Raw genomic sequence first — 72,089 nt, forward strand, 5'->3', positions numbered from 1 at the left:
TACTCAACTACAAGGGTTTCAATAACACTACTGAGGGGTGGTTGTAAAGGTGCCACTAAATGCAATAAAACATAGGTAAGAAAAGCATGGTCAAAGTGAACTTGCCTGGTGATGTTGACGAAGAAGAATTATCGTTCTCAAGAAATAACTTGATAGACTACTCGTCACTCTCTGATGAAATCTATGTAACAAACATATCATTCACATAAGCAAACATCCTAGCAAACAATTTTAGCACTCGAAATAAAAATCAAAACAGCAAGGAAAATCGATAATAAAACTCAAACAAAAATCAAAAGAAACTTCAAATAAAACTACAAAGAAAAACTACTAACGAAGATCTATGACTTTGCTACAAACATCTAATATAGTTTTGCCGTAAGTAAAAATTTAACAACAATTAAAATACTAAACTAATAAATTAACAGAAAATAAAATGTAAAATAACTAATTTAACAGAAAGTATTTTTTTCCATAAAATTTTATTTGCAAAAAGAAACAAATAAAAAGCTTTTATAAAACACTAACTATGACCTAAACAAGTTTTCATACAAAACTAAGAATTTTTTTTTTAAATAAAAATAAAATTTTCTTTTGTTTACTAACAGAAACAAAACTAAAATTTTCAAGAGTGAAAAAAAGAAATAATTTGAAACTAATAAAAACAATAAAGAAAAGACTAAACCAAAACTATAACTAAAACAATACTGTTTTGCTAAAAACCTAATTTAAATTAACCTGAAAATAAAATACTAAATACTACTGGATAAACAAAGGTCCTAGAGACCAGGAGCAAAAAGAATCGGTCGAAAATAATATTCCTAACTCAAAATATCTCAAATCTAGTGATTTGAGAAAATTCATACAAACACAAATTTAAACTGCTCAAATATGAAATACAATTGAACTAACAGAAACTTCATAAAATTTGTGATCCAAGGCAGTTGGAATCACTCAAAAATACCTCGTAGATAATTAACTATGGATTTTACAAGATTGAAACTATTCTGAAAAAAAAAACAGAACGAAAAAAAAAGTAGGTCGGGATTTACTGTAGCAGTTCCGATGATGGGGTTCTGGTGGAGCTCCGGTGACGTCCTCCGGTGGCCCTCTGGCGTCGGGGAAGGGACGGTAGGGTCGGTGGGTGGCTAGGATGGCCGGAGGTGGTGGGGCGGGGCGGCAATGGCGGCGGTGGTCCGGCGAACTCCGGCGAGGCGGCGCAGCGACGTGGGGTGAGGAGAGGAGAGGAGAGGTGTTGATTTGATGTGCTAGAGGGGGGGTGCTTGGGTATTTATATTGGGGAGGGGAGGGTTTTGCTTGGGGTAGGGGACAAGAAATAGATTAGGATTAGGAAACAAAAGGGAAAAGATCTAGAAACAAATCGGAATAAACGAAACGGGATCAAATCCTACTAGTATTAGGAAAAAGGAAAAGGAGCGGCTCCCTGGCTCCCTTGGTGCGGCGCGTGTGATGGCCTTGTGGCTGGCCGGTGGTTTTGGCGGCTTGGGCCTTTGGCCCAAGGCGCTGCGGTATTTTTTTTTTAAACAAAAATTTCAGAGAACTAAAAAAAAATGACTAAAACTTTTATATAGGCATATAATATACCAAAATTTACAGAAAAAGATTTTCTACAACATGGACATTATTTTAGCTTCAAATAAAATTCACAAAAATTCTAATAATTCACACAGTGTTACTGGTCCAATAAAATCCAATAAAAATCATTTTTAAAATACCAAAATGACTTCAAATTAATTTCTCTTCAATTTTCTGATGTAGGGAATCATGTTACCCTATTTTCCATATATTTTGTTTTTGAAGAAAAATAATTTGAATAAAACTCAAATAACTCCAAATTGAAAATAAATTCAAAAGAACTTTGAATTTAATTCTTTGAAACTCCCAACTCATATTTCATATAATTTGAAGAAGTCATTTTATCTTCGCTCGTGAAAATCACTGAGTTGCATGAAGTTTATGAATTAGAAAATATTTCCAAATGAAATTCAAATATTTTCAACACCCCTTTTTCATTTAAATGGAAGAAGTCATGTTATCCTCTCTCCAGGGTTTTGTGATGAGAAATATTTGAATTCACGGAGATCAGAAAGCAAAAATGAAAGTTTGGAAAAGTCCTTTTTATTCCCTCTCATTTAACTTTCAAAAAGTTTCAAATTTCACTCAATCAATCACACAACAATTCAAACAAACAAACAAATCTATCTATTTATTATAACATTCCAAAATTTAGAATTTTGGGATGTTACAACATCATTTCATTCCATTGCATTATTTTCATTTGAGCTCATCTTAACGCCCGAAATGCTGTTAGAAGAGGGCTACTTGAGTTAATTGTCAGATCTCCTACTCCGTTTAGGTTTTTGTCACTTTTGCCATGATTAATGTGTGCATGCTATGCCCTGATGCTCTACATGTGTTTTGTTAAGGGTTTTGTCATCTTTCCAGAGGTGCAACCCATGTATTTTTGTGATGTGTGTGGTGACTTGTGCAAGCTTGCAAAGTGGTGCACTTGCTAATTCTGTTTTCAGGGACTTAGTAATTTCACTAAAGTCCTGCAGCTACTTATCTCATGATGCCATATGTTCTTGTTGTTTCCTAGTGATCCGTGCCTCTTTTGAGGATGATAAGTAAGAATGTTTTGTTAATATTGTAGTGCTCTATCCATCCATGTATTTTTTTGCAATTATGGAGCAACCTAGCTTGAGTCAATCGAGCTCTACTTTTGCTACTTTGTGAATCTGGGCAGATTGTCAACTTGTTTGCAATTTTGCCGATGATGTTGTAGTTGATCCGTGCATGCTATGCTATTGTTCTTGCCATGTCTAGCTTGCATTTTGTGCCTTCTTGATGGATGTATGCTTGTCTTACCATGACTTGCACCGTAGTGAGTGCATCGAGCTCGTAAACATGCCTACTTGAGTTATATCTCAGCTTGCTCCAGTTTTCACTAAGTCTGAAAACTGATTATGTTTTTGCTATGTTCACGTGCTTGCAATTGTATTTTCTGATCCCTTTTGGCTCAAGGTCACTAAGGGACTTTTGTTAAGCTCTTTGAGTAGCTCCATGTCATGCGTTACTTTTTCATGATCAGATCCTGTAGCATGTAGTTTTGTTGCTCCGAAGAGGGCTACCTGATCCGAAATTTCAGACAAGTGTTGATTTCACTAAGTCTGAGATCTGTTTGTCATATGCATTTTCCCATGCTTGTTTAAACCTGTTAATGGATGAATTGGCCGTAGCTCAGTGCTAGACTTTTGTTAAGCATCTTGTGTGCATCCCTGCCATGTATTTTGTTGTCATGTTTGGGTGTTGTAGCATGTTCATCTCATTGCTTTTAGATGCCTACTTGCTGTAAATCGCAGACCGGTGTCATATTTGAATCGCTTGCCATTTCCAAACCGTAACTCCGATTCCGGCATTCTTTATATCGTTTTCAAGCGATTTCATCTCATCTTTCTAGTGGCAGATTTGGTTTTCCTAGTTGAGGCCAGGTTCATGCATTTCCTGTCATATCTTGCATTTTGCATCCCGCATCGCATTCCGCATAGCATATCATCTTTGTATCATATTGCTTGGTCTTGCACGTGGTTGATTGTTTCCTTGTTGCTTGTTTGTATTGTTTGGGTAGAGCCGGGAGACGAGTTCGCTAACGAGGAGCCCGTTGAGTTTGCTTTCGAGGATCCAGTCAACTCTGACAACCGTGCAGGCAAGATGATCATACCCTCGAAATCACTACTATCTTTGCTATGCTAGTCTGCTCGCTCTTTTGCTATGCCAATGCTACGATGCCTACCATTTTCTTTCAAGCCTCCCAAATTGCCATGTAAAACCTCTAACCCACCATGTCCTAGCAAACCGTTGATTGGCTATGTTACAGCTTTGCTCAGCCCCTCTTATAGCGTTGCTAGTTGCAGGTGAAGTTTGAAGGCCGTTCCTCGTTGGAACATTTATTTACTTGTTGGGATATCATTATATTGCTATGTTATCTTAATGCATCTATATACTTGGTAAAGGGTGGAAGGCTCGGCCTCTCGCCTAGTGTTTTGTTCCACTCTTGCCGCCCTAGTTTCCATCATATCGGTGTTATGTTCCCGGATTTTGCGTTCCTTACGCGGTTGGGTTATAAGGGGAACCCCTTGATAGTTCGCCTTGATTAAAGCTTTTCCAGCAATGCCCAACATTGGTTTTACCATTTGCCACCTAGCCTTTTCTTTCCCTTGGGTTCTGCAGACTCAAGGGTCATCTTTATTTTAACCCCCCCCCCCAACACCGGGCCAGTGCTCCTCTGAGTGTTGGTCCACCTGTCAGCTACCGGTGGCCACCAGGGGCAACTCTGGGCTGGCCTACCCGTACCTAGGACAATCTGAGTGTGCCCTGAGAAAGAGATATGTGCAGCTCCTATCGGGATTTGTCGGCACATTCGGGCGGTGTTGCTGGTCTTGTTTTAACCTGTCGAAGTGTCTTGAGTAACCGAGATACCGAGTCTGATCGGAACGTCTTGGGAAGAGGTCTATTCCTTCGTTGACCGTGAGAGCTTGTCATGGGCTAAGTTGGGACTCCCCTGCAGGGATTTGAACTTTCGAAAGCCGTGCCCGTGGTTATGGGCAGATGGGAATTTGTTAATGTCCGGTTGTAGATAACTTGAACCTTAATTAATTTAAATGAATCAACTGAGTGTGTTACCGTGATGGCCTCTTCTCGGCGGAGTCCGGGAAGTGGACACGGTGTTGGAGTAATGTTTGCGCAGGTTGTTCTCTCGTTTCTCGCTCGTGCTTTGCCTCCTCTTCTCGCTCTCTTTTGCGAATAAGTTAGCCACCATATTTGCTAGTCGCTTGCTGCGGCTCCACATATATATTTACCTTGCCATACCTATAAGCTTAAATAGTCTTGATCGCGAGGGTGCGAGATTGCTGAGTCCCTGTGGCTCACAGATTACTATTAAACCAGATGCAGGGCCTGATGATTCCGCTCCAGGAGACGCACTTGAGCTCAAGTGGGAGTTCGACGAAGACTCTCAATGTTACTATGTTTCCTTTCCCGATGATCAGTAGTGGTGCCCAGTTGGGGGTGATTGGGACCGTGTCGCATGTTGGGTTCTTTTTTATTTTGGCGCCGTAGTTGGGCCATGAGTGTTTGGATGATGTAATGCTATTTATGTACTTGATTGACGTGGCGAGTGTAAGCCAACTATGTTATCTCCCCTTTATTTATTTATATTACATGGGATGCTGTGAAGATTGCCTAAGTTGCGACATATGCCTTCAATGCGATTATGCCTCTAAGTCGTGCCTTGACACGTGGGAGATATAGTCGCATCGAGGGTGTTACAGGTGCTTCCAGGACGTAATTCTTCTGTGCAGCAATGAGGATAATCCTCAAGTTACGGACCCAGTCTGTGTAATTGCTACCATCATCTTACAACTTTGCTTTCTCAAGGAACGCATTAAAATTTAACGGAACAACAACACGGGCCATCTATCTACAACAACATAGACAAGCAAAATACTATCAGGTACTAAGTTCATGATAAATTAAAGTTCAATTAATCATATTCAAGAACTCTCACTTAGATAGACATCCCTCTAATCATCTATGTGATCACGTGATCCATATCAACTAAACCATGTCCGATCATCACGTGAGATGGAGTAGTTTTCAATGGTGAACATCACTATGTTGATCATATCTACTATATGATTCACGCTCGACCTTTCGATCTCAGTGTTCTGAGGCCATATCTGCATATGCTAGGCTCGTCAAGTTTAACCCAAGTTTTTCTATGTGTGCAAAAACTGGCTTGCACCCGTTGTATATGAACGTAGAGCTTATCACACCCGATCATCACGTGGTGTCTCGGCACGACGAACTTTGGCAACGGTGCATACTGAGGGAGAACACTTGTACCTTGAAATTTAGTGAGAGGTCATCTTATAATGCTACCGTCAATCAAGCAGAATAAGATGCATAAAGGATAAACATCACATGCAATCAATATAAGTGATATGATATGGCCATCATCATCTTGTGCCTGTGATCTCCATCTCCAAAGCACCGTCATGATCACCATCGTCACCGGCTTGACACCTTGATATCCATCAAAGCATCATTGTCGTCACGCCAACTATTGCCTCCACGACTATCGCTACCGCTTAGTGATAAAGTAAAGCAATTACATGGCGATTGAATTTCATACAATAAAGCAACAACCATATGGCTCCTGCCAGTTGCCGATAACTGTGTTATAAAACATGATCATCTCATACAAAAAATTTAGCATCATGTCTTGACCATATCACATCACAACATGCCCTGCAAAAACAAGTTAGACTTCCTCTACTTTGTTGTTGCAAGTTTTACGTGGCTGCTCCGGGCTGAGCAAGAACCGTTCTTACCTACGCATCAAAACCATAATGATATTTCGTCAAGTTAGTGTTGTTTTAACCTTCAACAACGATCGGTCATAGTCACACTCAGTTCAACTAAAGTTGGAGAAACTGACACCCGCCAGCCACCTGTGTGCGAACCACGTCGGTAGAACCAGTCCCGCGTAAGCGTACGTGTTGGTCCGGGCCGCTTCATCCAACAATACTGCCGAACCAAAGTATGACATGCTGGTAAGCAGTATGACTTGTATCGCTCCCAACTCACTTGTGTTCTACTCGTGCATATAACATCTACGCATAAACCTGGCTCTGATACCACTATTGGGGAACGTAGTAATTTAAAAAAAATCCTACGCACATGCAAGATCATGGTGATGCATAGCAACGAGAGGGAAGAGTATCGTCCACGTACCCTCGTAGACCGTAAGCGGAAGCTTTATGAGAACGCGGTTGATGTAGTCGAACATCTTCACGATCCGACCGATCCAAGTACCAAACGCATGGCACCTCCGAGTTCAGCACACGTTCAGCTCGATGACGTCCCACGAACTCTGATCCAGCAGAGCTTCACGGGAGAGTTCCGTCAGCACGACGGCATGATGATGGTGATGATGTTGCTACCGACACAGGGCTTCTCCTAAGTACCGCTACGATACGATTGAGGTGGATTATAGTGGAGGGGGCACCGCACACGGCTTGAAACAATCAACTTGTGTGTCCTAGGGTGCCCCTGCCCCCGTATATAAAGGATCAACGGGGGAGGCCGGCCGGCCCCTGTAGGGCGCGCCAGGAGGAGGAGTCCTCCTCCTAGTAGGAATAGGACTCCCCTTTCCTACTCCTACTAGGAGGAGGAAAGGAAGGAGGAGAGGGAGAACGAAGGAGAGGGAGGAAAGGGGGGCCGACCCCCTAGTCCAATTCGGTTTGGGCTAGGGGGTCGCGCGCCCTACCTTCTCTCTTCCACCACTTGGCCCATGAGACCCAATACTTCTTCCCCGTATTTCCGTAACTCCCTCCGAAAAATACCCGAATCACTCGGAACCTTTCCGATGTCCGAATATAGTCGTCCAATATATTGATCTTTACGTCTCGACCATTTCAAGACTCCTTGTCATATCCCCGATCTCATCCGGGACTCCGAGCTACCTTCGGTACATCAAATCACATAAACTCATAATACCGATCGTCATCGAACGTTAAGTGTGCGAACCCTACGGGTTTGAGAACTATGTAGACATGACCGAGAAACGTCTCCGGTCAATAACCAATAGCGGAACCTGGATGTTCATATTAGCTCCTACATATTCTACGAAGATCTTTATCGGTCAAACCGCATAACAACATACATTGTTCCCTTTGTCATCGGTATGTTACTTGCCCGAGATTCGATCGTTGGTATCTCAATACCTAGTTCAATCTCGTTACCGGCAAGTCTCTTTACTCGTTTCCGTAATGCATTATCCCGCAACTAACTCATTAGTTGCATTGCTTGCAAGGCTTATAGTGGTGTGCATTACCGAGAGGGCCCAGAGATACCTCTCTGACAATCGGAGTGACAAATCCTAATCTCGATCTATGCCAACTCAACAAGTACCATCGGAGACACCTGTAGAGCACCTTTATAATCACCCAGTTACGTTGTGACGTTTGGTAGCACACAAAGTGTTCCTTCGGTAATCGGGAGTTGCATAATCTCATAGTCATAGTGATGAGGACATCTCTGCCACAGTTGCACCCACCGCGACATCAGTTATTCCATCTGGACCTATGACTAGAGCACGAGCGAGACAGATAAATGACCAGGTACTATCGCTCCTTTGTACATATGATTTAACTAATGAGAATATTATATTACACTCATGTTTGGATTTACTTGTACTCAGGAACGAAGGTGTTGGAGAGATAAGGAGGAAAAGCCGCATGCAGATGGAAGATGAAAAATGTTGCATGTTGATTCCACAAGCAGCAGCACTATTGACATGCAAGAAGGTACCTGGCCACGTACGTGCTGAAGTGCAAAAGGAGGAGAAGGAGTATTAGGCTTCCTGGACCGGAGAAGGCCACGTCCGCGTGCAGCCCACATCGTCAACAGCTAAACAAGGAAATAAACTACATGTGGGCCGGCTCATGATTCTGATTTCTTTCAAGTCGTAGCCGACCAGGATTCGTCTACGCGCAGGCGGCCGTACTCTAATAAATAGTTAGCTACTGTTAGGTTTAGATCTCGGGTTTTATTGTATTGTCTAGCCATCGCTACAATTCGCATCTACGAGACGTGTACGACTACCGCCTTGTCAGATCCACAGTGGAACCCCAACTTTTTCATCTAGTTCGTGTGCTCAGTTTATTATCCGCAATTTCAGTTGCAATTCACCTTTGTTCTTGCCGGTTCTTCGGTTGCTTGCAGGAACTCGAACCTCGTTGTTCAGGTTGACCGTGCCTACGGCAAGGTCAATAACCATCGGAGATTGGTTTAGCGATTGTCGAGGCGTATCATCGGGTACGGTGTAGCCGGGTCGTCAAGGTCAAAATCCACCAAATCGATAATTATCCCCACTCTCATCGAAAGATCGGGCCACCGTCACATCAAGTGGTATCAGTTTTCAGGTTCATCGGTGAGAGATTTACAGTTTTCGTAGTTTGGTTTATTTTTCTGTCCTATAAACCCACGAAAAAGCCCAAAAAAAATTTAGATTAGTTCATTCATTACACCTACCTTTTTAGCCTTTAGCAATTTTTGCATCTAGTATTTGCGTAGTTGAATTTTTGGTTGCATACATCCTAGAATTCGTGCTGGTTTAGATTAGTTTGAGAGAAAATTTGTCTACTAGATCTAACCTTGTTTTTGTCCACCATATTTTCCGCCACAAATTTCGTTAAAAAAAATCAAAGCAAGTTTGCATCGGATTGTTTATAGTTTTGCCTATCCTTGCGTGCAATCCGAAGTCGCGTCTGTTTACAAAAAATCATTTGTTGTCCGCTGTTTTCTGCGCGTACACACACAGCGGTCTAATCTCGCGCAGTCGCCCAGACATCAGCCAGCGGGCGTCTGTCCATCCACGCGCAATACACCATACATCCAGTGTACCAATATTTGTCACCTTGCGTCGTTGTTAGCTTTTGCATGCAGCTCAATTAGCACAAGTTACAACACTGGCATTTAATTTCTCTTAGCCTCATCTTGGTGTACGTAATTTCTGCTAGTAACCGGCTTGAAAAAGAAAAATAAAAAAAAGTGAAGCAAAAGAAAAAAAAGAAAAGACAAAAAAGACAAAAAAAAGAAAAAAAGTTGCAACTTTCAGGCCGGCTAGCACTTTTGGTGCAATCTCTTTTGACGTTCAGAATTGTTCCTCTGCTATACACGTGATACTTGTTGGACATTTTCTTTTGTCGCTCTTGGTCGCCATACGCTACGTTTACACCTCACTTATATCTAGCTAATTAGAGTTGTCTCAAATTTTTCATCGGTTCCCACTCACGTGACTCAGTATCTAGGCTTAGATTGTTTTCTCTCTTACTAGTCGACCGCCAGCACTAGTTAGGAGTTTGAGCAATTATTCAGCTTGCATTACTTTTTGCTTAATTGTGCCACATATTGTGAGTTGAGGAAACCTTCACCAAGCTCCACTTCCTATATCGTATCTTGTTCGGTCCCTTGGTAATCGCTATATCAATCTTTTGATCACTTTTGACATCACCAACGGCCGACAACCACTGCAGCACGGTAAGAACTGGTAAGAGCTTGGTAATTGCTCGAGAGTTGAGAGACATTTTTCACCGCCTCACTATAGTTATTGTAGGAGCAATATACTTGTGATTTTGTTCTTGTTCCGTCCTAACCATGGCAGGTGACGAAGACAACATGAAAGCCACGGTGGCACGCCTTGAGGAGGATGTGCATGCATACACCGAGCGGTTCACATCGTTCGAGGGCGCACTTGATAAGCGTCTCAAGTCGATCGAGGATAGCAATGAGACGTTCACCCAAACACTTGCATCTATTATGAAACGTCTTGATGCCCAGGATGCTCGTCTAGGTGCCGCCTCCACTTCCGCTCCGCATCTTCCAGCCACCAACACAGGTCTGCAACGAGCTCGTCGGGTCCTCCCAGGAGACCCGGGGCACCCTCTTTCATACACCGATGTCGTCGACCAGCCCCGTCCTCGCAACGCCAACTCGATAGCCGACAACATCCAAGATGACAACTATGATGGTGATTCTGAGGATCCTGATGCAGTTAATGATAACAATGATCGTGATCATCGTCGACTACGCAATAATCAACAAGGTATGGGACGACACCAGCGTCCTCAGGTACGTGGCCATGACGATTCTTTGGGTAGAATTAAATTTGTCATGCCTCCTTTTGATGGGAAATATGATCCAGATGTTTATCTTGACTGGGAATTACTAGTTGATAAAAAATTTGCTTGCCATGATTTTCCTGATGATAAAAGAGTTAGGGCTGCAACTAGTGAGTTTAGTGATTTTGCTTCTGTTTGGTGGAGAGCACATTGTCGTAAACATCCTAATAATATTCCTGCCACTTGGGAAGCTTTGAAATTAGTAATGCGTCACCGTTTTGTTCCTGGATATTATGAACGTGACTTGCTAAATAAACTACAACGCTTGAACCAAGGATCTAAATCTGTGGAAGACTATTATCAAGAATTGCAAATGGGCATGTTACGTTGTGGTTTAGTTGAGACTGAGGAAGCCGCTATGGCTAAGTTCTTGGGTGGATTGAATAGAGAAATTTATGACATACTTGCTTATAAAGATTATCATTCAATGACCCGTTTATTCCATCTTGCTATACATGCTGAACATGAAGTGCAGGGTCGTTCCAGACTGCGTCCTAATTTTTCTGCAGGTCGTACTTCCACATGGGCGTCGCGCACTCCTGCTGCCCCGTCCACTCGCACCTCTACAACAGCACCTGCAACCTCTCGACTGGGGCCTTCTTCATCAACTTCAGCATCACACACTTCGGCACCACTGAAAAGTACTACACAAATTCCAACAAAAAGTTCATCGTCATCGTCCTCTTCCTCCAAAAGAACAAAGGATATCCAATGCCACACTTGCAAGGGATTTGGCCATGTCATGAAGGAGTGTCCTAATAAGCGTGTATTGATCATTCGTGAAGACGGGGAGTACGACTCTGCTAGTGATTTTGATGAAGACACATATGCCTTGCTTGCTACACATGAAGACGATGACACAAGACCGGAGCAAGAGGAAGAACATGTGACCGCTGACGACGCCGATAAGTACATGAGTCTTATATCACATCGTGTACTTAGTGCTCAGATTGTCAAAGCAAAGAAGGTTCAACGTCACAACCTCTTCCACATCAAAGGAGTCGTTAAGGAGCGTTCCGTTCGCATCATCATTGATGGAGGGAGTTGTAACAATTTAGCAAGCATTGACATGGTGGAGAAGCTCTCCCTACCTTCGCGACAACATCCACAACCATACTACATTCAATGGTTTAATGATGGTGGAAAGGTAAAGGTAACACGCATGGTGAGAGTTCCTTTTTCTTTAGGTTCATACCATGACACTATTGATTGCGATATTGTGCCTATGCAAGCTTGTTCTATGTTACTAGGAAGGCCATGGCAATATGATAAACAATGTTTACATAATGGTAGAACTAATCAGTACACTCTCACACATAAAGGAAAGAAAATCATTCTACACCCTATGTCTCCTGAGCAAATTTTAAAAGATGATCTTGCTAGGGCTAGTAGAAACACAAATATTGAGCATACTCAATCTGAAAATCAGAAAGTTGTTGATGAGTTAGAACAATTTAATAAGCTGCACAAATCTGATCCTAGCACATCTAAAGAAATTAAATTGAAAGGTGTATCTTTCTTAGCTACACGTGCTGAAATTTTTGAGTTAGATGCTCATACTGATGAATGTTATGCTCTTATTTGCAAAGAAGTTTTGTTTTCATTTGAGGATATGCCTTCTTCTTTGCCTCCTGTTGTCGCTAACCTTTTGCAGGAGTATCATGATGTTTTTCCAAAGGAAGTACCACCGGGGCTGCCACCTATGAGAGGAATTGAACATCAAATTGACTTGATCCCTGGCGCCTCATTACCCAACCGTGTGCCGTACCGGACTAATCCAGAGGAGACTAAGGAGATTCAGCGACAAGTTCATGAACTACTTGAAAAAGGTTACATTCGTGAATCCCTTAGTCCATGTGCTGTACCAATTTTACTTGTTCCTAAAAAAGACGGTACTTCGCGTATGTGTGTTGATTGTAGAGCCATCAATAATATTACAATTCGATATCATCATCCTATTCCTAGATTAGATGACATGCTTGATGAACTCAGTGGCTCAATTGTGTTTTCTAAAGTGGACTTGCGTAGTGGCTACCATCAAATTCGTATGAAACTAGGTGATGAATGGAAAACTGCTTTCAAAACTAAATTTGGTTTATATGAGTGGTTAGTTATGCCTTTTGGATTGACTAATGCACCTAGTACTTTCATGAGACTAATGAATTAAGTTTTGCGAGCTTTTATTGGACGATTTGTGGTAGTATATTTCGATGATATTTTGATTTATAGCAAGTCACTAGAGGAACACTTAGACCATTTGCGTGCTGTTTTTTCTGCTCTGCGTGCTGCACGTTTATTTGGTAATATCGAGAAGTGCACTTTTTGCACGGATCGAGTCGCTTTTCTTGGCTATGTTGTGACAGCGCAGGGAATTGAAGTTGATAAAGCCAAGGTTGAAGCGATCCAGAGTTGGCCGACCCCTAACTCGGTCACACAGGTACGAAGTTTTCTCGGACTTGCTGGGTTCTACCGGCGGTTCGTGAAGGATTTTAGCACCATCGCAGCACCGCTCAATGAACTCACAAAGAAAAATGTGCCATTTGTTTGGAGCGACGCACAAGAGGAAGCCTTCACTATTCTTAAAGATAAGCTTACACACACCCCTTTGCTGCAATTACCTGATTTCAATAAGATGTTTGAATTAGAATGTGATGCTAGCGGCATTGGTTTAGGTGGTGTTCTATTGCAAGAAGGCAAACCAGTAGCATACTTTAGTGAAAAACTCAGTGGGCCTAGTCTGAATTATTCAACATATGATAAAGAACTTTATGCACTAGTTCGGACTTTGGAGACATGACAACATTATTTATGGCCTAAGGAGTTTGTTATACATTCTGATCATGAATCACTCAAGCATATTAGAAGTCAAAGCAAACTGAACCGTAGACATGCAAAATGGGTTGAATTTATTGAATCTTTTCCTTATGTTATTAAGCACAAGAAAGGGAAGGAGAATGTTATTGCCGATGCATTGTCTAGACGCTATACCATGTTATCACAACTTGACTTCAAAATTTTTGGACTTGAAACTATAAAAGAGCAATACGCTAATGATGTCGATTTTAAAGATATATTGCTCAATTGCAGAGAGGGTAGAACTTGGAACAAGTTCGTCATTAATGACGGATTTGTTTTTCGCGCTAACAAGCTATGCATCCCAGATAGCTCTATTCGTCTTTTGTTGTTACAGGAGGCGCATGGAGGAGGACTTATGGGACATTTTGGCGTCAAGAAGACAGAAGACATCCTTGCTAGTCATTTCTTCTGGCCAAAAATGAGAAGGGATGTGGAGAGATATGTTGCACGCTGCACGACATGCCAAAAAGCTAAGTCACGATTGAACCCACATGGTTTATATATGCCTCTTCCTGTTCCTAGCACTCCTTGGGAAGATATATCTATGGACTTTATATTAGGACTGCCTAGAACACGACGGGGGAGAGATAGTATATTTTTTTGTTGTCGATAGATTCTCTAAGATGGCACATTTTATACCTTGTCATAAAAGTGACGATGCTACTCACATTGCTGATTTGTTCTTTCGCGAAGTAGTTCGTTTACATGGTGTGCCACATACAATTGTTTCCGATCGTGACACAAAATTCCTTAGCCACTTTTGGAGGGTGTTGTGGACAAAATTGGGGACTAAGCTTTTATTTAGTACTACATGTCATCCTCAAACTGATGGTCAAACTAAAGTGGTTAATCGTACATTGTCTACTATGCTTAGGGCTGTTTTGAAGAAGAACTTAAAAATGTGGGAAGAATGTCTACCACATGTAGAGTTTGCTTATAATCGTTCCGTTCATTCCACCACAAAATTATGCCCTTTTGAGATTGTTTATGGATTTATACCTCGTGCACCAATTAATTTATTACCTATTCCATCTTCGGAGAAGGTAAACCTTGATGCTAAAGAACGTGCTGAATTAGTATTAAAAATGCATGAGATGACTAAGAAAAATATTGAACGCATGAATGCCAAATATAAACTTGCTGGTAGTCAGGGAAGGAAAAGTCTTGTGTTTGAACCAGGTGATTTAGTATGGTTACATTTGCGAAAAGACCGTTTCCCTGATTTACGAAAGTCAAAATTAATGCCTCGTGCAGCTGGACCTTTTAAGGTGATAGAAAAAATTAATGAGAATGCGTATAAGCTTGATCTGCCTGCAGAATTTCGGGTTAGTCCCACATTTAATGTTGCAGACTTAAAACCTTATTTGGGAGAGCATGAAGAGGTACCGTCGAGGGCGACTTCCATTCAAGAAGGGGATGATGATGAGGACATCTCTGTCACAGTTGCACCCACCGCGACATCAGTTATTTCATCTGGACCTATGGCTAGAGCACGAGCGAGACAGATAAATGACCAGGTACTATCGCTCCTTTGTACATATGATTTAACTAATGAGAATATTATATTACACTCATGTTTGGATTTACTTGTACTCAGGAACGAAGGTGTTGGAGAGATAAAGAGGAAAAGCCGCATGCAGATGGAAGATGAAAAATGTTGCACGTTGATTCCACAAGCAGCAACACTACTGACATGCAAGAAGGTACCTAGCCACGTACGTGCTGAAGTGCAAAAGGAGGAGAAGGAGTATTAGGCTTCCTGGACCGGAGAAGGCCACGTCCGCGTGCAGCCCACACCGTCAACAACTAAACAAGGAAATAAACTACATGTGGGCCGGCTCATGATTCTGATTTCTTTCAAGTCGTAGCCGACCAGGATTCGTCTACGCGCAGGCGGTCATACTCTAATAAATAGTTAGCTACTGTTAGGTTTAGATCTCGGGTTTTATTGTATTGTCTAGCCATCGCTACGATTCGCATCTACGAGACGTGTAGGACTACCGCCTTGTCAGATCCACAGTGGAACCCCAACCTTTTCATCTAGTTCGTGTGCTCAGTTTATTATCCGCAATTTCAGTTGCAATTCACCTTTGTTCTTGCCGGTTCTTCGGTTGCTTGCAGGAACTCGAACCTCGTTGTTCAGGTTGATCGTGCCTACGGCAAGGTCAATAACCATCGGAGATTGATTTAGCGATTATCGAGGCGTATCGTCGGGTATGGTGTAGCCGGGTCGTCAAGGTCAAAATCCACCAAATCGATAATTATCCCCACTCTCATCGAAAGATTGGGCCGCCGTCACATCACATAGGAACATGTATAAGTCATGAAGAAAGCAATAGCAGTAAACTAAAACGATCAAGTGCTAAGCTAACGGAATGGGTCAAGTCAATCACATCATTCTCCTGATGATGTGATCTCGTTTATCAAATGACAACTCATGTCCATGGTTAGGAAACATAACCATCTTTGATCAACGAGCTAGTCTAGTAGAGGCATACTAGTGACATTTTGTTTGTCTATGTATTCACACATGTATTATGTTTCCGGTTAATACAATTCTAGCATGAATAATAAACATTTATCATGAAATAAGAAAATAAATAATAACTTTATTATTGCCTCTAGGGCATATTTCCTTCAGCAGATGGCATGACACATTTTGTCGGACTGGACGCACAAACGTGTGCCAAGAGGAAACATTCCTGTGGGCCGATGAGGACATCGGTTTCTTTGGGCGGGGGTGTATGTGATACCTCTGCTCTCTGGCTTAACTGTGGCATCCCTAAAGAGCGGATCCTTAATTAGGTGGGTCAACCAATTAATTTCGAACCAAACCAATGACTGGAACATGCCTCTGATTGACTCCCTGTTCCTTAATTTTGACGATGAAGAGATTCTCAAGATCAATCTCACCTCAAGTCCAGCTAAAGATCAGATTGCAAGAAACACCAAAATAATGGCATTCTGGCTTAATAGGGATGATAGACTACTCATATCAATAAGGAATTTCTTCTTTTCCGAGAGCCCATTCGGAAAGAGCTGCCAAGTTAAGCGTGCTCATCTTGGAGCAATTTTAGGATAGGTGACTGACTAGGAAGTTGGTCCCAGGTGCACACGAGTAGGGACAAAGTGCGCAGAAAAGACTAGTTTTGATCTGTGGGGCCAGTCTAGAATCTGTCAGGAGTAACAACCAGTAACCGACAGGTGTGTTCGAAGCGTTACATTGTCGCATAGCTTTAGCCTTGACCCGATCCCACCACCATCAGAGGATGAGACCACCCGGACGGCTCATCGCCGGCGAGACACCTTAAACAACAGGTTGAAGCACCAACATAGATGCCTCCCTTTTGTCTCGACGACTTGGTGGAAAGAAAGGGGCCAAAATTGATCACCAGAGCTCCGGATGGCCGACCTTCGACTAGGAGATGTGGCAACACGTTGTTGAGGACCACAAAGAGCCTGGTCGTAACTTCCTCATATGTGCTATCGAGATTGATCTCCAAGGACGAACATGGATGCTTCGTCGGCAGCTTGACCCCCTCCCTCCCACTTTTCCGTCCACCACCACGGCAGCCTTAGAGGGAAGTAAGGAAGAATAAGATCGAGCTACATATTCGAGGATCCTGCAAGCTTATTTAGAGGGTGACAGAGAAGGCGTCTCCCACCACATTTAGCTCCCACGAAGGAGCACCGTGGCCAGGAGGAGCATCACCGTGGATATCCAGTTGCAACTCGTCTTCGTCGACCTCCAATACCCCATTGGCATAGTGCCAGTTGCCGTGACGACAAGTCCAGGCATCCGCCTCCAGCACTATTATTCTCTCCCCTTCCTCTTCGAAGGCAGACAAAAGAGCAACACACAATCCGCCAACTCGAGAAAAGGAGAGGGAAAGGAAGGGGGTGAATGAGGGGTGCGCTGATGGTGTTGTGATGTTTCAAATGGGTCACATGTAACTCTGCCACTATCTAATCCAGCGCGCCGAACGGTAAACGAACGGCCAAGATTGCGCTTGGCTGAGAGCTCCACCTGCGCAGCACCATCACCATCTCTCGCCAACGGCGAGGATTGCTGCCCCCCCTTCTTCCCCGTCCGCTTGCCCGGATCACCGACCCAGCTCCGCTCCGCTGTTCATCCCCACCTCCTCCTCGCCGTCGTCCCCTTCCCCTCGCTTCGTCTCCACTTCTCACGCTCACGCACACGGCCATGAACCCTACTATGCCTCCGCCCCCGCCCCGAAACCCTAACCCCTCCTCCTCCTCCATGCCGCCTCCGCCGCCCCCCAAACCCTCACCGCCCGTCCCGTCGGCGCAGCCGGAGGCTGAGGACGAGCCGAGGCCTGATGCCTCGATGGACGAGGCGGACGGGAGTGCTAAACTGAGCTTCTCCTCCTCTATGCCGCCTCCACCGCCACCAAGACCCTCGCCGCAGCCCGAGGCGGAGGCAGCGTCGGAGTCTGAATCGTCGGCCGACGGGAGCGCTAACCCCAGCCATAGCGACTCGTCGGCAGGGGAGGAAAGGAACCCCGGTGGCGACACCGAGATGGCCGAGGCGGCGCCGCCAGAGCAGCGGCAGCAGCCGCGGCCGCGCGTACCATACGCCATCCCCGACTGGAGCGCCGCCCCGGAACACCCCTTCTTCCTCGAGGTGCTCAAGGAAGGCCTCATCCACGAGAACCTTGACGTGTGAGTTGCTGTCTCTGCACCAGCAGTCTTGCGTTTCTCGTCTTGCTGTGGGGCTGCTTACTCTGATGCCTCTGGGGTTTCTAGCTCATGTACGATAGGAGTGGAGAAGGGCAATGCGTGGTTCCTAGTGCAAACGGTTGATAACGACTTAGTTTTATTTCTAAAATCACTCATGGTTTGTAGTTGCGTGAAATGAGTACTTGCATAGCTACATATTTCATGTTTCAATCCAATGCATTGTATTATATGTGGATTTTGAGACCTTCACATTCGAAGTTCATGACGTTGTCTGCTAGTACATAATTAGCTGGACTACTTATTTTCCTAGATATGGTTGGTGAAATGACTGGCATTACATATCGCAGGTCCAAGAAAGGAGCTTACATGTTTGGCCGAATTGATCTGTGCGATTTCGTGCTGGAGCATCCCACCATTTCCCGTTTTCATGCAGGTACATTCATTTTCGCCATGCTCTTGTCAAGTATTGTTCGAAACGGATGCTCTTGTCAACTATGCCATAGATAGAACATTAGAACCAAAACTCGAACTCCAGCTAGCTATTTAATCTAGTTACTAAGTGCAGAGCTAGTATTTTGTAGACCTTTTCAGTTCGAAACGGAAGCAATTACTAATACTTTTCACATCAAGGAAGGTCGTCTGTAACCCCCCACCCCATCTCAGTCAGCTTCATTACATTAACTAGATGTCAGGATGGTTGCAGTTTTCAAACAGAAGTTGGAATTTTGTTTGAAGCAATATACTTAGTCACCTTTTTACTGATTCTTCGGATAGCTGGCTGGAAACTGGTCGCTGATATTCTGAACATTTGGGATGTCAGTGAGCATAAATTTTATTTATGGTGCTAAGATATTCATGAACATATGGGGGATGATATGCGGTGAACTGTGGAACTTTGCTGTAAATAATCCTTTTCTTCAGAGGGTAGTATTTGACTTAGAAAAGCTGTTTTTTAATTAGTAAAATTATATGGATAACCTGCTGGTGAAATAGGGTTGAATCAAGGCATTGACCATGACTGGAATCGAAGGAATTGTTCCACTAATTTGTCTAGGACTTCTATGTGTAGTGCATTGTCCATGTTGTTTTGGCAGAGGTCACAAAGTATATGCACGTGGTTAACTGTATTGAAGTTCTGCAGTTGTTTTTTCTTGCATAAGTATGCCATCTACTATATGTATCATTACATAAAGTGTTCTCTTATGAGCAATTGTTCACTTTCGTTTTATTATCTTCCATTATATTTTTAATAATCTCTGAGTGCAAGTTTTGTGGACATGGGATAATTATTTATTGTTCGTGAACCAGAGATGGTAATTATAGAATCCAAGCATTCACATAATAATAATATATAATATTTTCTTGGTAAGTCTTATGCGTCACACTCATGACTTCTTTTGTGTTATTTTAGTTCTGCAGTTTAGAAATGACGGGCAGGTTTTCCTTTACGATCTTGGAAGCACACATGGTTCTTCCATCAACAAAACTCAGGTATAGTCTCTTTCCTTTTGTCTTACTTCAGAGCAGAACTGAATATTTCCAATTCATCCAGGACTTCTAATATGTTTGTTTGAAAATGTTGATACCATGCAACTATGTGTCCTCTTCTCATGTATGCACCTCATTGTTTCTCGAACACACATTTTCGTATTAAGGAGAAGAGCGTCAATATGACGCAGAATGCATCATTGTTCATGCTATTTTGTTTTAAAGCACTGCAATTTGTGCTGATGGCATTCTTATTCTGTTGTAATTTTGTACATCCATCTACCTTTGGCTTGCTGAGTCACACTATAAACTGGGGAAAAGATATCTGCCATTTTCTGATATTAGAAATAGCAAAAGAGTTGTTTGTGTATCCATTGTTCTTTTCATGCTTAATACACTGCTGCCTTTCTGAGCTAATTTGCTTTTGGGCTATTCCTGTAACATCCTTTTTCCCCAGAAAAGGAACCTTGTATTAGCTTGCCAATGTTGCCGTGCTTGTTGGTTCATGATAGCATAACTACCGTTCTGATCAAGGCAAGAATATTGTTCTGATGTCATATATTTAATTAACAGGTCAAGAAGAAGATGTACACACCGATTCATGTTGGAGATGTAATTCGATTTGGGCAGTAAGTTTGTCAGCCAGACGTGTTATGCATCATTTCTAGCAGAGATTGCAACAAATTGCTTTCTGGTGCTCATTTGTTTTCAAATTGTGTTCTTTTCATCTGACAGAATTTTTAGGTTTCTAACCTTAAATCTGTTCATTTCATAACCTGCTTATTATGTATACTAGCCTTTTCCTTTATAAATTAATAATCATGTGTGGCATTGGCAACTGTTGTGAAACAGTAACATTGGCGAACTGTTGTAAAACAGTAGCAATGAGTTCATGGCTTCAAAGAAAGCTTAACTTTTATTTTTTCGTAGTAAATTATATTGTTACTTATAATTGACTTAATTAACAACATCTGATGGAAAGTTGAATGAAAAGATATGTCAGCCTCATGCATATTCTAAAAAATAATCTAGTAGGAATGTTACTGCATTTTTGTTAGTTTAACAAATGCCCTGAAACTGAAAACGAAATATCAAACAAGCAATTGAAGAAATGAATAAAATGGCACTACTGTTGTATTCATTTGCGCTCTTATCACTCAGTAAATTTGGACTGAACTTTTCTCACTCTTTCTATTATACCAGATCATCACGTTTGTACATTTTTCAAGGACCATCTGAGCTAATGCCTCCAGTAAGATTCTGAAACTCCTTCAGTTGGCTCATCTGCCACTATGCCATATTTGATTTCTGAAGTATTTACTAGCTTGCCGCTGCATTCACATCTTAATCAAAGTTATAGTGATGATGCGACATACAGTTTATTGTTCCCAACTAGCAAAGTGCCTGTGTGTTGGAACGAATTCAAAATAGACTAATACATGTTCACAAACTTGAAAAAAAAATCACCCTGTTTTTGGTATATATCACTAAAAATATGTTGGGTTTCACCCAATTTTATTCCTCTTATCTCTAGCCTACCCCGACTTGCTTGGGACAAAAAGGCTGGGGAGAGACTAAGGAGTTTTCTGCAAATGTGGAGCAGAGTGGCGGGGTCTTTGACTCTTTTCGCAAAAATACTACAGCCTACTTCATATCTGTTAGATGCAGATCAAATGACAGAAATGATGGATGGCAGACACACACCATCATCACCAACTGGGTCTTTTCTAGGAGTAGAATAGAGATTTGTGCTTTTGTTGAAGTGGAAAACACAAATGGGATATACATCATTGAACAGAGTCAACCTCCCCATATTCAGTTGTGTGAGTCTTGTATTTACTTGTTTGTCTCATGTAACAGGAAAAGGATATGCAGAAACTCCGTGATGCTAAGATTCGGCAAAATATGCTTGATCGTGAAGCTTCCCTTTTACGAGCGAAAACTCAAGCAGTTTTAGCAGATGGGATCTCATGGGGTATGTCTGAGGATGCACCTGAAGAAGACGGGGAGGTTAGTTTTTTTTTTTGTTTTTACAAGCATTTGGTTGTGAATATTGAGAATCTTACATTGGTTATTAATCGTATGGAGCCTTTCCATTCTTTGGGTGAGAAACCAACTGTTCCCAAGTTTCAGTTGCATAATTATATATGTTTAGAGATTTTTTCTTTTTTAATTGGTTATGATGGCCCTTGTTTTTTTACTGAACATCTTTTCATATCTTAGGATGAGGCAGATGAGATCACGTGGCAAACCTACAAAGGTCAGCTTACGGACAGACAGGAAAAGACACGCAGCAAATTAATAAAGCGAATGGAAAAGGTAAACGTTTTTTACTGAAGAAACGACAACGACATTATCATACTCAGCATTGCATTTTCTATGTGCAACTACAGTATGAAACATCGAGTGTGGTTGCATTTGAAAAATCACCATTTCTTATAGTGATTTGTATGCACCTATGTCTGGCTCAAATATTACATAATTGCTGTTTGCAGCGCCTTGCCCATCCAATTGTAATTTGGCTGATTTGCGATAATGGCAAAATTTTAGGTTTATAATTCTGTTGCATTATACTTGTAGCCGGTAGTTCTGGTATTGATTTCCATTCATGGGGCATTTGGAGCAGCTGTTTATTTTTGAACTGCACAATCTCATTTCCTCAGTAAAACGATGCTTACATTCTGCATTGCTAGCTCATCAGGGGAGATGTTATTTTGTCCTTTGAGTGACCTACTTACCTGTAACCTGATGCTTTGGTCTGGGTCAGTGGGTTGCATAGTATGTTAGAAAGAAGGAAATATATAGTTAAGTATACACTGCAAAAATTACCAGGGGAGATCCTTTTATGGTTGAGTCAATTTATGGCAAACGCTAAAGAATGTAAATTTCGCTCTAACGAAATGGGATGGGCTTGCCTTCTTTTCCAGCAATGGTGATGGCATAGTCGCTGCCATAGGAATTCACCCACCTGGTGTGTTTCCAAGTTTCAGTAGTTCATCAAGGAGTGGTGGACTAGCATGTCGGGCGTGCATATTGCAAATCGTACTATCGTAGTGCCATGTCATCCCTCACTATGCTTGTTTCTTGGACCATTTGGAATGAGAGAAACACATGGGTTTTCCGACACAAGTCTGCTCCTGCAACCGTCCTTTTGGAGGTCATAAAGGATGAGGCAAAGCTTTGGCGCTCGCGGGCGCTAAGCGCCTTGGGCAAATCTTACCAGGAGAGTAGTAACCGTTGTAATTTTTTAGTCTTCTGTGCAACAAAACTCTCTAAACGATGAGGCAGAGCTTATGCCTCCGTCTTGAAAAAAAGTTTCAGTAGTTCTTCAGCCTGCAAGTGGGACTGACCGTGAGCTGCCGCAAAAAACCTGTTTGATCCCACATCTGTTATGTGGGCTGCCGCGATAACCCGCCTATCAGCGACAGCGAGTACGCGGTGGTCACAGACCCGCATCATCCCACTTCCTGTGTTGGGGGCATTGTGTGCCGCGCCGCCGCCGGCACTCAATGTCGGGGGGCTTAATCTGTGCTGCCATGGTCATGGAGAGGATGGCGTTGCTGCCAACTGCGCAGGCTCATAAGAGGCATGCTGGTGTTGGACGGCCTGCTCCTACTTTCAGCCTGAGGAAGGGTACTGGCCAATGACATCACCGATCTTGGGTGAGGCTGTGGCAATCGTGGTCCATGAATTAGATTCTAGAATCTGGAGGTTGTATGATGGCGAGGTGTTTGGCCTCTAGCGGCGACGAAGGGAAGAACTTTACTGGTGGGGAGAAGGGTGGCCTGGAACGTTGAGGCTTTGCGGGTAGCGTGTGGCGGAATATCTAGCGGATCGTGCAGATGTAAGTGGTGATGCTGTTGAATGCAGATGGGAGAGGGAGCAGCGGTTTGTATGTGGGGATCGATGAGACTGCGGTGGTGCTGCATGAGTATGGTGGCATTTTAACTCCCTTCAGGCCATGCTAGTCTTTATCCGCTGCATCATTTAATCCAGCAGATTGAAATATCTGTCGGACCAACAGGGAAACATATACTGTCTCGTAGTCCTGTCCCCAATTTTTAGGTTGGCGTCATGGACCGGCCTTGTCAGTATTATCCGCTGTATCATATGATCCAGCAGATTAAGCTACCTGTTGGATCGACGGGGTAGTCATATCCCCAGTTTTTAGGTTAGGGTCGTTGACCTGAAACTCTTTGGGTTGCTTTTGCCTTTTCAAATCATCATTTTGAAGAAGATTATGTTAGTATTATCTATCGACTAAATGGTGCACCGTGTTCCAGATGTATGTCTTCTAGGTCTCTGTGAGCACATGTCATAGTAGCCTCAACATACAATCTTGTTTAGTTTAATCGTTAAATCTTCATTGAAAATTTCTATATCAAGAATTATAAATGGGCCTGGGTAGAATCACATATTCACATTTCAAGCACAGAGTTCTCGAGGGGTTTGAGCCTGCAAGCGTGAGTTCTTGTAGAATCCCTCTTTCTGAGCTACCAAGTTCCTTGCATTGGATCTATGTTCTGGGTGGACCAGCTATGTTCAGATGTTCTCTTTAAGGACAGTCCTTTTGAGCAGTGTTATGCTTGAACCTCTGAATTTTGGTTCTTAAGAAAAGTCTGCTCTATGTTCTCTGATATGATTTGCATCTCTGCTTGTCTCAGGTTGCCAACATGAAGAAAGAGATCGATGCAATACGAGTCAAGGACATTTCTCAAGGTGGGTTAACCCAAGGTCAGCAAACACAGATTGCACGAAATGAGCAAAGGATATCTCAGGTTAGTGCATAACAGGTTTTACTTACATTTCTGAATATGCCATCATGGTTTCATTTCTTATTAGAAGATCAATACCAAACCTTTTTTTTCAGATCATGGAGGAGCTAGAAAATCTAGAAGAAACATTAAATGACAGTATACAAGAAAGTCTTGGTGCACGTGCTGGAAAACCAAAACGTGGTAGCCATAAAGCAAGTCTTGAGGAAGAAGATGACGTTATTAGGTTTGCACTTCTGATAGATTTGAATTATGACAGCCACATTCATATTGTGTATCATATCTTAACCTATACTCTAGTTAAGAACAGAGGATGATATTAGAGATATCTAAATAATCTTTTCTCCCTAGTCTGCTTCTCCAACTGACACCAGTGCATGTAAAATTGAAAATTTAATCTAGAAGACTAAGCCCATTTGAAATTTATGGACTTTTAGGGAATGATTGGCACCACTGCACTAGGACATATGTAATTGGAATTTGGAAACTTGTACCATGCTGCCACTTCTGCTTACCTTGAAAAGTCACAATGTACATGTGAGTTTCTCCATGGAGCGTATATAATTCACTTTCTCATTGATTCCGTACAACATTTTGTCAAATAGTCTGATAGAAAGATTCAAAGCTTCTTGTGTTTGACTGGTCAAGTATAGACTACTTCAGTTTCTACTAGTGGCCGTCTGCAAGTACATGCCTATTATCGTATGTTATTCCTTACCTTGGCTGGAGTTATAGCTTTGCATTTTTGTTCTCATGTGCTGATTCATTGATTTTGATTTTTTTTTTCTAGTGACGACGATGAATTTTTTGACCGGACAAAGAAGAAATCATCTAATCCTCAATCTAGCGGGCAACAATCAGTTGAGACTGCTGATAGTCTCCTTGATAAAAAGGATTTCATCAACAATGATATTGAAGGTAAAAAGAAGTTGCTTGAAGAAGAGAAGATTAAGCTGGCTCAGAGAGATAATGCAGATCTTGGGGATGACCTTGATGCTTACATGAGTGGATTGTCATCTCAATTAGGTATGATAGTGCACTCTGAACCATGTAGTTTACACCGATGAATCTTAGACTATTCTAGGATTTTCCTTTCAAGTCCGAGGTGTGAATGGTACCACTAATGACCCTGACTGTTGCCCTTCACATATTTTTTCTGTAGAACCAGAAAAATATTGCATAACGGTTTCATATGTCATCCGTAGTAATTGCCTGATGGTTGTTATCAGTGCATGTGGGATTTGGCTGAAAATCAAGGAAAAGTAAGAGAACTACATGCATTGTGTACTAGCTAAAATGCTTTTTTGAGTGTTTTAGTGGCCTGACCTTTGCTTGAAACTTGACAAGTTGACTTGCTAACTATGACAGCGATGCCCTCAGCTACTTCAAAATATCAATAAGTGAAATGACTCTTTTCTTTGAAAGAGTTGTTAAGGGATCTGGTTAAGACTTGGAAACAAAGTATTTCGGAGTATATTTGCATTTTCTCGGTTAGCAACAACTGAAATTGTCTATATCAGCTTTAAGATCATTTTAGAGTTTAGATTAATAGAATGGAGATGTTAACTCAGACTGGAATAAAAATTAATTGAGTTGTATCAGTGTCTAATTTTTTTCTGCAACTTTGATTTCTGTGACTTGGTCCAAAACATGATTATTTGAGTATCCAGCAAAGCTTATAGCCCGTTTTTCTGTCTGTTTTGAGTATCAGGCTCATCCTTTGTAGATGGATGTACAGAGCCTGAAATTATGTATTCATACACACCTATTACCTGCTTTTCTTTCTGTTTTGAGTATTTCACTGTCTTCTGTTTTCTAATTGATTTGAACTGCTCGACAGTACACGATAATATTGCCACAATTCAAAAGGAGCTTTCTGATCTTCAAGCTGAACTGGACAAAGTAGTTTACCTACTGAAGGTAGCTGATCCTATGGGAGAAGCAGCTCGCAAGAGGGATTTAAAGCCAAGAGAAGGAAACCCTCAAGCATCTAATGATAATCCTAGACCAGAATCCAAAAAACAGGACAAAATTGCCCAAGACAAAACCTCAACGGAGGAGAACTTGAAGGATTCTTTTTCTACCAAAACAGAAGCGGATAAACCTGCTGAGGTAGAAACAGATGTCCCCCCAAACCAAGAAAATGCCAGCAAACCTGCATTCACCATACCAAAACCTCAGTGGCTTGGCGACAAGAGAATCATAGAACCTGAAGAAAATTGTATAAAAGAAGGAAACACGAATGCTGAGGAGCCTGATGATTTTGTGGACTACAAAGATCGGAAAACTATTCTTTCTAATTCAGCCAATGAAAAGGATATTGAAGGGGCTGCTCCTGGGCTTATCTTACGGAAGAGAAAGTCTGCTGATCAGTCAGCTGGCGTTGAAGCAGAATCTTCTTCGGTTGAATCCGAAGCATCAGCAGCTGATGCGGTGGCCCTTCTGCTGAAGCACACACGTGGTTTACAACCTGCAGAAGACATTGAGAACAAGAATGAACCACAGACTAGCAAGAGAAAAGGGAAAAAGTCGAAACAAAAACGTGTACTGGGTCCTGCAAGACCAGATTTTCTTGAAGCTGGTCCAGATCATGAAACATGGGTGCCACCTCAAGGTAAGATTAATTTATCAGTAAAGCATACAATCACCAAATGTGTAAATTTATCCCTTGACAATACTATTGTTTGATTATCTGTAGGTCAAACTGGTGATGGGCGCACTTCATTGAATGATCGTTTGGGTTATTGACGTTTTCTCATCCTAGACTTCACCTGTCACATCACAAAGAGAAACATAGTAGTGATCACCTGTGCTACTGTAATTGGATTGTGAAAACGTGTTCAGAATCATCAGATGGTATCAAGCCTCTTGGGTAGGTGCTTGCGGTATACTGGGACGACACTGGAGTAGAGGCTGACTGACTTAGATTGTCAAATTGTGGTTACTGATCAGAGCATCAAAGGCACATAGACGACAATCATTTTGTTGAGCTTTCAGGACTTTTGTTTGTCGTCACTAGGATTGGTCACTAGGATTGTAGAAGAGAATGTATATCACCCTGTCAAGGTTTCAGAAATGGATGAGGGTGTTGTAAGGTTTTGCTGCTTCTCCGGTAGCAGCCTTTGTCTTGCAGTGTGGATTAATCCTGAACTTCTGTACTTTCTCGGTTAAGCAAAAAAGGTCACGCGTTAAAAGGAATTTTTTTGGAACTTTGAAATTTACCAACAAGAATTATCACGTTTGGTGACGTGAAAATAAAGGCTAACCCAAAATAATGTCATAACACTACAAATAATTTGTGCAATTCTGCATATGAAAATGAGACATTCAAATTTTATTTATGTGACTACTGGTAGAAGTTATCCGCAAACTCCACATGATTGTTCAGGAAAGATGATCAGATGATAAACTACTACGTAGATGGTAAATCTGAGGATAATGGATATCATCAACTAAGCATCGGCATACAATTTTTTGGACATGTTCAGTAAAAGCATTCCACTTCAATTCAACCTAACAAAAATTCCAGGTCAATTTGCATCACTAAATCAATTATTTCCAGCCAAATGTCACAACATGTGATGATATGTTTTAGGCCTTCCCCTTTTTCTACAACCTTCGGCCAGATAAATTCATAGTAGACTAATGAAATATAGGAAGGAAAATCATTGTACTGCATGTAGAGTTGTGTTTCCTGTGGGTTTTCCTTTGATTTTCCTACGTTCCAGAGAGAGCCTTAGTTTTGCTTTCTTTCTTGATGCCTCCTAGTCCTACTTCTGCCAGTATGTGCTACCAAAAGGTAGATGGTGACCATTTGGTCTCACTACCACAAGCGATCGAAGGAGCCTTCCTTTTTATCTGAAGAAGATGGCTAGCAGTGGAATTTTGGAATGGTTTGTTCACAAGTGCCATGGGAATACCAGACTACTCGGCTTATGTATTTGCCCACCTTCCCTTCTCATGTAAATTGACACCTTTGCAATCCTGAACCGCTTCTCAGCTCCTTGCTGCCCTTAAATGATAGCACGCGCAGCACCATGCATGGCTGCGAAGTTTGGATGTCGTCAGCTAAATGGCCCGCAATGCATTAATTTGTGATAAGCACTTATGCTTCACTGCCATTCTGACCAACTCTATATCATGAAATTTGACTGCATTTAATTGTCGGTAAAGTTTCTTTACCTACTGTTCGATGATGTTTTTTATCTAATACATTTTTTTATAGATGCATCCTATTTTTTCCGAAACAGAGGCAAACCTTTTTTCTAAATGTATTGATTATGAAATGTTTTAGACGGTTTAATTACATCACCCACCAAGGGAAATGGCCAAAAGGACAATTCATCTCCCAATTTAAGTAGTGGCCGAAGTATTTCGCACCCACTGTTGCTCGGGTGGCTGCCTCTTTCTTTATCTTTGTAACGATGATTGATGAAATTGTCGTTGTCCTAGAGACCCCCAGCACATTCCAAATCTCCCAAAAGACAAGCATGGTGATGAGACCCATCGCCTTTATGTAATGCTCTCCATATTTGCCCACTAACTTCTCATAGAGATTTCATATGCCCATTGATTAATATCTAGGTTGTTAATCCCATTGGCCACTACTAGGAAAAGGCATACTAATGGCGCACCAGTTTTGCCTACTAATGGCGCATCACTGGTGCGCCATTAGTATCACGCCACTAGTATTTATTACTAATGGCGCACCACTAGTGCGCCATTAGTATCTGGTATACTGGTGCGCCATTAGTATATAACACCATGCGCCATTAGTATGCCTCCCAGTGGCCATATTTAACCATGTGCTTTGGCACACTAATGACGCACTGCGGATGGATGCGCTATTAGTATACTTGGCATACTAATGGCGCACTGTTTGGTGATGCGCCATTAGTATACTTTGGCATACTAATGGCGCACTCTGTAGTGATGCGTCATTAGTATGAATATTAGGTTTTTTTTACTTTTCTGATTTTTGCACAGGTTAAAAAATATATTATTTGACAGAATATAGACAGTAGCACACAGCAACAACAGATTCATCGAATACAATAGAAGATTAGTCTCCGAATACAATTCATCATATTAGTCTCCGAATTCAAAAGACCGAACGAAGATAAAACATTACAAGTCTCGAGACCGCGAGTATCGAGTTTGTCTTCACATTACAAGTCGATATCGATCATCTAAACTACCATCACATAGAAGAGAGCTGCGGTCATCACGATGAGCATCATCGCGATGAAACTGGTCTTCATCCGGTTCCTCCAACGCTCCCTCCTCTCTCCCGCTAGATAGCGGGCGTATCTAGATTCCGCCTCCGCCCTAGTGGTGTATCCTTTGTAACTGTTACCGCTGAAACGGTGAACCTGTCTCCGACACTCCTCCCAGTCGTCGTAGACTCCGGGAACCTTACCCTTGTACACGACATACGATGGCATCACTATGCACAAGCCAAACAATAGACAATACATACATAAGCAATATATAAGTATGCAACAAAAGGATCGGAAGAGAAAAGCAAGACATGACATTAATAACACGATTCATGGTCCTACTAATAAATAACATCGATTATATCTAAGTTGAACGACTGTCCAAACCAAAGAGACATACAAGTTCATTAAAGTTTAATTACAACATGAGCCAATCAATGTTTCAGAACTACACATAGCATCACTACTGTCGACTCGACTCATGGGACCGGAGCATGGATGAAGCCGCCGTCTGTCGTGATGGTCATGAAATCGCGGGCATTGTCAGCCTGCATTTGTAGCGTTCCGTCTATCTCCCTGTTGGACGGTTGATATCTGAGGTAGAACTGCCCCGAGGTATGAAGGACATCTTGATGGATGATGTCCGCAAACTCCGACTGGATGCGAAAGAATTCTTGTCTGATGTCCGCGTCCTGGATTGCCGACAAGCTCGCGGCCCAATCTTTGAGATCATTTGGTAGCAAAAGGTGATGATGGCCCCTTACGATCGCCCGCATGTGATGGAGGGCGTAGTAGGCATCCTTCTGACCGCCAGGCGGCTGCTTGACGCAGCAGAACATCGTATTATGGGCGAACACGTGCTTGCCGTATTTACAAACTGCCCTGGTGAAGGTGCCTCCAGATTTGGCGTAGCCGGGGAGAACATCATCAAGAACTTTCTTAATATTTGTGTAGTCTATCTTGGAGTTACGGTTCGGGTCGAAATACGTGGCCATGGAATATTTCGGGCTTAAGAGGATGAGTGTGCAATGTGTGTCACTGCACAGAACACGGAATGTTAGAAAAAAAAGAACGATCGAAATCTAAGAAATCATATGTTACAGGGCGGTTAAGGGATGACTTACTCGGGAAAGTAAGCCACAAGGAAGTTATCCTTATCTGGGTTTGCCAGAATGACGTCTTCGAGGTGTGAACTCGCGACTTGGCGGTCCCCAGTGCTGCTCAAGAGCTTGGCACACATGTAGAAGGGGTCGACGATCACGATGCCCGGGGTCTTGTCTCTAATGATCCGCATCTCCATACTCAGCGAAAACAGCCGAACAAAGGTGTAGTGCAGCGGATGAAGGTTAAACATAACAAAGATGTCATCAAACCGCAGGACGATCGTACCCCCGATGTCGCCATCCACAAAGCCCTTGCCCTCTGGCACCTTGGCCACGAAAACCGGGTATGCCACATCATTCTCTCTTAGACGCCGCTTCTCCAAAGAAAGAACACTGTCGTGCAGACTCCGCATAGCACCGGTTGCAGCATTGAGCATATTTGTCGGTAGCATCTCCCTACCTGCCACATGCACCCTCCTCGAGATATCCTTAGGTGAAGGTGGCCCGTCTTGAGCACGGATCATACTCGGTGCCGACTGGCTCGCATCGGCGCCCTTTTTAGTCTGCCGTTTCCGGCTCTTCTTCTTGTTCTGTTGTAATGGGACCGAGTTCTGCTCAAAGACCGCCTTCTTGAGCGTGTTGGGGCTGATAATATTTCGCACCTCAGCTATCTGAGGCTCGGTGAAGGCGGCAGCTAGAGGCATCTCCTGAGAACTGAACGCCAGACGACGCCTGTTGCAACTGGGTTTCTCCGACGTACCAGCTAGATCGCGGTCGTATTGGTTGGGTTCTTGAGAAGGAGGCCCGCAGAACTCGTCATCGTACCCATGTCCGGCAAAGTACTTATCGACGTTGGTAAATGTACTGTTGTCGTTGTCGTCCGGATCTTGTGCCATATGCATGTCCGGATCCTGTGCCATAGGGATGTCCGGCATGTCCGGTAGCGTTGCGGCATTCTTGCCATGGCTTGGCGCCAGCACGACTGGCGGTCTTGTCTGTGGGGTGGTGTCCCCCGCCCCCAAACGAATCTGGCTCTTCGGCCAAAGCAGGGGCCAACTTATATAGGCACTGAGGGTCATCTCATCTTCTTCATCGGCCCCAGCGGGTCGAATCGGAGGTAACAGCTCGTCACAGCCTGGCAGCACCCGAACCACTTCAACCCTATACATTGTGGGTGGCATCGGATTACCGTGGAACACGGGGTTGCCCGGTTGAACGATTCTGCCCTTGGCGACATCGACCAACTCGCCGTCCATGAAGTGTAGGAGAGTGCAAGGAACGTCGGCGGCGCTCTGCGAAAACATGTAGGGCGTCAGGGATGGCCAGTCAAAGGCAAGGAGATGAAGTCCTCGGCCGAGAGGCTTAGTTACTGTGATGCCGTCGAGCTCGGCTAATGTCGAGGCACCACCAACGGCGGGCGTGCAACTGACGGAGGGGCTGCTTGCTGGCGAGGTGCCGGCCGGCGTACACCCGGGTGCATTAAGCTCCAATGCCAGCATCGGATACACCAATACCGCCGCCGCCGGAGACACCAATGGCGCCGCCGCCGTAGACACCAATACCACCGCCGCCGGAGACACCAATGGCGCCGCCTGCGCGTTGTGCGAGTTGCTGGCCGTGAAGCTGGGAATTGGGGGCGGCCCCTGTTGGCCACCCGCAATCCACGTCGTTATCCCATGAATCAAGGTAGGCATAATGCCGGTGAGCGTCGATCCTAGTTGTTGTTGCACTTGCTCTTGGACCATCTCCGGAATCCGCGCCACTTGTGCCTTGAGTGCTTCAACCTCGCGCGACTGGCTTTTCGAGCTGGTCTTTTTCTCCTTTCGCCCACCAGCGGTATAGTATGACGACCATTTTGTGGACAAGCCTTTGCCGGCCACACGACCAGCTGACGTTGGCTTACTGAGCTTATCCTTGTTTTTCATTACGTTCAACGCCCTATTCAAAGGGGTGTCGAAAGGGGAGCTCTGAGACGGCCCCGCGCTACTGCTTTCTTTGTCCCGCGGAAGGAACGTGAACCATTTAGAAATATTGGGGATTAATTAGAATGCAACCATATGGAGCTAATTACGCGGGGGTGTATTCCTTACCAGAACAAGCTCAAGCGCCTTGGTCTTCGGATCCGGTAAGCTCCTTTGTTACCGGGTCCTCCTTGTACCGGGCCCTGAGAAAGTTCCTGGTCTGCTTGTCACGGTATTTCTCGAAGTGGGGCGGTAGGCCTTGCTCGACATGCTCCGCGTCCTCCTTGTCCCATATAGGCTCCGCCACTCTGTAACCGCCGGGACCGAGTTGGTGGACCCCTATGTTCAACTTCCGCATTTCTTTCCCCCACTGACTTGATTCGGAGGTTGCGGGGCTCTTGCACTTGATCTTGAACTCCTTGTAGTCATCTTCGCTAATCAAAGGATATTTCGCCTTGATCTTCTCATAACTATCACCTTTGTCAATCATTGCCTTCACTGTGCTTTTCCAAGTAGACAGGGCCGTGCTCATCCTCATGAGGGTGGCACCGTTCACTTTATTCCCCGAGAGACGTGTGTTTGCGAACTCAGCGGGGAACTTGTATCGTTCGTGCAGCTTCGTGAAGAGGAGGTTGCACAAATTCCCTCGGTCCTTATGCCTTAGGTTCTCGGTGCTGATCGAGGCGGTGCTCCGGATGCACCCGAGCTGAACCAAGTACCCCCTGACTACGTGTTTGGGCACCGTCGGATGCCCGTCGGAGTTCACTTCAGTAAATTCCTCCCTGACGGTGCCGAGCACGTTCGGGCGCCGGTCCTTCCGTTGCCTCTTCGGTTGGCTGCCATCTGTGCGTGTGCTGCCATCATCAGTGGTGGCATCCGCGGCGCCATCATCAGTGGTGTTATCCTCGACGCCACTAGGGGTTGTGTAGTCAGGATCGGTGTCTTCCGCGGTGTCCTCATAGCGGTGAGGTTCTTCCTCCAACTCCTGGGATAGCTCCCAGAATTGCTTGCCGCCCGAACCGCCGGCCTCATCGTTGTGGGCCATGTTTCGCTCTAAATAGGAAAAAAGTTTGGTCAAAAAGTCGGTTATTGTCAAGGAACAAGACCATGGTCTCATCATTTAGGGTTTGTCGACACCGAGGCATCCTAAAAGCTAAGCTTTTATCATCTAGGGTTTGTCGACGCCGAGGCACCCTAAAAGCCTAAGCGTACATCATTTAGGTTCTCATCGACACCGAGGCACCCTATAGAAGCCAAGTTAAGTTTTCATCATTTAGGGTTTATCGATGCCGAGGCACCCTAGGTTGGGCCTAATCACTTGGCACTAATCACTTGGCTCTATTGCCACCTATGTTGGGTTTATCATCTAGGGTTTATCGATGCTAAGGAGAATTCTAAGTTGGGCCTAATCACTTGGCTCTATTGCCACATATGATTTAATGCAGCAAGAATGGCGGGGCAGTTGATCCTACTTAGCTAAGTACTAAGATACCCCGGCCCATGCATTAGTCGCAAGTACCCCATATGTCCTATTTTTAGCAAAGTCATGCTAAAATTCACGGAAAATTTCAGCATGACCTTTGCTGAAAATAGGACATATGGAGTACCCAAATTTGCCGGAGCGGAAGTTAATCAACATTCCGGAAAACTCAAGGGCCTCTCGGGGTACCTGCAAATTCATCACGACACAATGGTCGGAGACAAAACCCAGCCACAGACCATATGGTCCTCTGCTTTCATATTGAAAAAAATCAGCTCAACTTATGTGAGCTTCCATTCCAGATATAATAGGCCACCCAACAAAAAATCATCAATAGTATGATCAATTTTGAATCAATAGACATACTTATCAAAAGAGGCATGATCAAATTCTGGTGCCCTTGACTTACTAGTATTTATCTCTTATGACTGATGAATGTGCACTGAGTCCAGAAGCAAAGACTCTACAGTGAAATGAAAAAAAACCTTGGAAATATATTTATGATAACTCTAAATGGATCAGAAGGTGCAGATTCACTTGTAAAAAAAGGTATGCATTTGCAGCAGCTTTGTTCTAATTATGACACCATTCTGTTAAGAAGGCAAAATAACATTATCATCCCAAGTCATGGTTGAAGTTGAAGACCCTAAGCTTTAAAATGCCAAGTCTCACTTATGCATGTTAACTTATTTACCAGTTCAGAACTATCACCAGAAAATAGTAAATCCACATTGACCATATAATATTATTTTGCAACCACTTAGTTTGTCCTTGACTGGGACACTTGAAGCACAAAACAACTAATGCAGAGATAGGTCTACTTTGGTTCTGACAGATCACATCCTGGTGCATATGTGGGTTTTTACTTAGAAAATACAAAACTTCTATTATTGTTTTTATTTTTAACCAGAGCCTAACCACCTCTACAGTTTACAAACTAATCCAGATAATCACTAATCAGGCATGGAAAATTATTTTAGCCATGATCCCTGAGGATTAGAGCCTCCACAAGTCAGAGAAAATTAGTGTCTCCACTATGTTGTCAATGCTTGTTGTATGTTTGGCTTAAGGGTTTTCCTTTTCAAATTCTGACTCTGTTTCTAAACAAAGTAGGCTTCTATCCTGTCTAGAATGTAATGAAGATGTCTTGGATAAGCTGAGTGTTGTAATGAAGATGTCTTGGTGAGACTTGATATATGTCCAAAATTAGAAAAACCACAAGGTACTTTCTCTACCTAATAAACTCCATATGACCACATAAAACCCTGTTTAACACACCTGTAAAGAGGAACAACCCCCCTAAGGAGCTAGAAAGCTATATGAAACAAAATTATCAAGCATATGCATACAAATTCAGTACTGTATGAAACAAAATAGGTACAACATGTAGCTGCTAGAGTCATATGCTGAGAGTAGGTGTCAGCTTAAGACATTCTGAAATAGTAAATAACTAAAGGGCACTTGATTATGCACTTAGTAACAAGGTATATTGCATGATTCATAATTTTGTAGGAGACCAATAGTAGAAATTTGATTGGGAGTGCTCCATTTCACTAGCGGCCCAATTGCTTTTATCAGTAGCATGTGCATCACTGCATCAGGACATTAACAGGTGCAACAACGAATGCATCGGATCCTTGCATTGCATAGTGGAATACTAACTTTACAATCTTTGTAAGCCTAAGCTCCCCTTTGTGTCATCAGATTCAGTGGAGTGAGCAAGTTACTCACACTGAGCCGAGTATGTGCCAACTGCCAACTACCGAGAGAGAGACTTTACAACCACTCGTACCACAAAATCTACCTATCTGTAACTAAAAGAACCGAAAGGCAGCAACCAACTAATAATGATAACATGGTAACGTAACAACTTTGGGGAAACAAAGCCAACCCTGAATATAAAAATTACAGGAGTACTACAAAATATTACCAACAGTATAGTACCAGCTCGCTCGGAAAAAGAATACAGCCATTCATGCTTTCCCTGTGCCCTCAGGTTCAGGATAGGAAAATCGCAAGTACCTAAACCTCAGAAAATGTGGAACTAACTAATCTGATAAAATTGATGCGCACAAATCTGTTGCCTCCTAACTTGATGTTCGTCTGTTCAGCCAAATTAAATCTCATCTTCCACATCGCAGCCCGAACATAGAACAAACTAGATAGCACTTGACACACCAATCAATCCCAATGGAACGAACGGACGCACACCCACGCATGCACTGGACGGGCGGTGCTAGGGTGCGGTGAGCACGCCTGGGTGGGGCCAGGGCGCGGCCAGGGGCCGAGGGGAGCACGGCCACGGGGGGCGGCAACCAGGAGCTGGGGCGCGGTGGTGCGACAGTCTACGGTGACGAAATCGAAGGGAGGGAAGGGGAACCGGTGCAGCTCACCGAGAGGAAGATGATGGCGAGCTCGTGCGGGGCCGGGGTTGACGAGGTGACGCGGATCGACGGTGAGGCCGCGGTGGCCGGAGGTGGAAGAAGACCTTGATCCGCACGATGCAGAGTCGTCGAGCTTGAACGGCTGGCCGTAGATGACGTAGAAGAACACTGCATAGCTCCTGGACTCCTTGGTGGGGTGCGGGGACGACGGTGGTCGCGGGGACGATGCGGTGTCGACGGGGACGACCTAGTCGGGTGAAGCAGCGCGAGGGAAGGGGAAGTGGGGAGGTGCTAGGGTGTGGAGCGGGCGCGGGGGTCGTCGGAGCGGGCGCGGGGGTCGTTGGAGCGGGCCGGGGGTCGTCGGAGCGGGCGCGGCAGGGGAGGGAAGGGGGATCTGGCGAGGGAGAGGGAAGGGGGGATCGGGCGAAGGGGTATCCAGCTAGACACTATAGCAATGGCGCACCACCCTCTGATGCGCCACTAGTAGTTCTTTTTCTGATAGCAATGGCGCACCCTCCTCTGGTGCGCCATTAGTAACTTTTTTTTTCTGACAGCAATGGCGCACCCTCCTCTGGTGCGCCATTAGTAACATTTTTTTCATTATTTCTTGTTGCATCTAATAATTTATTTTTTATCAAATTTGTTATTTTCATGAGGACTAGAACAGAAGATATCATCAAATATCATCAATTTTTTTTGAAAATATCATCAAATTTGTTTTTTATTTTTAATTGAAAATATCATCAAATTTGTTATTTGAAGATATCATCAAATTTCTTATTTGAAAATATCATCAAATTTGTTATTTAAAAATATCTTCAAAAAGTGGGGGAGGGTGCGGGTGTCGGCGGTGGCGGTGGAGCGGGCCGGGGGAAGGTGCGGGGTGTCGGCGGCGGCGGTGGAGCGGGGGAGGGTGCGGTGGGTCGTCGGCGGCGGTGGAGCGGGGGAGGGTGCGGTGGGTCGTCGGCGGCGGTGGAGCGGGGGAGGGTGCGGGGGTCGTCGCGGCGGCGGAGCGGGGGGAGGGTGCGGGGGGTGCTCGGCGGCGAGGGGGATCTGGCGAGGGGGATAGCTATCGAGAGGGAGGGGGATCGAGATCGAGTGTCCTCATGAATATTCAATATTTTTTCATATTGAATATGAAAAAATATCATCAAATTTGAAAAAATATTCATGAATTCAAAAAGTGCCCATGAAATTTAAAAATATTCATGATATCAAAAAGTGCCCGAGAAATGAAGGCTACAATTTAAATACAATCGATCTTAGCTAGCTATCTGTTCACAATCTTCTTGCCCTTCTTTTTCGCAAATGGAGTTCTTCTGTGGAACGGACGTCCTTTAGGTAGGGTGGTCCTGCTTCTTCTTGTGGTGTATGCTGCTACTTCATCGTCGTCGTCATGTTCGATCTTCGGGTCACCGTACTTGTCGAAGTCTTGCTCATTGGCTACTCCATCCATTCGATGATCTTCCTTTTGCCTCTCCTCACGACAACACGACTGGGCTTTGACGGGTCGGTAATGAAGAAGCATTGGTCCACTTGTGAAGCCAGTACCCATGGCTCATTTTTCGCGGTGACGTTTGCGCCCGCGGTCTTGGATTTGGCTTCGGGTATAACCATGGTGGTGAAATACCGGTCTTCTTTTAGGACGCTCTTGGCCCATCTGACACGGAACATCGGGACCTTCTCTCCAGCGTAGCTCAGCTCCCAGATCTCCTCGATCCTTCCGTAGTATCTGTCCTTGTCATTACCGGTGTAGGATTCCATCGTTACCCCGGAGTTCTGATAACCATCGCTCTTCATGTCCTTGTCCTCGGTGTAGAATGTGTAGCCGTTGATATCGTACGCCTCATAGGTCATCAGGTTGTGCTCGGCGCCCTGTGACAAGGCGAATATGAGTTGTTCTTCCGCGGAAGAATCCTCATGTAAAGGGTACGACAGAAGCTTCTGCTTGAACCAACGCGTGAAACATGAGTTGTGCTCTTTGATTATATCTCCGTCCGTCCTCTGTTGGCCTCGGTCATTGTACGTCTTCTCAATAAAGGTTTTGTGCTCTACCACCCAAGGATCGACCACGTCTATGTGTTGTAGCGCGACTAGGTTTGCTCTTTCAAAGTCGGCGAGTCGACCCTCGAAGTCGACATGCATTTCGCGGCGACCCTCACGGTGACCCCATCCAGCGAGCCTGCCGAGGTGCCTGTTGACGGGCAGACCAACGGGGTTCTCGATGCCTAGATAATTCGTGCAGTAGGAGATGCACTCTTCGGTCAGAAAGCCCCTGGCTATACTTCCCTCTGGACGTGACATGTTGCGAACGTATCCTTTGATGACACCATTCATCCTTTCGAACGGCATCATGCTGTGCAGGAACGTCGGCCCGAGTTGGATGATATCCTCCACGATATGGACCAGCAGATGCACCATAACGTCGAAGAATGCGGGCGGGAAGTACATCTCAAGCTCGCATAGTATCACCACGATCTCTTCCTGTAGCCTTCTGAGTTGCCTCACGCCAACTGACTTCCGAGAGATGACGTCGAAAAAGTTGCATAGGCCAAATAGCGTTTCACAGACGTGCGCGTCCATGATCCCACGGATTGCAACTGGAAGTATCTGCGTCATCAGCACGTGACAGTCGTGAGACTTCATCCCGCTGAACTTCTGCTTCGCTGGGTCTAGGTATCTGCTTATCATCCCCGCGTAACCGTAAGGAAGTTTTACTCCTACGAGGCAGGTGAAAAACTGCTCGATCTCCTCCTGACTTAGAGTGAAGCATGCGGGAGGGTAGTCATTTCCGGTCTTCTTGGCCTTTTTTCCTTTGCGACGACTTTCTGTGTCCTGCTTCGCCTCATCATCATCATCATCATCATCATCATCATCATCATCATCATCATTAGCGTGAAGCTCCTGCCTGATGCCCATTGATTTCAAGTCTGCCCTTGCTTTCGGCCCATCTTTGGTCCTCTCTGGCATGTTGAGCAGGGTACCAAGCAGACTCTCGCACACGTTCTTCGTGATATGCATGGCATCAAGGCTGTGAGGCACACGGTGGATCTTCCAGTACGGCAAGTCCCAGAAAACAGACCTCGTTTTCCATACCTTCAGTAGCGGCTCTGGCGCCTTTCGCTTCTTTCCCGGCTCTGGCGCCTTTTGCTTCTTTCCCGGCAGTGGGCAATCTTTCCAATTTTTCAACAGCCCGTCTATTTCCTCGTCGCTCCTCATACACGGGTGTCTTCGGAGTTCGGTTTCACCATCGAACAGATCCTTGCGTTTCCTCCACGGGTCATCGTCGCGAAGCCACCTTCGATGTCCCATGAACACGGTTTTCAAAGACCCGGGATCTCTATCTAGCTGGCGATACGTTGTGTCATCCATGCACCTGACGCATCCAGAAAATCCATGGACCACCTGCCCCGCGAGATATCCGTAACCGAGATAGTCGTGCACCGTCGTGAGCAGTGCGGCTCTCATAGGGAAATATTCTTTCTCTGCGGCGTCCCACGTATTGGCTGGCGTTTTCCACAGCGTGTCTAGCTCCTCTTTCAGCAGCCCCAGATACAGATTGATGTCGTTCCCTGGTTGTTTCGGCCCTTCAATTAGCATACTCATGTGAATGTACTTCCTCTTCATGCACAACCAGGGGGAAGGTTGTACATCCACACAAACACAGGCCAGGTGCTATGTGTGCTTCTCTGGCTGCCAAACGGATTGACTCCATCGGTGCTCGCGCCCAGCACGATGTTCCTTGGATCCTTCCCAAATTCTGGGTGTTCGAAGTTCAACGCTTGCCACTGGCTCCCATCCTTAGGGTGACTCAGCATCTTGTCTTTTTTATTTATCTCCGGATCATTTGCGTCATCTTCTCGCTTCTTCTCCTCCCTATCCGCGTGCCAACGTAGGAGCTTTGCTACCTTAGGGTCCGCGAAATACCGCTGCAAACGAGGAGTGATCGGAAAGTACCACACCACTTTTCGAGGAGCTTTCTTCCTCTTCTTGTATCGAGTGACGCCGCACACCGGACATATGGTAGACTCCGCGTGCTCGCCCCGATAAATGATGCAATTGTTCATGCACACATGGTATTTCACGTGCGGTAAATCCAGAGGACACACGACTTTCTTCGCCTCCTCGAAACTGGTCGGGCACTTGTTCCCCTTGGGAAGACGTTCGTGCCAGAATGACATGTTCTCGTCGAAGCATGCGTCGGTCATTTTGTGTTTTACCTTCATCTCCAAAGCCATGAGCGTTACTTTCAGGCGGGTATCCTCGGGTCTGCATCCTTCATACAATGGAGTAACCGCGTCTATCTCCAGTTGATCCAGCTTGGCTTTCTCTCGGGCGGCAGCTCTTGCGTTATCCGTCTGCTTGAGAAGCAGCTCTTGAATATGAGGGTCCTGCACCCAGCCCATCGATGGTCCATCGTCGTCTGCTCCTCCGGCATCTTGATCTTCATGATCATGCCCTTCGTCTGCTCCGGCATCTTCCTCATCATCATGTCCGGCATCTTCTACATGATGACTGTGTACAGCATCACCGTCGTGATCATGTCCTGGAGATTCTTCGTCTTCTCGCCCGCCCGAGCCACGGTGGTTGTCTTGCTGCCCTTCCTCATTTCTTGCCCGGCCCCCATGGACGACTTCATAGTCATCTTCATCACCTTGCCACCGATAGCCATCCATGAAACCACGCAAGAGCAGGTGGTCCCGCACCTGCCCGGAATCCGGGTCCGCAATAAGGCTCTTCAGCTTGCATCTTCGACACGGACATCTTATCTCCGTCTCGTTCTTTTGAAGCATCTCGGCCTTCGCGGAGCTCAAAAACCTATTCACGATGCCTTCGGTCATCGTGCGGACCATGGTCGCCTGCGGGGTAGAGCAAAACGATATTTTAGAACCAAGAAAAAATTTGGCATGACTTTCCCTAAAAATAGGACCAAAAAGAATGCATAGTGCCAAAATTCTCGCCGAAACGGAAATGAATCAACATTCCGGCAAAATATTGGCAACTATCGCATTTCAAATACCGGTACCTGCAAACACAAACATATATGCAACACCACAAACATATGCAACACCACAAACATACATAGATCTAGCTAGGCCACAAAAAGTGCATGTGCACGTTGTTGGAGCGAGCTAGGGAGAAAAAAAGTAGATCTACAACATGAAGATAGCTTTCCCCTTACTTACCTATCAAAAAAAGGTAATTTCAACACTTAATTTTGATGAATCTATGGTGCAAATGAGGTGAGGAGGAGGAGGCAGCCGACAAGCTTAGAGAAGGAGGTGGGAGGAATGAAGTGGGGAAAGTGAGTGTGTAGGTGTGGCTGTCCAAAAATATCTAGCTGGTCCCAGGTTACTAATGACGCACCACAGCCATGCGCCATTAGTAACCCAACATACTAATGGCGCACCACACAGACATGCGCCATTAGTAGTTTTGCAAAAAGGTAAAAAAAATATTTTTTATACTAATGGTGCACCGTGGCACAGTGTGCCATTACTAGTTTAAACTAGTAATGGCGCACTATGCAGCGGTGCGCCATTAGTAGTTTTGCAAAAAAGTAAAAAAAAATACAGTAGTGGCGCACTCTATGGCTGATGCGCCATTAGTAGTTCTAACTACTAATGGCGCACTCTGCCCGGATGCGTCATTAGTATGTTTGAAAAAATAAAAAAAACATTTTGTTACTAGTGGCGCACCATGTGTCTGGTGCGCTATTAGTGTCTTCCACACTAATGGCGCATCTTCACATGGTGCGCCATTAGTATATAGTAATGGCGCACCACTTCTCTGGTGCGCCATTAGTGTCAATTTCATCTTTAGCCCTTTTCCTAGTAGTGGGCAGACCGAGTAATGGACAAAGGAGGGGGCTGGCTTACGATATGTCTATTTTTTCCAGATAAAAAAATTGCACATTGCAATGGTACATAATAAGCATGATTTTCTAACTTATTCTTTTTTTTGAAGGGATCTAACTTATTGTTGATTACGAGATTTTAGTACATGCAGCTTGTACGGAAGGACAATTCTATCCAATAAACGACAAATTATTTGAAGCCTTAACCAATACATTTACAGAGTCCTTCATAAATCGCACTTCCAGTAATGTCAATATTAAAATATCACAACCTTCAATTTCATGAGTAATACGGAATGCTACAGGGGTCAAACAGGAGCTAAATAACTGCCCTGAAAACTGATCAACTTACCATGGTGCGTTTGGTTTGAGCTCAAGCTAACCCCACTAAAATTTTCCTAGCTGCTATTTTGGTAAGGTTCCAGTTTCCTATATTTTGTTCAATTTCAATGTCCGTAAGCAAGATGAACTAGAGTTTCTTAGAGTGCATTGGCATCCCAAAATATTGGCAAGTACAAAAATTATTGCTACGACCAAAATTTTCTTAGAAACGTCAAGATCATGCTAAGTTAGACACCTTCATCAACAACCTTACACACCAAGTGCTCCCAACTTCAGGAGGCCTCAAGGGCAGTAAACCAGAGCTAGGGTGGTTTTCACTGAAAAAAATAACACGTTATAGCGCCACTAATAGCACGCTATAGCGTGTAAAGAATTGTCTTCTAAACGAATCAATTTACAATGCCTCACTAATAGCATGATGCTATAGCGCGCTATAGCACACTAAGAGCGCATTTTTAGGGACGACGCCATTTTTTGTATTGTGCTATTTTTTTTCCTTGGTGGTTTCTCGGTTGTTGTGGACGTGCTGCGTCGCGAGTTAGGTCATAACTGACCTTGTAACGTTTTGTAGCGTTTTGTTTCCTTTTATTTTTCTTGTACTTTGCTTTTTGACGGTTGTAAGGGTTTTATTTTAAGGCCGGGCAATATCCTGTCATCCAATAGAAAAAGTTTGGACCCCCAATCAAAACATACCACTAGCTTGCTCTCACATTGATAGGGCCTCCAGCCTCCTCAAACACAACTTAATAGAACTTCGACAGGTACAGCCATGAGCTGCTGATCCCATTCAAGCCGAGCATGTTGGTGGCTTAGGATATTGGCAGGTGTTGGTTCTAGCGAAACTGTGAGACTTTGGCGTGCTACTTGAGCTCATCACGCCGGTCATGCTAGACCAACTTGCTTTTGATACAAGAACCATGTTGATGCTTTTCTTGACGCCTCATATTCCGACACTCGTATATCAGACCCTGCTTTCCTGCAGTTCAGTGTCATTACCAACGAAGATTCTTCAGGGCCTGTTCGGTTGATAGGAAAAATTAAGGGGTTTGGCAGGGATTGGCAGGGATTACACCCTCTACAAGTCAAAACCTCCTCCAATCCACCCCAATTCCTCTGAGGAGGTGTAACCGAACAAAGCTTTATTGGGTTTTGCATACATGGAATGCCGATGTACCGGGGTTGCATATATACTAACATGGGCTAGTCAATGCAGTGTCCAATATCTTTCCACCTACCATTGTTTAGTTTTGGTGGGCTTCTTTAAAACTCTACATCATCCCTCCTCTCGTTCTTAGTTAAATATAAGAAGCACACTTATTTAAGTTTGGTTTGATTTAACGCAACAACTCAGACACCCATGGAAAAATCGAAAAGCAAGCAGTCATACTGCACCTGATACATTCAGACACCTCTAAAGCAATCATACAAAGACGAGCCCCAGGAGGATACGCTCCACATCCAACAAGATCACGAGCAGGTTACACAATGCAACACGCAAACCGTTGAGGTCGATCAGGACTCTAAATGGGCGGCTAACAATAGGACACGTAGACAGGGTCAGGACACTGAGAAGCACACATTATCAGGTGCCTGAGAACCAAATTGTGAATCAAAGTCGGATCTGCCATGAACAAAAGGTAATCTAGCTGACAAGGAGGACGTCGCCAACAAACACGCCTTTTGAGCGGAGAGGACGGCAAAGCGCCGCGCAGATAGGGCGGAGCGGCGTCAACGGAAGGCAGTGGCCATATCGCAGTGCGATCTCGTCAACGCCGATGGAAAGTCGTTCTTCACAGCAAACGATGAAGGTTGGGAGGACGTGTGGATCTTTACCTTGGACAACACCAGCGAGGGTGATGATGATGAGGACGATTCGAAGTAGTTCTAGTTGCACGTAGTTTATCTAGTTGCACCGTAATTTTTTTATCTATCTATATGGTATGAACTATGTAAAATATCTTTGTATCATTTTTTATCTATGTTATGAACTATGTATGGTTTTTTATCTATGAACAAAATATTTATGCACCGTAGTCTAAAATGTTTGTGCGAGAACGCGCGCTGCATTTTGCCGTGGCTGCTGGAGCCACTGCTGCCCATCGCGGCAAATCAGACGATCGATGCACTGCAAACTGATTTTTAACGCGCCGCGTATTGGGCGGCTGTTGGAGATGCTCTTAAGTCAGCCGAGAGCATCGCATGCAACGTGTTACATAGCCGCGTTCGACGTGCGCGGCCGGCGAATAGAGTAGCGGACAAAGCGAGCAGCGAGAGAAGAGCAGGTTATGGCACCGCCGGACCGGCTTCCTGTCGCAGTGCAAGCCGCGTCCGATTCTCACAAAGTAGTCGCGGAGCACGTACTATTCAAGCCGCGTCCGGCCGGCCACGGTTTCCCCTGCCGAAACAAATTCCAAGAATCAAGCTAGCGTGACCGGATCGGATCCATCATCAGGAGAAAACAACGATAAAGCCAGTAGTAGTAGGCGCTATCAGTAAGATCGATAATTTCTTCAAACTTCTTCGTGCCGATCGATCGCACCATGGGTGGCTGTTTCACCAAGGCACGCACACGCAGCCCTTCTTCACCGTGGGCGGACCTCCCGCCGGAGGTTGCGGGGCTCATCCTCTGCCGACTGCCGTCGTACACCGACCGGCTCAGCTTCCGGGCCGTCTGCCACTGGTGGCGAGTCGCCGCGCAGCAGCAGCGGCCGGTGCTGCCGCCGGCTCTGCCGTGGCTCCACCAGCGCATGGACACGTACCAAAGCCTGGCGGACGGCAAGGTGCAGCGCTTCGCCGTGCCGCGGGCGCCCTGCAACTCGTCCGGCCGCGACGACTTCGACGGGATGCTCCGCAACTTCGGCAGCTGGGTCCTGTACGAGCACCACCACGACGACTACAAGAGCTACAGGCGGCGATGCTTGCTGCGTAATCCTTTCTCCGGCGCCACCGTGCACATACCGTGGCGCTCCATTGACGGCGGCGAACGGCCGCTCATGGAGTTTATTTTGAAGTTGATCGTGTGCTCGCCCGAGCTCGTCGCGGCGCTGGTCTTCGTGCCGAGCGGGGTCGCGTTTTTCCGGCCGGGCGCTGCTGGCTTCTCGTGGTCGTTCAGCCCGGCTGATGATAGTTATATAACGTACAAGGACATTGCCTTTTTCCGTGGAAACCTATACGCTCTCAACAGGAGAGGGGAGCTCTTCACCACCATGACTTGGGTCGTCAGCATGTCATCAAGACACCGCCTCCGGCGACGAAATTCAGTGAGCTTCCTGACGATTGTCGATCCTTCATCCAGCACCTGGTTGTATCATCATCATCTGGCAAGCTACTGATGGTGCGGTGGGGAATTGAACCTCCTAATTATGCGGTAAAAAAGACGGCAATTGATCATGGCATTAGGCTGGACGTGTTCGAGGCAGATTTTGAGAAAAACCAGTGGTCCGAGGTCAAGGACTTGGGCGACCAGGTTCTCTTCATTGGCAGAACAGGCTCTAAGTCGATTTGTTCGTCCCATTACGACGAAAAATTTCGAGGGAACCGTGTGTTTATTTTGGGCCTTGAATGGAATCAGACAGCCTACTGTGCACATGGTAGCTCTATGTACAATATTAATCATGTTACTCCCAGCTATTGTGTGTATGACGTTAAGAGCGGTACAGTTACTGCAGTTTCACTGGATGGTGCACCACCTTCTTACGAATCCGTGTCCGAATGGCTCTTCCCTTGTGACTGAGAGATTCACTATATATGTACTAAATCAAAGTTAAGTTTAAGTTCACTTCTATTTTGGTTCAATATTAGTTTTTGTGATAAACAATTTAGATATATACTTCCCTTGGCGAATCTGTATGGTGGACAATGAAATTATTCTGTGTGAATTAGTTGTAAATATTTTTGTTGTGGTCACTAGTCAACTTCCTCAGTCAATCTTTCTTTATTTGAGAAAAAGACAATGATATTTGGCACACGTGTGCCAGATTGCTAAAAGTGCCACACCACTCTTCTCCCTTTGATCCCACCTCCTGCCGAGCGACGATCCCATCTTCTCCATGTTTTTTCAGGTCTGTACTTTAAAATAGGCAAAAAGAAAGGCGCTGAAGGGGAATTGAACCCAGACCCTCCCACACAAAACTAAGCAGCAACATCCAGTTGTGCTAGCCCACTTAACTAATTACATACAACTTACATACTAATTGTATCTTCCTGTGACGAGAATAAACAAAACAAGCAATGATTAGTAACTGAAAATCCAAACCGGCAGCCTCACTTCTACGGGTTTCGGAACAATGCCCCCCCCACCCCCCTCCGTTCATTGTTACCATGGTGTTTGTACGTAAGTACTCAAATCTACGGTGAGTAAATTATCACGTTATTTAGGCAGAAGTTATCGCGTGTTCATAAAAAAATCACTTGGGCAAATTTACTATGGTGTTTCGTACCAAAGTTACCATGTTTGCGGTGTGTAAATCATCATGCTAGGTACATAGAAGGTATTGTGTCTACGTTTTCAACAATTTTTTCAACCCCAGATTAGAAAGTTATCATGATGTTCATACATAAGTCATCAGATCTACATGAGTAAACTATCATACTATTTACACAATGGTTATCAGGGATACGTTTTTATCAACTTTTTCCTGGGTCAAAAATTACCGTGGTGTTTGTACGAATATTATCACGATCGTGGTCTGTATATTACTGTGTTATTTATACACAATTTATCGTTGTATGTTTCAACATCTTTTTCTCCGAGTCAAAAGTTAACACGGTATTTGTACATAACTTATCAAGTTTATGGTGCGTGAATTACCGTTATATTTACATAGAATTAACGGGGATTATTTTCTCAATAATTTTTCATCTAGTCAAACTTTTTCCTTATTTGGTCAATGTTATCGAGGTATTTACATCCAGGTTATCAAATATGCAGTTTGTATATTACCATGCTATTTACAATTTATCTAGGGTATGTTTTTGAACAACTCTTTCCCCTGATCAAAGTTACCGAGGTGTGTATGTAAGTTATTATTAGGTCTACGGTTCATATATTATCATGCTACTTACACCGAAGTTACCGGAGGTATGTTTTAACAAACTTGTTTCTCCGGAGACGAAAAGTTACCGCGGTGTTTGTACATAAGTTATCACGTCTGTTGTCTGCACATTACCATGCTATTTGCACTGAAGTTACCAGAGGGTATGTTTTTCAACAACTTCTTTCTTCGGGGTTAAAAAGTTATCGTGGTGTTTGTATATAAATTATCATTTCAGTTGTGTGCATATTACCATGCTATTTGCACAGAAGTTAATGGGGTGTATGTTTTCCAACAACTTTTCTCCCGAATCAAAAAAGTTACCGTGATATTTATATGTGGGTTATCAACTCTGTTGTGGGTGCATTACCATGTTATTTACACAAACATTATCGGGAGTACGTTTTAAACAAAAAAATTCTAGCTCAAACTATCACTATGTTTGTATGTAAGTTATTAGGTTTTCGTGTATATATTACCGTGTTATTAACACGAGATTTACTGGGATAAATAGTTCAGAGAAAAAAATGCTTTAGAACTAGCAATATCCTAAACAATGTGCAACAAAAGAGATGGAAGTTCAAAATAAAATGTCGCCGCGTTCTTGTTCTCTGTCGGCAGTAGCAAAAAATCCACAATCTAAAACAAATGTAGGCCTACATGGAACATCAAGACGTGCCGGAGTATCCCAGCTTGAGTACCTGCTTCATGGGAGATAGGTTCAAATGAGGTTCAGAAGAATGTTGAGATTCTGATGCAAGAAAAAAAGCAGTTCTAAGCGGGGTAGTAGCTTTTTTGCATCAACGGTGAAGTGCATAAGTAGGCAATGTCCAAAATTCACATGAGAGAGAGAAAGAGAGATGGTGATGGATATAGAGTAGCAGCCTGCATCGGTTGATGAGGACGTCCACATCAACGTGCGTCTGTCAGCGGCACTTGAACTTTTATCCCGATTTTCCTTCTGAAACTGCAACCTACTATACAAGCCAGCAGTGCTCTTCTTCTCCGCCGATGAGGGGCAGACCCTGGTTGATGTCTCCTAGTTGACATGTCCAAAAAACAATCCAGTAGCAGGTGTGTGTAGTGTTGGAACGAACCACCCGATGGACCGGAGTGAATGCAGATCGAGCGACCAAATTTAGTTGGTGTGGAACCTATAACTAGGCTGCCAAACCAGTAGTACATGTATGTGCGTGTTGTGATATGAAAACATCCTCCCGGAGATTGAGACAGGTCGAGCTCAAACATGTCAATCGAGAAGAAGCATGTTTCAGTTCATAGGATAAGCTCAATCCTCTCTCAATTAACATGTTAAACACAAGGGAAAATCCAGGGCGACGATGCAGAGGCCGAGCTCCCTGAGGTTGGGAAGGTGGCAGAGCACGAGATGGTGACTATGTTCGGGAGCGTCCAGGCGCTGAGGAAGAAGTGGGTGAGGCGAGCATGACCGTCATTGCACGTTGGAGAACAAGAGAGGGCGGCGACGGGAGTCCTCGACGGAGAAGCACTTGGGCAGGCTGCGTTGGTAAAGAGTGTAGGCTGTGCACACCTGCGCAGTCGCCGGAGTTGAGGAACCGGGTGGGACGGGGCTGGAAGCTCTGCCAACGGCGTCAGCCCCTAGGCATCCACTTCCTAGGAGCAAGCGATGCTGGTGCGGGGGTCGGCGAAGCCTGGGAGGGGCGGCGCGAGGCAGGCGATGGCGGTGTGCAGTGGTGTGACGATGGTGGCCGATAGAGAGCCGGCGGCGCGCGTGAGGTAGTGCGGTCGGGAGGTTGAGGAAGGGCCCCGTTTTTCTCAGGTGCGGGGACGACCCCGTCCTGCGGGACGAGGATGTGAACGAGCTTCACCAGACGAAGAAAAAAGGTGCCATGCGATGCGGATCGAACACCGAAGGAACCGTGTGGCAGTTTTGCAATCGGGCACAGGGTTGCCAAATACATATTTCATTGAGAAAAAGGTACTCAAAAGGTATCTTAGATCTAATAATTATCAAAGAAAATGGTAGTCATCAATACCGAGAAAAGACTACTGGACGCGTGTTTGGCACGAAACAATTCCGCCCTGACTTTTTTGATGTTAACTTTAGTTACCCGGGGATGGCAACTTTAGTTATGAAGCATGTCAACTTTCTGTTTGGATGACAAGTTTTATTTTTTTAGGTTTCGTTTTTTTTCGGATGGCAATTTTAGTTGTAAGCACGGTAGGGCGGTGTTACTTCGTGCCACACATGTGGCACTTATCATTTGAGAAGATAATATTACATTAAAACTCATAGGAGCATTTTTTTTCTTGGATGGTATGTCGTCTGACAGGGATTAAAAATTGCGCCAAACCAAAAGTAACAAAAAGCACCCCTGCCCTCGCCATATGAGGCTTTTTCTAAGGAAAGGCCTTTTAAAGATTTTGTGACTTTTCCCTCGTGACAGAGAGATTCATTACATATATAGTGTGTACCACTTCTCAGTTGAATTTGAGTTTATATATCATGGCTACTTTTGTTTTTGGTTCAATTTTTTAAAACCGAGGCAGAAGATTTGCCTCATCCATTAATTCAGAGAGAAAGATTTCATAGTATTACATCGGCTCCACATCATAGCCTGTCATTGCAACACCATCAATAAAAAAGGATTACTCTTGTGGCATGATGGCGCTCAGGTGCCTAGCCCTTGCGGTGATCCAGAGTCTGGTCGTGTCCTAGATGAGCGAGTATGTAGAAGGGGTGCGCGCAGGGAGGGGGGTGGGTGGGTGTGGAATTCTTTTGAAACACCCTATCATTTCTCTCGTTCCAAAGGACACAACAAACAAACTTGGTGAGGGAAGCCATAGCCTTCCGGTGTGCGGTATTGGGCTTCGACATATTGGTCCACCAACTCTTAGTACCGCACTTCGTTTCCCATCTATTAGTCTCCAGTGCTCCTAATCCCAGCCACACTTTCAATAGTCGCCAAACGTGCATCGTGTATCGACATTTGTAGAACAAGTGGGTGATGTTTCGTTGTCCCACTTGCAAAGGGTGCAGAGGCCACAACTTTCCCACCCTCTCTTCATCAACCTGCCAGTCGTCCAAATTCTGTTATGTATCGCCAGATAGGAGAAGAACTTAACCTTTCGTGGTGCCCAAACCTTCCAAATAGTCTTGTTCATGGAAGTCCACATTGAGCCAAGAATTGGGCCATGTACATGAAAGTAACAGAATGTTCACCATCCGTCTCAAATTTCCATGTGATGTCGTCCTCGACATCCTCAAGGAGCAGCACTTGCTCCAGCTGGATCCAAAGACCCACAAACTCAATAATGTGATTGACTGTGAGATTACTGGATGTGTTGATCTTGTGCATCCAAGCATGGTCCTGCAATGCACCCCTCACCAACCGCTTCTTCCACTTGGAAGCCGCGGAAATGAGTGGGGCGATATCCTTCGAGCTCTTACCTTGCAACCAAGACGCTTCCTAGAACTGTGTCTTGCCATCATTACCAATGGAAATAATAGTCAAAGCTAGAAAAGGTCCATGTCGATGTCATGAAGATGCAATAATGGTTTAGATTGGATCATTAACAACTCCGAGTTGCAGCGGAAGAAGAGGAGTCAGTGTAGAACGTACTTGAAGTCCCTGGAACCGTTCACAAACGATCCCTCCAATGGAAGACCGAAATCGCGGGTTCTCCACATTTTACAAGCGTACGGTCTTCACAATCTGGCAACGCTTCACCATCCGGAGCTAATCGTCGCCAAAGAATTAGAGGGAGGATATTAGAACCACATTGGACTTCTAATTATGAGGATTAGAGAGGATCTAGATCTATCTCTAACTGGGTTAATTAGAACTAGAAACTATAATCAGAGAACTAGAGGAGGCTCCAAAACTTGCGTGTACAAAAGTGCCCAAAACCTCTCGTATATATAGGTTTGAGGAGGGGAGAGGGGGCACCACAAGGGGGGAAGGTCCCCCCTATGTCGGCCAAGAGGAGGGGGAATTCCCCTCAATTCGCCCCCTTCCTTCTCCAGGAAGAAAGGGGGCGCCACCTCCTATTGGTCCCAAGTGGTCTTTCCACCACTTGGCCTTTTAAGCCCGTAAATATTTAATTAAATAAAGAGAATCCTAAGTATTATTATAGTCTTTTATTATTAACTTAACATCTCCGGAATTTTTTTTGACCTATATATTATTTATCGGTATTAGCCGATAAACCCCGAAACCCTTCCCGTGACCCTGAAACGCTTCTGGTTCCTCTCGAAACTATTTCAAATATTACTGAAATTATTTCATAAATATTTTCTCATTACTCCTGTCCTACTGACACTCAGCAGATCGTGATTACCTTAAGCTTGTGACCCTAAAGATTCGGTAAAACATAGGCATGAACAAAACCCCTTTCGTTCAATGACTAATAGCAGAACCGTGAACAACCATATCGATCCCTATGAGTATACGAATGACATTCGAGTGAACCTTTGGTTATCATGTCCTATTCCCTTTGCTCCATGATACTTTAAAAAATTCTAGGTGAGATATATCGGTATCCTCTTGAGTCATACACATGCACTATACCGGTCTCCTTGTTACCAATTTTGTTCTTCTTTCTCGCTGACATGTTCCGGCATCCCCGTGACCTAGTCATCTATGTAAGGCCATACCGTGATGGATGTCGTCACACCGAGAGGGCTCTAAAACATATCTCCATCGTTGGAGGAGCAAATCCCACCCCTGAGCCATCTAGTCCATTGTCAAACTTCTCGATGAACCTGTAAGTTGTCATTATGGTCACTGTGTTACAGATGACATTTGAGCAACCCCAAAGCCCATCGTACGGTAAGAAGTGACTATGATACTCTCATGATCTAAGGAACCAAATCACACGTTAACTCTCCATGTTATAGAAATTGACTTTTGACGATTGTATTGCAAAGTATAACAAACAAGTTTTGGGTGGATTCAATATGATTGTTCTTCTAATGTCATATCCTGAAAGTTGTTATAGGACTATCATTACACTTAACGATATCCTAAGATACGGAAAACATGATCACCAACAACACTTGAGCTAGTATTAGAGACGAGACTAGTAACCTTATTTTACCCTTTATCATTCCACACATGCATATGAGTTTTTCACCAAATCACATGTTTCAGGATCATAGCAGTTATAGCATAAAAATATAAACTCTTAATTATAAACATGAAAAATATAACAATACAATATTATTGCCTCTAGGGCATATTTCCAACACCCACAACTTGGTGGGATCCTTTCATTCCAACCAAGGCCATCTCAAATGAAGAGCTCTTGCTAATTTTCCCAAGTGAAGAATCCCCAAACCACCCAAGTCAGTGGGGTGGTAGACGGTCTTCTAGTTGACTTTGCATTTTGCACTGGTGGTTTTCTCTTTGGCTGACCACAGGAAGGCGCGCTCAATTTTGTTGACACTCTACAACACGCTAGGAGGGATGACTAGTGGGGTGATGTGGTACACGTCTTGTGAAGTATGGACCGATTTGACGAGCGCTGCTTTACGATAACCCACAAGTATAGGGGATCGCAACAGTTTTCGAGGGTAGAGTATTCAACCTAAATTTATTGATTCGACACAAGGGAAGCCAAAGAATAATCTCAAGTATTAGAAGTTGAGTTGTCAATTCAACCACACCTGAAAGACTTAATATCTGTAGCAAAGTATTTAGTAGCAAAGTAATATGGAAGTAACGATACTGGTGGCAAAAGTAACAGTAGTAGTTTTTGTAGCAATCATAACAGTGGCAACGGAAAAGTAACTAAGCAAAGATCAATATGTGAAAAGCTCATAGGAAATGGATCAATGAAGGATAATTATGTCGGATGTGATTCCTCATGCAACAGTTATAACATAGGGTGACACAGAACTAGCTCCAGTTCATCAATGTAATGTATGCATGTATTCCGAATATAGTCATACATGCTTATGGAAAAGAACTTGCATGGCATCTTTTGTCCTACCCTCCCATGGCAGCGGGGTCCTATTGGAAACTAAGGGATATTTGTCGGATTTCAGGTTCCGGCAGACCCTTCAGGTTCGAACACTGGGGTGCGCGCGGAGATCTCTCCCTACCAATCTACGTCCAATCTCCTCGCGTGATCTAAGCTGGAAAACAACAAAAAACACAAGGGACACGAGGTTTATACTGGTTCGGGCCACCGTTCTGGTGTAATACTCTACTCCCGTGTGTGGTGAGATTGATTGCCTGAGGGGCTGATGATGAATAGTACAAGGGAAGAACAGCCTCGCGAGAGGTGTTCTTGAGCTGGTGCGATGAACTGTTAGGGTGAGTTCAGTCACCTTTCTCCCTCTTTGGTGGGTTTCTATCAGATTTCTAGATGTCCCTCTACTATGTGGTGGCTAGCTCTATTTATAGAGGCCCTGGGCCTCTCCCCAAATAATGAGCGGGAAGGGCGCCAACAATTGGCCATTTTGAAGGGGAACATATAGTACAAGTTATCCTGACCAAAGATGGTCTTCGGCTGCCAAAAGCACTGGTGATGACGCCGTCTTGGGCTCCACGGTGACCTCCATCCTGCCGCTCTGCTGGTCTTGGTCTTGTTGCACCGGAATGGTAACCTTTGCCCGGTGCCTTGGCCTGTGCTTGCCCCCTTTGCACCAAAGGGGAAACAAGGACACTGCACAGGCCGGCGCCCGCCTGGTCTCGATCGTCATGGCTTGCGTCACGGGCTCCTTGTGAGGTATCCTCGCCTTGATCTCTCTGCCTCCTCACGAGCCTGCCTGATGAGGCTGCCTCAGAGGAAGCTTCCGGTCGTCCGCCCCGCGAGGCTTGGCCCCTCACGAGGGTCTTGAGCTTGAGCTGATGAAGATGGGCCGCGCCGGGCCTCCACTTGAGGCGTGCCGCAGGCCGCAAGCAGGCAAGTCTGGGGACCCCCGTTCCAGAACGCCGACAGTAGCCCCCGGGCCCAAGGCGCGCCCGGGCTTGGCCTAGCAGGGAAGCGAAGGGGCAAGCGCGAAGCGCCGCGGGCCCTAACAGCCTGCGGCCTTGGGTGCCGCGTGGCATTTGATTGGACGTGGGCGTATGCGCTTCCCCGCGATGCCTCGGCGACCACACGACTTGACAAGTCCCTGCATGCAGAGAAAACGGTCATGATTACCTGCGATCGTGGTGCTCGGCGGTTAGCCTCCTCCAGCTATAAGTACAGGGCTGGGCGAGCCCCTTCAGTCCATCCCTTCCTGCTGCTCCTTTCCTTCTTCTTCCTTGTTCTTGCTCCTCCTCACGCCAATGGCACCAATCCGCCAGTTCTCTGCAAAAGAGAAGGGAAAGGCCCCCCGAGAGGGTCCTGACCCACTTCCGCCGAAGAAGCGGCTGGTCCTCAGCCACCGAGACGAGGGTGCTCATCAGGAGGCACCGAGGCCCTGGTACGAGCGGCCGCCGCCTGGGTTTCCGCTACCCTTGCACGCCCGCGTCCTAGGTCCTGGGGGAGAAGGCGTCGAGCAACATCGACGGTGCCGCCGTCGACGTCGGCGAGTCACGGTGGTGCGCGTCGTTCCTCTGGAGTCCACGTCGGGCGCTCCTCTCGCGAGCTCGTGCTCCACGCCGCCATGCCTCCGAGCTCTTGGATTCGCCTCCCTCCTTGCTTCGCCTTTGAGATGCCGCCGAGCGGGGCTCTGGAGCTCTGGCTGCAGCATGCTGACTGCAACACCCTTGCGACCGGAGCGGAGGTCGCGGTCGTCGCTCCGGGCAAGGTCTTCATGACCCGGGGCTGGGGCGAAATCGCCCCGGTCTGCCGGACGGTAGGTGCCCTCGTAATTCATCTTGAATATGACGGCGCCTCCCTGATGTTCTTCAAGGTCTTCGACGCTGAAGGACGCCAGCTGGAGTGCTGCCCCAGGGAGAGCAGCAGGGGCGACGAACTGGCGAGGACCTGGCCTGCCCATCGGCCCTCTAGCAGCTCCTCAGGTAGCAGCGGAGGAGCTGGGGAATTCAGTGGCTCCCCCGAGCTCCTCGCGACTCTGGAGACGAGCGACGATAGCTACGGGCCCCCGAGCTCGCGCGGTGCTCGAAGCGGGGCAGCTGCGTCCAGCCGCCGACGCCACTGATCTGGATGGGGTTGGCGTCGATGTTGGGCATCCCACTGTTGATGATGGTGTCCCTTGCGGCGGTGCGGGCGATTAGCATTCCTTAGGATTAGTACTCTTGTTCCCTGCGAGGAATCGAAGCAACACCCCGCGGGGGTATGTAAGGCGTCTGCCATGTCTCTTATGAATATTATATCCTTAATATGAATCAATGCGAGGTGCTTGTCCTGTCTCGGCTCGGCTCCCCCTTTCTATCCTCACGAGGACTTGGTGCTCTATGCTGACAGGTCCCAGTCCCCAGGCAGGCTTTAGCCGTCGCTGGTATGCCAGGTCGCGATGCTGTGGTCAAGGCCAGGAGGTGAGCGGCCCGAGGTCCGGTAAGAGCCCCCGAGTCGCGATGCTCGGGAGGTCCCTTTAGTGCTCAAGCAGCCCTCGCTGGGCGAGAAAGGAAGGTAACATCGTCGTGATAGAGCCGCACTGGGCGAGGGTTTTGCACTGTGTTTATCCAACTCTTGTAAGGGTGTGACTTATCTCTTGAGTTTGGTGTAATTCCTCGACGAAGCACCCGGCTCGAGTGGTGGCAGCTGAGGCGCTGCTGGATTAGGTCCTCGCGAGCTTCTTCCCACTCCCTCGCACTTTCCTTAATGTTCTACGTCCTCAGGTCCCGACCCTCAAGCGAGCTCAGCCGCCGCTGGTATGACAGGTCGCGATGCCGTGGGTCAAGGCCAGGGGGTGAGGGCTGGAGAGCCAGTAGGAGCCCATGAGTCACGATGCTCAGGCATCCCCCTTTTAACATGCAAGCGGTCCGTTCCAGAGAGAGGGAGAGGTAGCTCGCAACATCCCTAGCGTTGCTCCTGGAGTAGGTCCTGCACACCAATCATGAAGAGAAACAAGACCTGTTGTGACGGTTGCCAGCCAACCTTTGGTCGCTCCGGGGGAGTGACTGGGCACTGAGGGCCTGGTGAGGTGGCACCTTGCGGGGCTGCCGCGGCTAGAGCTCGACCACTCAGATTTATCGGCGTTGCAGGGATGGACCCGTGCGCAGATGCCGTGCTAGAGCGAGCGGCTCCATAGGTAGACGTCAATCGAGCATGCGATTAGGTCGTGTATGTTAAGCATGCAGGAGGAAATTCATCTTAAGTAGACGCGGGAAAAGCAAATGCCACTGGGCCAGGCCCGAGCAGCTCGGGGATGATGCAGCCCGAGGGGCGCCCCCAACAAGGTAAGTAAAGAGCATAAGCAAAACAGATACACGCCGCAGGGACAGACCCACGCGACCTGGGAATGATGCGGCCCTGTGGGCGCTCCCAGCTAAAAACGGAACTTAGAAAGATGTCACCTGGTGCCGTTGAAGACGAAGTGATGTTGAAGAAGCGAGCGATGCGCGATGAAGACATCGACCCTCATGAGCCCCCAGGCCCAGGAGCCTCGGGAGGCTCCGGGGGCACTGGTGGGTTTCCGAAGGCCATCTCCATCTCCGCCGGGACCGCACAGTGCCTGACCTCCTGAGCCTCCAGAATGCTCCTCAGCAGGCGCTGATGAGCGACGACCGCGTTTGGCAGGCCGAAAGGCATGCGAGCATAGCTGTGAGGTGGACCCTCGCAATGCCCCATGCGCGAAGGCCAGAGACGCTCCTGAGACGCGGCTCGGTTGAGCCCTGGTACGTCGATGCAGACACGCAGCCCACCATCCTCGCCTGGATGTGGGGCCATGGCGGGCAAGCGGCGGCTGCCGCGCATGACTCTCGACTCCTGTAGTTCTTGGGTGTTGCTTGCGATGAACTCTTGAGGGTTTGGTCTTCCTTGCCTTGCACCTTCCTAAGGGAAACATGCCTAGAAGCACCCCTCCAAGTGGTGCCCGAGCGCCTCCCTCGTGACCTTGGCAAAGTCGGTGGCTCTCCAAGAAAGAGCCCCCGAGCCCTGCCTGAGGAGGGCGCCGGGCGCGCCTTCCTATGCGAGAGAGGGTGGCGCTCCCTGATTGGGCGCAGATCCTGACCCAACACCTTCGGAGGCGCTTGCCTCCTTATGGCTTGGGCCAGGCGAAGCCTTCTTCTTCTTGGGGGTCGCCTTGGGAAGTCTTCCGTTTCTGCGGTCCGGGTCTTCGATTGCTGCGGCTTGGAACGCGCGCTCCAGTGAACACACTGCGTCCCTTTCTTCACAGGGTACGGTGATGACTCCACCTCTTCCTGGCATCTTGAGGACATTGTATCCATGGTGAGTCACTGCCATGAACTTGGCCAGGGCTGGATACCCGAGGATGGCGTTGTATGGCAGATGGATGTGGGCGACATCAAAGTCGATGAGCTCGGTGCGGTAGTTGTTGCACTGCCCGAAGGTGACTGGAAGGCGAACCTGCCCTATTGGAACCGTGGAACCATCAGTGACTCCTGAGAAGGGCTTCGTTGGCTGAAGCTGATCGTACAACACTTGGAGGTTGTCGAACGTCTTGACGGACAGGACGTTGAGTCCTGCTCCGCCGTCAATGAGGGTCCTGGTGACCTGCACGTTGCTGATGACTGGGGAGTATATCATAGGGAGGACTCCGGCCATTGCCGTGCACTTGAGATGATCCGCTAAGCTAAACGTGATAGTGCACGTAGACCACCTGAGAGGGCGTGTGGCCTCAAGCTTGGGGAGGACTGCATTCACCTCGCGAGCAAACTGCTTGAAGATGCGCTGTGAGGCTGGGGCCTGCGCGCCACCCAAGATGCAAGCGATCGCGCGCGGCTCCTGGAAGCCCCTAGCCCCCTCGTCTTGATGTTGGTCTTCATTCCTCCTTGGCGGTGGCGGCAGAGGAGGAAGGCCTACGTTGCCGCGCGGGCGATCCTCACGAGGCTGATCCCTCCAGCCTCCCTCGCGAGGCTGGTCCTGCCAGTGGTCCTCGCGAGGTCGGTCATGCCACCCTTGGCAAGGGCCACGGTCTTCCCATTGTCCGCCACCTCTTCCTCCTCCTCCTCGGCCATAGCCCCTGTCGTTGCGCTCGGGGCGTCGGCCGACACGTCCATCTCTCACGGCCCTGAGCTCTTGACATTCGTTGGTGTTGTGGGTGTGGAGGCCGTGGTACATGCAGTACCGGCTGCCCTTGGATGACTCAGGCTGATCCCTGCCTCGCTTGGTGTCTGGCTCCGCTGCAAGCATGGCAGCCCCCTTGCTCTTCACGTCCTTGGCCTTGGGCTTCTTCTCTTCTGGGTCGGCAACCGGGAGTTCGAGGAGGGAAAGGCGCCCTTCCTCAGCCCTGGCGCACTTGGTCGCCAAGTTGAACAGCTCCAGGGATGTGCACAGGTCTTCATGGATTGCTAGCTCCTCCTTCATCTTGATGTCGCGTACGCCATCGGAGAAGGCCGAGATGATGGCTTCTTCAGTCACGTTGGGGATCTTGAGGCGAGCGTTGTTGAAGCGCTGGATGTATTTCTGCAGGGTTTCCCCTTGCTGCTACTTGATGCGGTGCAGATCGCTCACAGCCAGGGGCCGGTCGCGAGTGCCCTGGAAGTTGGCGATGAAGCGAGTGCGCATCTCGTCCCAGGAGGAGATTGTGCCAGGAGCCAGGTTCAGGAGCCAGGTGTGGGCCCCGTCCTTGAGCGCCATGGGAAACCAGTTCGCCATGACCCTTTCGTCTCTGTTGGCAGCTTCGATGCACAGCTTGTAGAGCTGTAGGAACTCCGCGGGGTCCGCCGTGCCATCGTAGCGAGGGGGCTGGTTAGGCTTGAACTTGCCTGGCTATGCGACATCGCGTAGCTCGGGGGTGAGGGCACGACAGCCTGTTGTGGCCATCGGTGCCTTTTGCTGGTACTGAGCTTGTACCTGGGGATTACCGCGCGCCGCCGCTTCGAGCAGCGCGGGGTCTTGGCGTGGAGGTGCAGGGACGCGATCTTGGCGCGCCGGCGTTGGGAGCGCGCGAGCACCTTCCTGGGGACGAGGAATCTCTTGGCAGCTCTTTTCTTGCTGTGTAGGCGCCAGACATGGAGGGTTTCGCCCTGGGGCTGCGCGCTTTGGAGCCAGGGCGCCTCCTTGGGGAGGAGGCGGTGGAGGCACCTCCTGATCCTCGCCTCCCGCGCGGAATGGAGGGCGAGGCAGCGAGAAGGACGGCAAGGAGGAGCCCCCTGCGGTGCTGACGAGATCGGTGATGCGGGCGAGCCAGTCTTCGTAGAGGTCGTCGACGGGGCGGTAGTGCAAGAGCTCTCTCGCCAGGAGCAGCGCGGCGTGCGCATCTGCGGGGGCACGACGGGCGTGGGACGATGAAGCGGCTGGAGTCAGCGACGGTGTAGCGGTGCGGCCCTCCCGCCGTACCGAAGGATGCTGGGACGAGGCCTGCCGATCGTTCCCCGCCGGGCCGATGGCGGCGTTGGCGGCAGGCGACAGGGAACGACGAGGGCATCCGCTGACGGGCGCCGTCTGGGCGACGCGGGTGGCGAGAGCAGCCCGACGCTCAGCGCGAACCCGACGAGCGTCAGCCATGGACACGACGGAAGATCACACGCGAAGAGCGGAAGAAAGATTCCAGTGCACCCTACCTGGCGCGCCAAATGTCGGATTTCAGGTTCCGGCAGACCCTTGAGGTTCGAACACTGGGGTGCGTGCGGAGATCTCTCCCCTACCGATCTACGTCCAATCTCCTCACATGATCTAAGCTGGAAAACAATGAACAACACAAGGGACACGAGGTTTATACTAGTTCGGGCCACCGTTGTGGTGTAATACCCTACTCGAGTGTGTGGTGAGGTGGATTGCCTGAGGGGCTGATGATGAACAGTACAAGGGAAGAACAACCTCGCGAGAGGTGTTCTTGAGCTGGTGCGATGAACTGCTAGGGTGAGTTCAGTCGCCTTTCTCCCTCTTTGCTGGGGTTCTATCAGATTTCTAAATGTCCCTCTACTATGTGGTGGCTAGCTCTATTTATAGAGGCCCTGGGCCTCTCCCCAAATAATGAGCGGGAAGGGCACCGACAATTGGCCATTTGAAGGGGAACATATAGTACAAGTTATCCTGACCAAAGATGGTCTTCGGCTGCCAAAAGCACTGGTGATGACGCCGTCTTGGGCTCCACGGTGACCTCCGTCCTGCCGCTCTGCTGGTCTTGGTCTTGTTGCACCGGAATGGTAACCTTTGCCCGGTGCCTTGGCCTGTGCTTTCCCCCTTTGCACCAAAGGGGAAACAAGGACACTGCGCAGGCCGGCGCCCGCCTGGCGCCCGCCTGGTCTCGATCGTCATGGCTTGCGTCACGGGCTCCTCGCGAGGTATCCCTGCCTTGATCTCTCCGCCTCCTCGCGAGCCTGCCTGATGAGGCTGCCTCAGAGGAAGCTTTCGATCACCCGCCCCGCGAGGCTTGGCCCTTCGCGAGGGTCTTGAGCTTGAGCTGATGAAGATGGGCCGCGCCGGGCCCCCACTTGAGCCGCGCCGCAGGCCGCACGCAGGCAAGTCTGGGGACCCCCGTTCCTAGAACGCCGACAATATTCAGGCCTCTTTTTAATAGAGTACCGGACAAAAGCATTAACACTTAGTGAACACATGAACTCCTCAAACTACGGTCATCATCGGGAGTGGTCCCGATTATTGTCACTTCAGGGTTACGGATCATAACACATAGTAGGTGACTATTGACTTGCAAAATAGGATCAAGAACTCACATATATTCATGAAAACATAATAGGTTCAGATCTGAAATCATGGCACTCGAGCCCTAGTGACAAGCATTAAGCATAACAAAGTCATAGCAACATCAATCTTAGAACATAATGGATACTAGGGATCAAACCCTAACAAAACTAACTCGATTACATGATAAATCTCATCCAACCCATCACCGTCCAGCAAGCCTACGATGGAATTACTCACGCACGACGTTGAGCATCATGAAATTGGTGATGGAGAAAGGTTGATGATGACCATGGCGACGGATTCCCCTCTCCGGAGCCCCGAACGGACTCCAGATCAGCCCTCCCGATGAAGATTAGGGCTTGGCGGCGGCTCCGTATTGTAAAATGTGATGAATCCTTCTCTCTGATTTTTTTCTTCCCGAACGTGAATATATAGAGTTGGAGTTGACATCGGTGGAGCCTCAGGGGTCCCATGAGGTGGGGGGGCGCGCCCCAGGGGGGCGCCCTGCACCCTCGTGGACAGGGTGTGGGCCCCCTTAAGCTGATTCTTTCGCCAGTATTTTTTATAAATTCCAACACGTGTCTCCGTGAATTTTCAGGTCATTCCAAGAACTTTTATTTCTGCACAAAAATAACACCATGGCAATTCTGCTGAAAACAGCATCCGTCCGGGTTAGTTCCATTCAAATCATGCAAGTTAGAGTCCAAAACATGGGCAAAAGTTTTTGGAAAAGTAGATACGTTGGAGACATATCAACTCCCCCAAGCTTAAACCTTTGCTTGTCCCCAAGCAATTCAGTTGGCAAACTGAAAGTGATAAAGAAAAACTTTTACAAACTCTGTTTGCTTTTGTTGTTGCAAATATGTAAAGCCAGCATTCAAGTTTTCAGCAAAGATTATGAACTAACCATATTCATAATAACATTTAGGTCTCATGTTTACTCATATCAATGGCATAATCAAGTAGCGAGCAATAATAATAAATCTTGGATGACAACACTTTCTCAAAACAATCATATCATGATATAATAAGATGGTATCTCGCTAGCCCTTTCCGAGACCGCAAAACATGAATGCAGAGCACCCCTGAAGATCAAGGACTGACTAGACATTGTAATTCATGGTAAAAGAGATCCAGTCATAGTCATACTCAATGTAAATTAATAGCAATGCATGCAAATGACAGTGGTGCTCTCTAACTGGTGCTTTTTAATAAAAGGATGATGACTCAACATAAAAGTAAATAGATAGGCCCTTCGCAGAGGGAAGCGGGGATTTGCAGAGGTGCCAGAGCTCAAGTTTTGAAATAGAGATAAATAATATTTTGAGTGGTATACTTTCATTGTCAACATAACAACCAAGAGATCTCGATATCTTCCATGCTACACACACTATAGGTAGTTCCAAACAGAATGGCAAAGTTTATACTCCCCCACCACCAACAAACATCAATCCATGGCTTGTCCGAAACAACGGGTGCCTCCAACTAACAACAATCCCAGGGGAGTTTTGTTTGCAATTATTTTGATTTGAGCATGGGACTGGGCATCCCGGTTACCAGCCATTTTCTCGTGAATGATGAGCGGATCCACTCATCTTGAGAACAATCCACCTAGCATGGAAGATATAGACAACCCTAGTTGATACATGAGCTATTCGAGCATACAAAACAGAATTTCATTTGAAGGTTTAGAGTTTGGCACATACAAATTTACTTGGAATGGCAGGTAGATACCGCATATAGGAAGGTATGGTGGACTCATATGGAATAACTTTGGGGTTTATGGAAGTGGATGCACAAGCAGTATTCCCGCTTAGTATAAGTGAAGGCTATAAAAAGACTGGGAAGCGACCAACTAGAGAGCGACAACAGTCATGAACATGCATTAAGATTAATCAACAATGAGTGAAAGCATGAGTAGGATATAAATCACCATGAACATAAATATCGTGGAGGCTATGTTGATTTTGTTTCAACTACATGCGTGAACATGTGCCAAGTCAAGCCACTTGAATCGTTCAAAGGAGGATACCACCCTATCATACCACACCACAACCATTTTAATAGCATGTTGGCGCACAAGGTAAACCATTATAAACTCCTAGCTAATTAAGCATGGCATGGGCAACTATAATCTCTAATTGTCATTGCAAACATGTTTCACTCATAATAGGCTGAATCGGGAATGATGAACTAATCATATTTACAAAAACAAGATAGGTCGAGCTCATACCAGCTTCTCTCATGTCAATCAGTCCATCATATACTGTTATTATTGCCTTTCACTTGCACGACCGAACTGTGTCGATAATAATAATAATAGTGCATGTGCATTGACTAAGCTGGAATCTGCAAGTATTTAATACAAGGAAGAAGACAAGGTAACATGGGCTCTTAGTTAAATCAACAATAATGCATATGAGAGCCACTTAACATTTTCATCATGGTCTTCTCCTCTCAACCCCCAAAGAGCAAGAAAAGAAATAAAACTATTTACACGGGAAATCTCCCAACGAGCAAAAGAAGAACGAGAAATCTTTTTGGGTTTTCTTTTAATTACTACTACTAAAGGCATGGAAAATACTAGCTACAACTAATTTTTTTATTTTTCTTAAGGTTTTTCAAACACACAAGAAGAATGCTGGAAAACAAAATAAACTAGCATGGATAGTACAATTAAAAAGTATGAGCATTGATAACTAGAATGAGTGTGTGAACAAGAATGTAATGTCAGCGAGAAATACGTACTCCTCCAAGCTTAGGATTTTGGCCTAAGTTGGTCTATGCCCACGGATCGAAGCTACTCCCTCCGGTGTACTAAGGAGGGTCCTCATGTTGGGGAACGCAGTATTTCAAAAAAATTCCTACGCACACGCAAGATCCATCTAGGAGATGCATAGCAACGAGAGGGAAGAGTATGTCTACGTACCCTCGTAGACCGAAAGTGGAAGCGTTATGAAACGCAGTTGATGTAGTCGAACGTCTTCGTGATCCAACCGATCAAGTACTGAACGCACGACACCTCCATGATATGCACACATGACAGTGGTGCTCTCTAACTGGTGCTTTTTAATAAAAGGATGATGACTCAACATAAAAGTAAATAGATAGGCCCTTCGCAGAGGGAAGCGGGGATTTGCAGAGGTGCCAGAGCTCAAGTTTTGAAATAGAGATAAATAATATTTTGAGTGGTATACTTTCATTGTCAACATAACAACCAAGAGATCTCGATATCTTCCATGCTACACACACTATAGGTAGTTCCAAACAGAATGGCAAAGTTTATACTCCCCCACCACCAACAAACATCAATCCATGGCTTGTCCGAAACAACGGGTGCCTCCAACTAACAACAATCCCAGGGGAGTTTTGTTTGCAATTATTTTGATTTGAGCATGGGACTGGGCATCCCGGTTACCAGCCATTTTCTCGTGAATGATGAGCGGATCCACTCATCTTGAGAACAATCCACCTAGCATGGAAGATATAGACAACCCTAGTTGATACATGAGCTATTCGAGCATACAAAACAGAATTTCATTTGAAGGTTTAGAGTTTGGCACATACAAATTTACTTGGAATGGCAGGTAGATACCGCATATAGGAAGGTATGGTGGACTCATATGGAATAACTTTGGGGTTTATGGAAGTGGATGCACAAGCAGTATTCCCGCTTAGTATAAGTGAAGGCTATAAAAAGACTGGGAAGCGACCAACTAGAGAGCGACAACAGTCATGAACATGCATTAAGATTAATCAACAATGAGTGAAAGCATGAGTAGGATATAAATCACCATGAACATAAATATCGTGGAGGCTATGTTGATTTTGTTTCAACTACATGCGTGAACATGTGCCAAGTCAAGCCACTTGAATCGTTCAAAGGAGGATACCACCCTATCATACCACACCACAACCATTTTAATAGCATGTTGGCGCACAAGGTAAACCATTATAAACTCCTAGCTAATTAAGCATGGCATGGGCAACTATAATCTCTAATTGTCATTGCAAACATGTTTCACTCATAATAGGCTGAATCGGGAATGATGAACTAATCATATTTACAAAAACAAGATAGGTCGAGCTCATACCAGCTTCTCTCATGTCAATCAGTCCATCATATACTGTTATTATTGCCTTTCACTTGCACGACCGAACTGTGTCGATAATAATAATAATAGTGCATGTGCATTGACTAAGCTGGAATCTGCAAGTATTTAATACAAGGAAGAAGACAAGGTAACATGGGCTCTTAGTTAAATCAACAATAATGCATATGAGAGCCACTTAACATTTTCATCATGGTCTTCTCCTCTCAACCCCCAAAGAGCAAGAAAAGAAATAAAACTATTTACACGGGAAATCTCCCAACGAGCAAAAGAAGAACGAGAAATCTTTTTGGGTTTTCTTTTAATTACTACTACTAAAGGCATGGAAAATACTAGCTACAACTAATTTTTTTATTTTTCTTAAGGTTTTTCAAACACACAAGAAGAATGCTGGAAAACAAAATAAACTAGCATGGATAGTACAATTAAAAAGTATGAGCATTGATAACTAGAATGAGTGTGTGAACAAGAATGTAATGTCAGCGAGAAATACGTACTCCTCCAAGCTTAGGATTTTGGCCTAAGTTGGTCTATGCCCACGGATCGAAGCTACTCCCTCCGGTGTACTAAGGAGGGTCCTCATGTTGGGGAACGCAGTATTTCAAAAAAATTCCTACGCACACGCAAGATCCATCTAGGAGATGCATAGCAACGAGAGGGAAGAGTATGTCTACGTACCCTCGTAGACCGAAAGTGGAAGCGTTATGAAACGCAGTTGATGTAGTCGAACGTCTTCGTGATCCAACCGATCAAGTACTGAACGCACGACACCTCCATGATATGCACACATTCAGCTCGGTGACATCCGTCGTACTCTTGATCCAGCTGAGGCCGAGGGAGAGTTTTGTCAGCACGACGGCATGATGACAGTGATGATGAAGTTACCGACGCAGGGCTTCGCCTAAGCACTACAACGATATGACCGAGGTGGAATTCTGCGGAGGGGGGCACTACACATGGATAAACAATCAACTTGTGTGTCTATGGGGTGCCCCCTCCCCCATATATAAAGGAGTGGAGGAGGGGAGGGCCGGCCCTCTCACGGCGCGCCCAAGGGGGAGTCCTACTCCTAGTAGGAGTTGGTTTCCCCCCTTTCCCTAGTAGGAGTAGGAGAAGAGGAAGAGGGAGAGGGAGAGAAGGAAAGGGGGGCCGGCCCCCCTCCCAATTAGGATTGGGATTAGGGGGGAACCTTGGCCGCCTCCTCCCCTCTCCCACTAAGGCCCAATAAGGCCCATTGACTCCCCGGGGGGTTCCGGTAACCCCCCGGTACTCCGGTAAATGCCCAAACTCATCCGGAACCATTCCGATGTCCAAACATAGCCTTCCAATATATTGATCTTTATATCTCGACCATTTCAAGACTCCTCGTCATATCCGTGATCACATCCGGAACTCCGAACTACCTTCGGTACATCAAAACATATAAACTCATAATACCGATCGTCATCGAACATTAAGCATGCGGACCCTACGGGTTCGAGAACTATGTAGACATGACCGAGACTCACTTCCGGTCAATAACCAATAGTAGAACCTGGATGCTCATATTGGTTCCTACATATTCTACGAAGATCTTTATTAGTCAAACCGCATAACAACATACATTGTTCCCTTTGTCATCGGTATGTTACTTGCCCGAGATTCGATCGTCAGTATCTCAATACCTAGTTCAATATCGTTACCGGCAAGTCTCTTTACTCGTTCCGTAATACATCATCCCGCAACTAACTCATAAGTCACATTACTTGCAAGGCTTATAGTGATGTGCATTACCGAGAGGGCCCAGAGATACCTCTCCGATACACGGAGTGACAAATCCTAATCTCGATCTATGCCAACTCAACAAACACCATCAGATACACCTATAGAGCATCTTTATAGTCACCCAATTAGGTTGTGATGTTTGATGGCACACTAAGTGTTCCTCCGGTATTCGGGAGTTGCATAATCTCATAGTCATAGGAACATGTATAAGTTATGAAGAAATCAATAGCAATAAACTAAACGATCATAGTGCTAAGCTGACGGATGGGTCAAGTCAATGATATCATTCTCTAATGATGTGATCCCGTTCATCAAATGATAACTCATGTCTATGATTAGGAAACTTAACCATCTTTGATTAACGAGCTAGTCAAGTAGATGCATACTAGTGACACTCGGTTTGTCTATGTATTCACACATGTACTAAGTTTCCGGTTAATACAAATCTAGCATGAATAATAAACATTTATCATGATATAAGGAAATATAAATAACAACTTTATTGTTGCCTCTAGGGCATATTTCCTTCAGTCTCCCACTTGCACTACAGTCAATTATCTAGATTACACAGTAATGATTCTAACACCCATGGAGTCTTGGTGCTGATCATGTTTTGCTCGTGAGAGAGGCTTAGTCAACGGGTCTGCAACATTCAGATCCGTATGTATCTTGCAAATCTCTATGTCTCCCTCCTTGACTTGATCGTTGATGGAATTGAAGCGTCTCTTGATGTGCTTGGTTCTCTTGTGAAATCTAGATTCCTTTGCCAAGGCAATTGCACCAGTATTGTCACAAAAGATTTTCAAAGGACCCGATGCACTAGGTATGACACCTAGATCGGATATGAACTCCTTCATCCAGACTCCTTCATTTGCTGCTTCCAAAGCAGCTATGTACTCCGCTTCACATGTAGATCCCGCCATGACGCTCTGCTTGGAACTGCACCAACTGATAGCTCCACCATTCAATAAAAATACATATCCGGTTTGTGACTTAGAGTCATCCAGATTAGTGTCAAATCTTGCATCGACGTAAGCGTTTACGACGAGATCTTTGTCACCTCCATAAACGAGAAACATATCCTTAGTCCTTTTCAGGTATTTCGGGATGTTCTTGACCGCTGTCCAGTGATCCACTCCTGCATTACTTGGTACCTCCCTGCTAAACTAATAGCAAGACACACATTAGGTCTGGTACACAACATTGCATACATGACAGAACCTATGGCTGAAGCATAGGGAATGACTTTCATTTTGTCTCTATCTTCTGTAGTGGTCGGGCATTGAGTCTGACTCAACTTCACACCATGCAACACAGGCAAGAACCCCTTCTTTGCTTGATCCATTTTGAACTTCTTCAAAACTTTGTCAAGGTATGTGCTTTGGGAAAGTCCAATTAAGCGTCTTGATGCCTAATATATAAGCAGCTTCACTGAGGTCTTTCATTGAAAAATTCTTATTCAAGTATCCTTTTATGCTATTTAGAAATTCAGTATCATTTCCGATCAGCAATATGTCATCCACATATAATATCAGAAATGCTACAGAGCTCCCACTCACTTTCTTATAAATACAGGCTTCTCCAAAAGTCTGTATAAAACCATATGCTTTGATCACACTATCAAAGTGCATATTCCAACTCCGAGAGGCTTGCACCAGTCCATAAATGGATCGCTGGAGCTTGCACACTTTGTTAGCACCTTTTGGATCAACAAAACCTTCTGGTTGCATCATATACAACTCTTCTTTAAGATATCCATTAACGAATGCAATTTTGACATCCATTTGCCAAATTTCATAATCATAAAATACGACAATTGCTAACATGATTCGGACGGACTTAAGCATCGCTACGGGTGAGAAGGTCTGATCATAGTCAACTCCTTGAACTTGTCGAAAACCTTTTGCAACAAGTCAAGCTTTGTAGACAGTAACATTAGTGTCAGCGTGAGTCTTCTTCTTGAAGATCCATTTATTCTCTATGGCTTGCCTATCATCGGGAAGTCAACTAAAGTCCACACTTTGTTCTCATACATGGATCCCATCTCAGATTTCATGGCCTCAAGCCATTTTGCGGAATCTTGGCTCATCATCGCTTCCTCATAGTTCATAGGTTCGTCATGGTCAAGTAACATGACCTCCAGAACAGGATTGCCGTACCACTTTGGTGCGGATCTTACTCTGGTTGACCTACGAGGTTCAGTAGTAACTTGATTAGAAGTTTCATGATCATCATCTTTAGCTTCCTCACTTATTGGTGCAGGAATCAGTGGAACTGATTTATGTGATGAACTACTTTCCAATAAGGGAGCAGGTATAGTTACCTCATCAAGTTCTACTTTCCTCCCACTCACTTCTTTCGAGAGAAATTCCTTCTCTAGAAAGGATCCATTCTTAGCAACGAATATCTTGCCTTCGGATCTGTGATAAAGGTGTACCCAACAATCTCTTTTGGGTATCCTATGAAGACACATTTCTACGATTTGGGTTCGAGCTTATCAGGTTGAAGCTTTTTCACATAAGCATCGCAGCCCCAAACTTTAAGAAACGATAACTTGAGTTTCTTGCCAAACCACATTTCATAAGGTGCCGTCTCAACGGATTTCGATGGTGCGCTATTTAACGTGAATGTAGCCATCTCTAAATCATAAACCCAAAACGACAGCGGTAAATCAGTAAGAGACATCATAGATCGCACCATATCTAATGAAGTGCAGTTACGATGTTCGGACACACCATTACGCTGTGGTGTTCTAGGTGGCGTGAGTTGCGAAACTATTACGCATTTTTCAAATGAAGACCAAACTCATAACTCAAATATTCTCCTCCACGATCAGATCATAGAAACTTAATTTTCTTGTTACGATGATTTTTCACTTCAATCTGAAATTCTTTGAACTTTTCAAATGTTTTAGACTTACGTTTCATCAAGTAGATATACCCAATCTGCTCAAATCATCTATGAAGGTCAGAAGATAACGATACCCGCCACGAGCATCAACACTCATTGCACCACATACATCAGTATGTATAATTTCCAATAAGTCTGTTGCTCGTTCCATTGTTTCGGAGAACAGAGTCTTAGTCATCTTGATCATGAGGCATGGTTCGCAAGCATCAAGGGATTCATAATCAAGTGATTCCAAAAGCCCATCATCATGTAGTTTCTTCATGCGCTTTACACCAATATGACCTAAACGGCAGTGCCACAAAAAAGTTGCATTATCATTATTAAACTTATATCTTTTGGCTTCAATACTATGAATATGTGTATCACCACTATCAAGATTTAGTAAAAATAGACCACTCATCAAGGGTGCATGACCATAAAAGATATTACTCATATAAATAGAACAACCATTATTCTCTGATTTAAATGAATAACTGTCTCGCATCAAACAAGATCCAAATATAATGTTCATGCTTAACACTGGCACCAAATAACAATTATTCAGGTCTAAAACTAATCCCGAAGGTAGATGTAGAGGTAGCGTCCCGACGGCGATCACATCGACTTTGGAACCATTTCCCACACGCATCGTCACCTCGTCCTTAGCTAATCTTCGTTTAATCCGTAGCCCCTGTTTCGAGTTGCAAATATTAGCAACAGAACCGGTATCAAATACCCAGACGCTACTACGAGCATTAGTAAGGTACATGTCAATAACATGTATATCAAATATACCTTTTGTCGGATTTCGGGTTCCGGCAGACCCTTGAGGTTCGAACACTGGGGTGCGTGTGGAGATTCCGCCTCCTACCTACCTACACCCCTCCGCCATGCTAGGATCAAAGCTATGAAAAGAACAACACAAGGGACACAGGGTTTATACTGGTTCGGGCCACCGTTGTGGTGTAATACCATACTCCAGTGTGTGGTGTGTGGATTGCCTCTTGGGATGATGATGACGAACCATACAAGGAAGAACAACCTCGCGAGGGTTTGTTCTTGGCTGGGGGGATGAACTGATGGGGGGAGTCCAGCCACCTTTCTCTCTCTCTTTCTCTATGCTTCTAGCCTCTCTAACGAGCCTCTTTCTTCCTATCACCCAACCCCCTTGCTTTGTGGGTGGCTGGTCCTATTTATAGAGGCCCTGGTCCTCTCCCCAAATATTGAGCGGGAAGGGAGCCAACAATGGCAGGCTAATTTGAAAGGGAGACAACAAGTATCAAATATCCTGACAAAAGTAGTCTTCGCCTGCGCAAAGCTCTAGTGATGACGCCGTCTTGGGCTCCACGGTGACCTCCATCTCGTAGTCCTCCTGGTCTTGGTCTCGTTGCACCGAAATGGCAACCTTTGCCTGATGCCTCGGTACTCCGCGGCTGCGCTTGCCCCCTTTGCACCAAAGAGGAAAGGAGGATGCTGCGCGGGCTGGCACCCACCTGGCGCCCTGAGTCGTCATGGCTTGCATCACGGGCACCTCGCGAGGTACCCCGCCTTGATCTCTCCGCCTTCTCATGAGCCAGCCTGACGAGGCCGTGCCTGAGGAAGCTCCGTGTCGTCCGCCCCGCGAGGCTTGGCCCCTCGCGAGGGTCTTGAGTTTGTGTTGGTGAAGATGGGCCGTGCTGGGCCCCCCTTTGAGCCATGTCGCAGGCCGC

General features: G+C 45.7%; 1 protein-coding gene across 1 annotated transcript; it reads left to right on the forward strand.

The window, feature by feature from the left end:
- Positions 1-17,667: 17,667 nt before the first annotated feature.
- Positions 17,668-27,784, forward strand: LOC123150129 (kanadaptin). Its single transcript, XM_044569931.1, has 12 exons — positions 17,668-18,305; positions 18,671-18,756; positions 19,735-19,814; positions 20,385-20,440; positions 21,015-21,063; positions 21,672-21,821; positions 22,035-22,130; positions 24,476-24,589; positions 24,682-24,812; positions 25,377-25,612; positions 26,427-27,200; positions 27,285-27,784. The coding sequence occupies exons 1-12, from the start codon at positions 17,827-17,829 to the stop codon at positions 27,332-27,334; spliced, it is 2,301 nt and encodes a 766-aa protein (XP_044425866.1). The 5' UTR covers positions 17,668-17,826; the 3' UTR covers positions 27,335-27,784.
- The last annotated feature ends 44,305 nt before the right edge of the window (positions 27,785-72,089 follow it).

Source organism: Triticum aestivum, chromosome 7A, assembly GCF_018294505.1.
Source record: "Triticum aestivum cultivar Chinese Spring chromosome 7A, IWGSC CS RefSeq v2.1, whole genome shotgun sequence".
Lineage (NCBI taxonomy): Eukaryota > Viridiplantae > Streptophyta > Magnoliopsida > Poales > Poaceae > Triticum > Triticum aestivum.

Coding starts and splice junctions, on each gene's coding strand:
- LOC123150129 (XM_044569931.1), top strand. CDS start 17,827: ATGAACCCTACTATGCCTCCGCCCCCGCCCCGAAACCCTAACCCCTCC. Junction 21,064..21,671: donor CATCTGAGCTAATGCCTCCA/GTAAGATTCTGA, acceptor CTCATGTAACAG/GAAAAGGATATGCAGAAACT. Junction 24,813..25,376: donor GAAGAAGATGACGTTATTAG/GTTTGCACTTCT, acceptor TTTTTTTTCTAG/TGACGACGATGAATTTTTTG.